Source organism: Xenopus tropicalis, chromosome 6, assembly GCF_000004195.4.
Source record: "Xenopus tropicalis strain Nigerian chromosome 6, UCB_Xtro_10.0, whole genome shotgun sequence".
Classification (NCBI taxonomy): Eukaryota; Metazoa; Chordata; class Amphibia; order Anura; family Pipidae; genus Xenopus; species Xenopus tropicalis.
Genome location: NC_030682.2, coordinates 114,696,080 through 114,768,168, shown reverse-complemented (window position 1 = coordinate 114,768,168; position 72,089 = coordinate 114,696,080). Strand labels below are relative to the sequence as shown.

The 72,089-nt window shown below is 38.1% G+C and overlaps 1 protein-coding gene across 2 annotated transcripts; it reads left to right on the top strand.

Moving 5' to 3' along the window:
* Positions 1-42,434: 42,434 nt before the first annotated feature.
* On the top strand, positions 42,435-66,965 carry oprk1 (opioid receptor kappa 1). Of its 2 annotated transcripts, none has more exon segments than NM_001318778.1 (4): positions 42,435-42,934; positions 57,196-57,528; positions 62,617-62,969; positions 66,327-66,965. In NM_001318778.1, coding segments are annotated over 3 exon segments (1,179 nt in total). In that variant the 5' UTR covers positions 42,435-42,934; positions 57,196-57,220; the 3' UTR covers positions 66,845-66,965.
* The last annotated feature ends 5,124 nt before the right edge of the window (positions 66,966-72,089 follow it).

Genomic DNA, 72,089 nt, shown 5'->3' with positions numbered 1-72,089 from the left:
TTTTAAATTAATATGGCTAAAAAAATCCATTGAAATATAGGGGAAATTTGGAATGGAATCTTTGTGCTCGATTCAATTTGACTAGAAAAACCCAAATCTAATCCAAAGTCTAATATTTTTTTTCTCATCAAATTTGATCCGACCCTCAGGCCTTTAAAACTGTTTAAATTGAATCACACCCATAAGTGTTCACATGATAAACCATAAAATAATTATTTCTCATAGATTTGAATCTGGCTCTTAAAGGAGAATGCAAGTCAAAATGTAAAAAGCATACTGCCCAATAGTCCTCCTATTGTTTAGTAAAAACCACACACTTTTGGCTCACCTAATCAAATATTTACTCAGTCACACTTACTGTCAGGGGTATACTGTGGTGAGTGAGGAAAGGTAAAGTGAGTCCTTCAGGCAAGGGCTGTTATAAGATGGAGGAGGCGTGGACAGGACGTAGTGGGCGTAGACAAGATGAGACAGCAAGGGATGGAGCGGGTGTAGATCAGATGGGAACAGCAAGGGACGGAGCGGGCGTAGATCAGACAGGAACAGCAAGGGACGGAGCGGGCGTAGATCAGACGGGAACAGCAAGGGACAGAGTGAAACAAGGCAAGATCAGGCAGAACAGAACGGAGCAGACAAAGTCAAGAACAAGAGTGAAGACTGAGGAGAGGAATGAGGAACAAGGAGTGAAACAAGAACAAGACAATGGGCAAGGAAGCAAGAGAACAAGGCTAAGAAGAACAAAGAGAAGAAGTAGGACAAAGGAGCCAGAACAGGAACACCAGCTAGGGGCAGGCCACAGTGCTAAATGATTATTGTTCAGGCACTGATTGTGAGGAGGGCTGGGTTTATATAGGGCAGAGTCAGCCCTGATTGGCTGACCCCACCTAGCCAATAAGGCTGCTGAGGTAATGTAATGAAGCCCAGGACACTGGTGAAAGGGATTACATAGCAAACCCCTCTCATCAGCTGCTCTCCTGGCTCAACAGTTAGGGAGAGCAGCCAAGAACCACCAGGTCCCGGGATCAGTCCCCAGCAGAGCCTTACACTTACTTCACATTTTCTAGAACAGGCAGCCATCTCTAAAAAGGTATTCTCCCTTCCTTTCCCTCCTTGCTTCATACTGCACATATGTTTCATTCCCTCCCCCCTCCCCTCTGCCAGATCCGCTTCTGATTGGCTGGTGGGCATGTGTAGCTCAGAACAGGAGACAGGATCAAGTTACACACATGCTCAGAGAATAGGAAGGCTGCCGCTGGCACCTACAGGAAGGGGAGAGAGATTTCAGTGATGTCACTGTAGTCTTCACACTGCTGTAGGCTGCCAGCACCATATCTCAGAGAAGCAAGCAGGGATCTGGGAATTTAGATATGCAGTAAGTACTTAAAAAGAATGCCTTTAGACTTACTTTTAATCTATATTAACCTTTCATTGTCCTTTAATTTTATTTTTTTTTCAAATAAAGATGAGCTAAATAATTCTGCATATTTGAAAACTACTTCTTTTTCAGAAATTTTGCAGAAGATCTGGATCTGAAATAACACCATTTGAAAGATAGCACTAGTAAGTATTACTTTTGGATTGCAAATAAACTCAAGGAATTCTGGGAATTAATCCCAAAGTGCTTCAAGAAAATCCACAAAAATTACTATTTCCAATATTAAAATACTGGTTTTGCAAACGCTCTTCATTCATTCATATCCTGGTAAGCGAATTATCTACCGCGCAAGAACTAAACATAGATAGCTTTAGCTTCCCTGTTTCCTCCTTTTAACTAAAAAAATAACAAAATACATTGATTTTTTGTGATAAAAACAATAAGCAAAAAGTACGTTCAATACAATACATTCCGAGTGATGAGCAAATCTGTCCCGTTTTGCTTTACTGTAAAATTTGCAAAATGACCAGAAAATTTGCAAATAGTGGAAAATGGTGCAAAACGTGTTTGTCACACGGCTTTTTTGTCACCCGTGTCTTTTTTTGTCACCCGTGGGTTTTTTTATGCGTCCGTGCCCAATTAGATACGACCGCGGCCATTTTGATGCACCAAATTTTTCCACAATGAATTTTCACAGAAGTTTTACAACACAATTCGCCAATGGCAAAATGTGGAAATTTGCTGCAAATCCATCCCTGGCGAAAAAATTTGCTCCTTGTACTCATACTGAACTATAGGCTATACTGCACCTCTAACATGTGAAAAGGTACACGTGTATCTGCTATTCACCACATCAATTGAAAAATTACAAAGTATGAGTTTTGTACAATATATAGTTATTAATTATTCTACAAATGCATATTGTTCACATTTGAAACAATATGAGGATTTATTAATTTATTGTAATGTACTGTATTTTATTATTAATGCTGTTTTTCAAGTAGTCTGCTTACAAATATATTTACTATTTGGCTTAATTTTTAAAATCCTTTCTAAAAATATCTGCAAGGTTGACTATCAGGTTGACTACTGTCTATCAAAGAAGGTCTGAAAAGGTCTGGTACTGAAGGTCTGGTATTTCTATATGGTGGCTGAAAGTGTAAAATTAAAGAGTAGCTATATTATATATTTAACTCAGTTTCCAAAGGAAAAAAAGAGAACAATATTTATCATATTGCCTCCTGCTCTTGGTTAAGAAGAAAGGGTAGTGGCAGTACTATAAGTAATAAAGTTAATTTTGACAGTTCTAAAATTAACATGAACATTGTCTCCAACCTCACTCTCTGACGTAGAGACACAATTGCACTTGTGTTGCTCTCACTGATGGCCATGATGATCATTAGGTCAAGCTTCACCACCTTGAAGTTATCAGAATCCAGAGGAATTTGATTCTCATTCCATGTCAGCTCTATGTAGACATGAACCTTCAAACAAGGTGCTTTAATGTTTGGGGTTAAACAATTAATTATTTCTATCCTTTTCAAAGTGAAATGATTTTGCTTGCTAACAATGCTATGAATTTGTTTTCAAAGATGAAAGCCTTTATTGAGTATTTTGCTAAAGTGTTTTTATAAGGTGTGAGGGGATCTGTTCAGAAAGTGCTTTTGATGGTTCCGGCTCTCATTACTTATTTATTATCCTGTCAAAACATTTACACAACAATTTACAAAGATTGTTTATCATTCAAATCAACTGATGCCACCTTACAAACTAACTAGGTAATGTAATAACAAATCTTGGCTTGCCCACAGCTACTAACCCATAGCAACCAGTCAGATGTTTGTTTTTAAACAGACAGTAAATGCTATCTGCCATTTGATTGCTATGGGTCACTAGGCAAGTGGCAAACCTAAGGGCTCTGGCACACGGGGAGATTAGTCGCCCGTGACAAAACTCCCTGTTCGCGGGCGACTAATCTCCCCGAAATGCCACCCCACCGGCAAAAATGTAAATCGGCGGACGGATGGCATACACGGTGGCGCGATTTCAGTGAAATCGCGGAAGTTGCCTTGAGAGGACGACTAATCTCCCCGTGTGCCAGAGCCCTAAAGGGATTCTGTCATGATTTTTATGATGTACTTTTTGTTTCAAAATTACACTGTTTACATAGCAAATGTTAAAATGTTATTCTTGAAACAACAAAGGATTTTTTAGCTGTAATACTGGTGTGTAAGCGCCATCTCAGTGCATTGTGCCTGATTCTGAGCTTACAAAAGGTGCCAGTGCTACACATTAGAACTGCTTTCAGATAACCTATTGTTTCTCCTACTCCCATGTAACTGGAGGAGTCCCAAGCGGACTTGGATTTCATACTATTGAGTGCTATTCTGATACCTACTGGGAGCTGCTATCTTGCTTCCTTCCCATTGTTCTGCTGATTGGCTGCTGGGGGGAAGGGGGGTTGATATCACTCCAACTTGCAGCTCAGCAATAAAGTATGACTGAAGTTTATCAGAGCACAGGTCACATGGCTGTGGCACCCTGGGAAATAAAGAATATGGCTAGCCCCATGTGACATTTAAAAATTACATTAACTTATGTGTTTTGAAAAAAAAAAAAACAGGTTTACCCATGACAGTATTCCTTGTTCCTTTAGTCTACCATTGCCCAGATGCAGTGCCTTTCAGTGCTTCAAGCTTCCCCTTAACACAACAGTATATTTTATTAGCAGAGCATCATTATTCTGTTATACTCTCTAGTAGTAATGATCTTTACAGTTGTCACATGAGCTCCTAATCTTGGCTTCTGCTAGAACTAACTGGGACAGTGCCCATGCTCAGTGGGCTGTGAGCAGCTGTAGAGAAGTTGAGCTTAGGGGTCATTGCAAATAATCAAGCAGAAAATGAGTCAGGTCTGTCATATAAACTGATGCTACAGGGCTGATAATTATATTCTGATGCAAATTCCCTGGTTTCAGATCTATCATATATTGTGAATCTGAATGAATTACTAATCAGCCTTATACTGTTACATTTATATTCTATATATACAGTATATTGTGAGTGGGTCCCTAAGCTCTGTAAGTGCCAGCAGCACAGAGCATGTGCCCTGAATCAGCAGAAAAGAAGATGGGGGGGGGGCTACTGGGGCATCTTTGGGGGCACAGTGGTGCCTTGGGCTGGTAAAGAAGCTCAAAACATAAAGTACAACCTTTTTAGCCTATTTTTTTAGTTAAGCTTTAGTTCTCCTATACAGCTACACATAACTTATGGTACTGAAATTGTTGCTAAATGAAAACAATCCAATAGTAACAAATAATAACCTCTGTAATTGTGTCTGCCAGTCTGAAATGCCCAGGGAAAGATCATTTTCATGGAATAAGTGCTCCTCTGATGATTACTAAATTCTAACATTTTAGATAAATATTTCCACATCTTCAGTATGCTTCAATTTTATTTTCACAGGTTGTTAATTTTAAAAGACTCCAAATCCCAGGGTAATATTGACCTTCTAACATCCTCAGATATTTACTTTTACTTCACTTTCTTAATGCCTACGCATGCCTAAAAGGTCAGAACTGACTAACAGACATCTAGCTGGGTATGTTTATAGATGAATGACAGTTTATCCTCCAAGGCAAAAGATAACCGAGGAATAACTTTAGCTTCTCTGCATTTAAATGCATACGTTCAATGAAAAATACAGTTGATGTTTAGCAGAACTTCCAAGAGACTTGTGCAGCCTTAACCCCTACAGTTTATCCTGCTCACTGAAGAAAGAAGTGTTTGTTTGAACCTGCTGAGATTGTCTCTGGACAATAAACATTGGGCAACCCTTATCTAACCATTGCTTCAGATTTTAATTAATTTCTTAACCTCTTGGTTCAAGAATAGTTAGATGTAGGAATAGTTAAGTTGTTTTAATTAGAGGTTAATAACTCTCTTTGGGGAATTAAAGGAGAGCTAAAGCTTAACTAAAGATATAGGGCAGAAATGTTGTACATTATGTTTTGTGCTTCTGTACCAGCCCAAGGCACCCACAGCCCTTTAGCAGGGAAGATCTGTGCCCCAAAGATGCCCCAGTAGCTCCCCATCTTCTTTTCTGCTGATTCCCTGCACATGCTCTGTGCTGCTGTCACTTACATGAGCTTAGGGACTAATGCACAATATACTGTATATACAGTATATAATATACTGTAAATGTCTGTATCATTAATAAATGATATAGATAGTTACTACATGGCAGCTCTGAAACTGGTCTGCCTTCACCAGTCCCTGCTGTTTAACCTACCATCATACTTTGGCATTGCTGCGAAAAGGGTTGAATGTTAACTGGGAGTTATATGCATGTGAATGGGAGGAATGTTTTCTCCAATACCTCCACTGCTGCTCCATTATTTAGTGTGCAAAATGTATTCACATTATCTGGCATACAAAGAATTGGTATTAGTTTTATAAATGCAGATTTGTTGTATTACTTTATCACTTCACTATCAGTTAATTTATATACTGTCTGGCTGTTTAACGCAGAATTCATTGCAGGTGACAATATGGCTATGTTTCTTAGTATTTACAGTATTTAACTCTCTTAGGCGATAAGTTTACAGCTCACCTTGTCTGCTGGAAGCATTTTAGCTAAATGTCACCTCCCAGTTATATCTACTCACAACAGAAGTCTGCTGCTTATGACAAGAGTTGAAGCTATTTGAATGAAGGGTACTATATTGCAAGATTAAACCCCTGGGAGCTATTAAGCTGGCCATACACGCACCAATAATATCATACAAAACCTTGTTTCGCACTTACATCAGACTATATATATATTTACAATAAATGTAAGGAATTTTCCCATGTGAAACTGAACTTGTGCGCAGGTTACCTGTTTCTTCTCAGCAGAGTGCTGAGATGAAGGGTACTGTATTGCAAGATTAAACCCGGGAGCTATTAAGCTGGCCATACACGCACCAATAATATCATACAAAACCTTGTTTCGCACTTACATCTCTCCAAGATGTTTAGCCAATCAGTTTTCAGAGACTATATGGTCTCTGAGAACTGATTGGCCAAACTTTTTGGAGAGATTTATACTTATTTAAGGTTTATTTATATTTATCTCAAGTGAACAGATGTAATGCATTTGATTGATACATTGACACAATAAATGTAAGGAATTTTCCCACGTGAAACTGAACTTGTGCGCAGGTTACCTGTTCTTTCTCAGCACAGAGCATAGCCAGTGTCTTGCCACTATTACGCAAAAATCAAAAGAAATTTGAAATGTAAAAGTTTAATATTGTTTCATTTAATCCTATGCATTGGTGATGATGATGATTTCTTGCCACATTACATTAATAGCACAGTATGGTATCTATTATCTGGAATGCCTGAGATCTGGGGTTTTCTGGATAAGAGGATGTACATTAAGCCTACAAAAAAGACTGAAACATTAAATAAACCAAATAATTTAGTGGTTGGTACCTTCTCTATACCAATACATTTCACCTCGCCCCTGCACCTTCCTCATTCGCCCCCCCCTCCTTTGCCACGCATGCGCAGTTGAACATGGGGGGGTGGGGTTGGCGTTGCGATTTGATGGATCATTGCACCCACCACCTAAGGACAAGCGGCGGGGGCAATGACTAAAGAGAGCGGACTAGGGGTAGGCAGGAGAGGCTGCCTGACGCCCCCCAATTGTTGCGCCCTAGGCAGCTGCCTCTTCTGCCTACCCCTAGTTCCGGCCCTGGATGAGGATACTATGGGGCCCATTTACTAAAGGTAGAAAAATAGGATTTTGTATTTAAAAAATGCAACTGTTCTGCAATTTATTTTGCGTCAAAACTGCAACAAATCCAAAAGTCAAAATCTATAAGCTATCATGGTCATGTAGAAATCAGTGGTAGGTGTCCTTTTTTAACTAACTAGTCTTCCTTTGCTTCATGGTTTTAGAGGTTTTTTTTATTTTAGAATCAAAATGAAAAAATCACCTTTTTTAATGCTTTTTTTAGTTTGGGTTTTTTTGTTTTAAAAAAGAGCTGTTTAAATAAATCACTTGGTTTTAGAGAACATTAGAGAACACTTAGGAAATACTTACCCAAGAATGCCAGTCATTGCTATTTATTTTGGACCCACAAAGAAAATCTGAACAACTGAATCAAATTTTTTGACCTTTCCACTACATCTACAAATTTAGCCATTCAAGCGAAAGCTGAACTCGAGGGGCCTTGGTAACACTAGCCAAGAAACAATCAGATCACTGATAATTATAATTAAAATATTACCTATTTTAACGTATACGATCCCTCGGTATCATTCACAAATTAAAGTGTAAGCATTTAAGATGGTAAATACAGTATATCTTGGTTAATGTTTTGAATGGCACCATTTTACCTACTGATTATTATCCCTAACTTTAAGATGGACAATCTGTAGCCTCCAGCTACATTGAACTACAGTTCAGTTTTGTCATCGTGGGAGTCAAAACCAGGTGCAGGGCTGCAGGATAACCATTTCTGAATAAGCCTCTGTGAGCCAAAAAGCTGAAAAAGTATAAAATTCTAAAAGAAGAACCAAAAGCAAAGAACCAAACATTAGAAGAACCAAAGAAAATCAAAGTATGGAACCACAGGGACCAAGGCTCCTATAATCAGTAAAAAATGGAAACAAAACACAAAAGCAGAGTTGGACACTTGTAAGGAACCACTTTGGCCAAAAGTAAAATTAAACAGGTCTTTATAGATGTTTTGTCAATACACTTTTGCATTTTGTTACTAACCCTCATGCATGTCTGATGAATTTTCAGATTGGATCATTTTTCATTTCAGGCTTTGTGGCCATTTGATAGACCCATGCAAACATGATTTTGATGCGGCTGATTTGCTGTTTGACCTCTCTTCCTTTATTTTCATAGTACAGGTATGGGATCCCTTATCCGGAAACCCCTTATCCAGAAAGTTCCAAATTACGAAAGGCCATCTCCCATAGACTCCATTATAAGCAAACAATTCAAATTTTTAAAAATGATTTCCTTTTTCTCCCAACTAAGATAATAATTACTGGAGGCAAAACAATACTATTGGGTTTATTCAATATTTAAATGATTTTTAGCAGACTTAAGTTGCAGAGATCCAAATTACGGAAAGATCCCTTATCTGGAAAACCCTAGGTCCCGAGCATTCTGGAAAAGAGGTCCCATACCTGTAATCACTTGCCTTGCTTGCAGTAATTCATACACTTGGCAGGACCTCAGTCTACAGCTAATTGCAGAAAATCAGTTCAGATGAGACTATAAATATCTTGATGCATTAGTAGTGTGATATTTAACATATTCCTGCATTTTTATGGAATAAAATCATTTTATAAACATCTCCTTGTAAGTGCTGCCAATGGAAGTTAGGAAACAGAACACGTCTATTCCCCTTGTCATACTTCTATACACATCTCTGGTTTCATTTAAGATAAGAAAACATGAATTAAAAAAAAAGGAGAACTGAAAAGTAAAATTGTCAAAATATAGTTTATTTTTTGGCACAGATTTATTAAAGATTGAATGGGGAATCTTGTGTGAGTGTTTACTGTGTTTTAAACCAGAGAGCTCCTATCTGGGCAAGAAAGCAGCTGAAAGAGTCCTGGTGAATTTGGGCTTATCTACCTTTCCTGATGCATGTTTATTACATACTAGCAACTTCATAATCCAAGTGGGGCAATGGCTAGTCTTCCCTATATAAATTCCTCCCTTTGCTCATTTTAGTAGTTCTCACCACTTCTGTGCAGACTTTGTACAGTGGTCTGATTTGTTGTCCTCGGTACATCTGCATGAACACAGGCAACAACTCTTCACCCTAAAAAAGCATTTGATGGTCTCAAAAAAAAAAAAAAAATTCCTTGCAGTGATCTGACCTAATGACAGTTAATTGCAGCAGGCGAAAAATTTCCTCGTTTGCCATGGCTCTAACTTTTTCTAATTCTGCCCTGCCTTGAACGATACCCTGTCTCAGTAGTCTAGCCATTCTTGTCTTGTTATTGTATTCTGCTCCAGTCCTGCTCCATTTGTCTGGTCCTACACCTGCTCAGGACTGCTCCAGTCTGTCCTGTTCCAGCCTGCCTATATGTTTACCTGCTATTCCTTGTTTCAGGCTATTCTTATTTCCCTTTTGGGACCCTGTTGTCTCTTGCCTGAAAAAACACCTTCATTACAGAATTCTCCCCATTAGTGTCGGACCCATCTTCCCATCCTAGCATTATTTCTTACCAAAGTAAAAACAGTTTACCTTGGCCATCCAGAGGTATATTAAGTATCCAAGTAAACATTTGCTGCTTAAAATCCTTAGGAATGTATCCCCTAATGATCAATTAACTGACACAGTAAATTTCCTACTAGATGGGGAAGCTCTGTCCTGGGCAGAAAGCAAATCCCTGCTAATCTGTGTTACAACAATCTTCCTGTTGGCTTTGCAATAAATTTTTTTCCCCAGTCAGTTACCCTGCCCCCTTGAGAAAAGCTTCTGTATTCTGTGCCCGACCATGTGCTTGCTCCCAAGACTGCTCATTATCTGTTTTCACTTCTCCTGACCCCAGAGATGACCTTTTTTACTATGTTATCACACATCAAGTCAATATATATACTGTATATGTAAATAAGTGCACAGCAAGAGTGGATTGCTTACAATAAACAAATGTGTATGGCCACCTTCCATAGTATGATGATGGATAGATCTGGTCTTGGGTCAGTAAGAAAACACGTATCACTGGCAGAGGGCACATAGCTCTGGGATTTGTGCTAATGCACTATATTGCAGTACTCATGTGATGCTGTCATTGGTAGTGAACTGCTTTTAAAAATCATTGGTCCATTTAGAGAATTAGAGGTAGTGTAGCTGCACTCCTGAACTCTGTGGTGTAACCAAAATTAGCCCAAGCTCAGTCACATAGTAACATAGTAAGTTGGGTTGAAAAAGACATACGTCCATCAAGTTCAACATTAATGCCTATATATAACCTGCCTAACTGCTAGATGATCCAGAGGAAGGCATAAAAACCCATCTGAAGCCTTTCTAATTTGCCGCAGAGGGGAAAAAATTCCTTCCTGACTCCAAGATGGCAATCGGACCAGTCCCTGGATCAACTTGTACTAAGAGCTATCTCCCATAACCCTGTATTCCCTCAGTTGTACTGAGAGCTATCTCCCATAACCCTGTATTCCCTCACTTGTACTGAGAGCTATCTCCCATACCCCTGTATTCCCTCACTTGTACTGAGAGCTATCTCCCATAACCCTGTATTCCCTCACTTGTACTGAGAGCTATCTCCCATAACCCTGTATTCCCTCACTTGTACTGAGAGCTATCTCCCATAACCCTGTATTCCCTCACTTGTACTGAGAGCTATCTCCCATAACCCTGTATTCCCTCACTTGTACTGAGAGCTATCTCCCATAACCCTGTATTCCCTCACTTGTACTGAGAGCTATCTCCCATAACCCTGTATTCCCTCACTTGTTGAGCTACTCCCCTTGAGAGCTATCTCCCATAACCCTGTATTCCCTCACTTGTACTGAGAGCTATCTCCCATAACCCTGTATTCCCTCACTTGTACTAAGATCTATCTCCCATAACCCTGTATTCCCTCACTTGTACTGAGAGCTATCTCCCATAACCCTGTATTCCCTTACTTGTACTGAGAGCTATCTCCCATAATCCTGTATTCCCTCACTTGTACTGAGAGCTATCCCCCCTACCCCTGTATTCCCTCACTTGTACTGAGAGCTACCTCCCATAACCCTGTATTCCCTCACTTGCTAAGAATCCATCCAGCCCCTTCTTAAAGCTATATAATGTATCAGCCAGTACAACTGGTTCAGGGAAAGAATTCCACAACTTCACAGCTCTCACAGTAAAAAATCTTTTCTGAATATTTAAAGAGAACCACCTTTCTTTTAATCGGAATGGGTACCCTTGTGTCCGTTGGAAGGACCTACTGGTAAATAAAACATTAGAAAGGTTATTATATGATCCCCTTATATATTTATACATAGTTATCATGTCACCTCTTATTTGCCTCTTCTCCAGTGTAAACAGACCCAACTTGGCCAGTCTTTCTTCATAACTGAGACTTTCCATACCCTTTACCAGCTTAGTTGCCCTTCTCTGGACCCTCTCCAACTCAATAATTTCCTGTTTGAGCACTGGAGACCAAAACTGAACAGCATATTCTTGATGGGGCATGATAAGTATTTTGTTTAATTACTCCTTAAAGCTAGTTTACTTTACCTTTTTATCTAAATCTAAAAAGATGAAGAAGAAATATTTAAAGGCCTTCTTAAAATGTCATTGTTAGTTACCCTTAACATCTAACAAAGTTTAGCAATGACTTTGCATTTAATTTAATTAATCCATAATAAGTCTTAGATGAAAGTTCATCAAGAGTACAATAGGTTAACAAATAAAAAAAAAGTGCCTTCTTAAAACACTGGTGAATCAATTAACATTAATTAACATGATGGATAGTCTGAAATTAGCAAACGCTTTATTCTTAATCAGAGTTTGTCATGCAGTCACCCAGCAGCAAAATTAATTATGTGGAAAGAATTAATGAAATGCATTTGTGTGTCAAAGATCAAGAAATAAATAGTAATTCTTAGAACCAGCCTTTCAGTTTTTATTATACAGTATTCAATAGCAAAGGCTGGTCAGGAGCCACATAAAAAATATCTGCTTCACTTAACTACTTCCAGCTGTCCAGAGAGTGATGCTCCGTGGCCCCTTATTAATTCATTTTCAGTTTTACCTTCCTTGCGAATATTTTGTGATGGGTATCTTGCCTGAAGCTGTTGTTTTATTGATTATTCTGCAGTTATCATCAATATCTGTTTACTGGGAAGGATTATGTCACATAAGAAATCCTTACTGCTGGCTGGAAATAGGTTGATTGTTTTCTGTGGGGGCATATCAGACTGATTTTGCCATAGAAACAATACAAAATTATTTTTAGTCATCTCTAAGTACCAGATGTATGGCCACACTTTACAGTGCTTTACAGTAGACAAGCATTTCCAGGAATACATACAAGTGTTGGCTAACATATAGAGTTATTAAGGATCTGCACAACAACTCTCGCAACAAGTCTACCATTAGTTTTCCTTATAAGTCCAGCCCGGTGGGACCCTATCAATGACGAAGGACCCCTACAGGGGTTTAAACTATACTTCCCTGATGGCTGGCCTGGTACTCTCAATCTAGAATGGAAAGCAATAAAAACACACTAGATAGTGTAGACTGAGTGCAGTAAGTAGCACAAAGATTGGGCAAATGAATTATGGATGAATTATGGATATGGCTGATGCCATATGGTGCTGATTCAAGGTCTTTGGAAAATCACAGGCTGAGAATCAGCCCCTTCACTGGCATTTGCCTCCTTCTTTGCCTGCACCTGGAACAATTGTGTTAGCCCACAATGGGGTTAGATTCAATTTGATAAGAAAAGTTTATTTCCTAATTCATTTCCAGATTTTCCTATAGAGACAGATGCAAATCAATGTGAAAACATATCTCACTGTTTATCACATGAAAACTTTATTGAAGTCTATGGGAAAAAAAACTGGAACTGAATAAAGTTGGCCATAATTCAGGTCCTTCAGACTGATTCAGCAGCTTATCTGCCCATGTAAGGGCCTCCCCAACCGAGATGGGCATATCAAGATCTTACCCGTGTATAGTCACCTTAGGGAGAAAAGTTTTTTCTCCTCAAACTGAATCTTGCATATAAGTTTTCATGTGATAAACTGTAAAATAGTGTTTTCTCATGGAACATAATCTGGCCCAATTTGTTCTAATTGTAGATATTAGTATCACAATAGCCTTGGATATTCTGCTTGTTCAAGAACTCATCCAGGCCCCTCTTAAAGGCATTAACAGAATCTGCCATTACCCCATCACTAGGAAGGGCATTCCCCAACCTCACCATGAAAAACCACCTACGCTGCTTCAAATGAAAGTTCCATTCCTCTAATCTAAAGGGGAGGCCTCTGGTGTACTGAACGCTTTTATGGGAAAACACAACACCCCCTATCTGCCTATAATCCCCTCTAATGTACTTGTACAGAGTAATCATGTCCCCTCGCAAGCGCCTCTTTTCCAGAGAAAACAACCCCAACCTCGACAGTCTAACCTCATAGTTTAACTCTTCCATCCCCTTAACCAGTTTAGTTGCACGTCTCTGCACTCTCTCCAGCTCATTAATATCCTTCTTAAGGACTGGAGCCCAAAACTGCACCGCATACTCAAGGTGAGGCCTTACCAGGGACCTATAAAGGGGCAAAATTATGTTCTCATCCCTTAAATAAATGACCTTTTTAATACAAGCACTTTATTTGCTTTAGTAGCCACAGAATGACACTGCCTGGAATTAGACAACTTGTTATTTATTTATTTATTAAAATGGACCTGACACCCAGACATAAAAAGCTGTATAATAAAAGTCCTTTTCAAATTAAACATGAAACCAAAATTCATTTTTATATTAACATATTCAAACTCATTATAAATGCATTTAAAAATTACAGCTGTCAATCATATCCTGCTTTCCCCGCCTCTATGCTCTATGGCATAGAGGCAGGGCAGACAATTACTTAAACTTTCCATTCAGCACTCACATTCCCCCTACCTTCTCACCATCTAATTGTGCAGCCAGTGCATGGGCACGGGTGTCAGGTACCCCATTCTGGCACATAAACAAGATTTTGGGGTGATACAAAGCTTGCCTTACTAACAGTGTCCACAAAATGGCAGCTGCCTGCTGGCTGTGATTGTATATTTCCAAGACTGAAGGAAACAAGATTTATATAATTTATATAGTTTGTGAAGTTAATTTTGCTTAACAGACATGATAGAAAATAAATTGGAATTATTTCTTAGGGTGACAGGTCCCCTTTAAGTGGAAAACAGTACAAAAGAGAAAAGATGACATTTATACAAATTTATTGTAATAATGAAGCAGAAGATTCAGAATAGTTTTGCACTTAAGCGCTGCCATCACAGAAATATACATTTTATATTTTACAGTATTCATTTTAGTTTCCAGCAATGTACTTAATACAAACTTGTAGTTAACTTGTAATTAATAGGAAATAGGAACACTTTAATGAGTTTTACAATGAGTGAAAGCAGATTCTCAGACAACAATGGATATTTATAGGCAATTGAAAGCACGTTAAACCTTATCTTCTTTTGTAGGCCCGAGAGCTCCTTGAAATGTGATAATACCATGTCCAACATTCAATCCAGGCAATCACACATCTGTAAAACCTTATCTATCAGTGGCACCTGATTGCTGGCAGAAGAAAGCTAAGGCTGGCAGTAAGTCATGAAGTCTGGGTTGTTCTTACAGTAATCAATCTTTCGAAAATTCAAAGATTTCATAAATGTTCAGACTTAATTGAGATTTAATTGTTTAAGCCATGAACTAAATGAGCAGACTGAAGTTAGTAAGATGGTGGCAATATACACCGCGCGAATGCCTATATGGCTCATTTACATTTTGCTTTGTTGTATCAGAGCAATGAATTTCAGTTGGGTTGGATCAGATGCCGATCCATTAAACTGATTGCACAAGTGTGCCGACCATTCAGTGCTGCTATGCAACTTGTAAGGGGGTGGAAAATGATGATTATATGTTTTATGTTGTTATTGCATGTTTTTCTTTAAATGACTAGTAGGTGGCTGTGGAAAACTATTTGAAATAGGGTGTTTTTTTGTTTATTTAATCAATAGATAGCTATATAATTGGGAAAATAGATTAAAAATTGAACTCCAGCCCCTAGGGGCACTTTATGTAAAAGGGTATGAAAGGGGAAAAACACCCAGATTCAGGGTCTTTATGAGAGGAAACAGCCATGGACCAGGTTGGTGGAAGACAACAAGACCTGATAGAAGGAAGTAAAAACTGGTGGAGAATATGTAAGAGAAAAGAGGAGCAGGCACTAGGTGTCTGAGATAGTTTAGTTAGCATAAGATGCCTATTGCCCCAACGAGGAGGGAACAGTTTTACCGGTGGATCATCTACAAGATAGTGACCCAAACAGTTAGGAGTAGGCTAGTGAGAGGGGTTGATTGGCTTTGGGCCAGAGGTCTGCCAGTAAGAAAATGCCTGGTCAGAATAGCAAAGGGACATCGCAGGGAGTGCCAGATTGCTGAGACAGGTGGAGAACAGGGATTACCAGGACTGGAGACAAGTATGACAAGCCAGCCTAGCCATCCTTGAGTGGAGTCCTCTGGAAAGTATTTACCTGTGAAGGCAGGCATGTATGGTATGTTGTACAGCTTGAATATGTGTATTTATGGGAACATCTGATTACTGGATGTATAAATAAAGTTACTGTGTTGCATGAAAGACTGGAGTCTGTGTGCCATGTTAGCCATACGTGCCATTACTTTCGGAAAATCACTGTACTGAAAATGACCATTTCCCTGCAAACTGGAGGCTGAATCACTCTGGGGCCAACACAGACTTGAATAAATCCCACTGCAAAGTCCATATTGTGTTGCCAAAAGCTCATTAACTGTAATTATTCTGTAATTACCCCCCATGTAGGTGTTAATTTTCGCACAGACAAATGCGATATTTAGCGCGTCTAAGTGTTTGTGAATCATGCGTTAGTGTTATTTTGGCGCGAAAATTAACGCATGCGATATGCAACTTAACCCATGCGGTAATACTGTAGCGGATCTCGCGTTAATTTTCGCATTTATTTAAACGCAAAAAAGCGTGCAATACAACTTATCGACCTTTAGTGAATCAGCCCTCATGATACTGATATAGAAATCAGATATATTTTGCACTGCATGGAGCCAGCCATGTGAAACAGGATGAAGTGCTAAAAGTAGGACATGCTAAATCTAGCCTAGGTCCATTACAGAAGGGGATTATCTATTCACTGGTAATCTAATTACCTACCTTGCAAGGTACAAACATGGAATAGATTTGAAGTCCGTGTTTGCCCTGTTTAATTTAAAAAATAAAAAATTTTTATGATTAAAACACAGGGTAAAAAGTACCTTCAGCACAAGCCCTGTTCATTGCAATCTTGTTGAGCAAAGAGGTTCACTTTCCCTTTAGGTTTTCTGAATATACAATATATAAAAATGATACAGATGAAATGTTCATCTCTACTTGATGTTCTTAATGTGCTATTAAATATTTGTACATATTGTAATTCAACTATATAGTGCAGCTATACTATGGACACACTAACTTGCGTTACTGAGAAAGCGCTACCCACCTTACCATACTCATAGCCCTTAAGCTCTTAACTTGAGCCCTGGTTGCTTGATGTGATTCATTTTTCCAATAATCATCTCTAAGATGCACTTTGGCTTTTGGGGCTATACAAGACAGCAGATTAGGATAGAATGCTGTGGTACGTCTGACAAATGTTGGACGTTGGACAAATGTGTTGGACATACTGTATTAAAGACTTCATTCTGCTATTTCATCTCCAAGTCACATCAGTAATAGGTCCAGACATTAGGAAGTGACAGAAATGGATGATTTGTATGGTACAGCATTTATAATACACAAATACACACACTATAATTACAACTCTCTCAGTCTGAAAGAACAAAAAAAACATCTAATTAACCTGACTGTTAGCAATAACCTGTAACCCAATGGCCAAGCATTTGTTCCAGTGACAGCATAACAGAATGGTTATTGTTTTGCCTCAGTGACATATGTTTCCATTATAACAAGAGGTGGGAGGAATATTGTAACCTCTCACAATGTCCTGTAAATGAAATATTTTTTTTTTTATTAAATTGGGGGTTTAGCCAGTGAATGTGACCTAAAATTATTAGTTATATAAATCAGAAGCTTTTTTACAAAGCGATTTAATGCTGCACTTTTAACTGCAAGTGTGGAGGGTGAGCAGAATGTCAAAACGACAGCGCAAACTATAGACACAAATGGGTTCAAGAGTGACAAAGAGATTGTAATTGTTCCTTTTAAAGTAATTTTTAGTTTGTTCAAACTTCATAGTTTTTACACTTTGACATATAAATGTGATTTTGTCCAGTAATTTCTACGATAACCAAAGCAGGAGAGATTATTCAAATAATTCAAATAAAAATAATGTTCATGAAGTGCAGGGATTGCTGAACCTACCTATGGGTACAGTAGCCCAACACTAACCCCAGTATACACCTACTGTATGCCTAGAGCTCTCTATTGGCAAACCCATCTCCTGCCAAAACAGCTTTGCCCATGCTCAACAGCTCTGCGGTGCTTACTGGCTACAGAATGTGGAATCTATTACTAGAAGAACAGAATGTGAGAGTAAATCTGTATTATTTGTCTGCTGTACATAAAGTTTAAACCATAAGAAATACAGGTATGGGATCAGTTATGCGGAAACCTGTGATCCAAAAAGCTCTGAATTACGGGAAGGCCATCTACCATAGACTTCATTTTAATCATATAATTTATCATTTCCTTTTTCTCTGTAACAATAACTTGCACTTGATCATAAAATATAATTAATCCTTATTGGAGGCAAAACAATCCAATCACGTTTAAATGATTTTTAGCTATGGAGACCCAAATTACAGAAAGATCCCTTATCCAGAAACCCCCAGGTCCTGAGCATTCTGGATAACAGCACCAATACCTGTACATAATTTTTTGAACATTTGCTTTTGTAGAATTTACCTGGATTACAGGTAATATCATATGAGAGATACCTCTCGCTGCAGGTTTAGCCTTCATCTCTTTGGAAAACAACATCTGTAAAATCCCAGCTAGTGACAGGCGGATCTGTCTGGTTTCACTTTACCAAAAATTAGCAAAACGGGAAAATTCTCAAAATGTAGTGAAGTCAATAAGCGTTTTTTTTACAGTGACTTTTTACAAACTTTTCTTTACAATACATTGGAGCCTATGGGTATTTTTTTGGCAAACCCAGGCAAAAAATGTCACCCATCACTACTAGTAGTTACATTCTATGTTTTCGGGTTACATTATGTTCTGTGGAGACTCAAAAATGCCAGTGTGGTCAGCATCAAAAGGCTTAAAGGGGGCCTGTCACCCAGACATAAAAAGCTCTATATATAAAAGTCCTTTTCACATTAAACTTGAAATCCAAATCCTTTTTTTCATCAGAACATAAGTGTTATAAAGTTATTTAAAAATCCCAGCTGTCAATCATATATTGCCTGCCCCACCTCTATGCCTGAGGCAATTCCTTTCACTTTCCATTTAGCATTTCCTAGATGTGACTGCACTCCTCGCTTCCCCCTCCCTCCGCACCATCTAATTGTGTATCCAGTGCATGGGCACGGGTGTCAGGTACCCAGTTCTGGCACATACACAAGATTTTGGGGTGATACAAAGCCTTAATAATAGTCTCCACAAAATTGTACCTGCCTGCTTGTTGTGATTGTGAATTCCAAGAGTTAAGAAAACACATTTTATATAATTCATATAATGTAATTAAAGTTTATTTTGCTTTACAAACACAATAGAAAAGAAATTGGAATTATTTCTGATAGTGACAGGTCCCCTTTAAACAAGATCTACACATGCATGCAAACGATAAGCTAAGCGGCACAGAGTTAGGTAATTCCTTCACTGAATTTCAACACGCTCTGCCAGTTACTGTCTGTTAAAGACAGTTAAATATTTCCATATGTATAAAGAACCACAGACTGAAGTGACAATACATCACATAAGTGCTCTTTTTGGTGCCAATTATATAATAAGAAGTGTATTACTGAATAGGAAATTAGCTGGCTGGACTGGTTTTGCTTAGTAAAGCCACATAAATTGGGTTTGTTCTCTCTGGAGAAGAGGAGCTGACAAGCTTATTTGATAAATCTTGCACAAATCTGCAGAGGTCAATGCAGAGATATCTCTGGGGATCTCTTTACTCTCAGGAATGTACAACAAACCAGACTACCAGGGTGGAGAGGAGGAAGAATTTTTTACATTTAGCAATTAAGGTCTTTACTTTCTTCATTTAGAGAGCAATAAAAGCAGAAACTTGTGGAATCCACAGTCAGAGAAGGTTGTTTATACAGATGAAGAGTTTCATTGTAAAACACACCTGTACATATATGCACACAGTTACACCTGCACACACACATATAGGGGCCTTTGTAAAATGATTTATACCAGAAAACCACTCTGAATCAAAAGTGTAGTGTATGAAGGGCAGTCGCTTACAGGAGAAGGAAAGGTTAAATCCCCGGAGGGGGTGCCAAATGAACTTCAGCAAAAAGCTGGCTTTTTCACTCTACTGTGCATGTGTTTGCCTGGAGGCCACTGACAAAGAAGAGCAAGAAGATCCCTCAGTGGTGCTTGCTGAAATGTACCCCAGGGCAGTGCAGTTTTCTGCTAACAAAAACACCTGCCTGGGGTATCAGGTGAGTGATTATAATCACTGGGGGGTGCCTAACATTTGGCACCCCCAGTGATTAAACCTTTCCTTCTTTTGAAGAAGAAAGTAGTTTCACATTTATAAAATCAGTCAGAACTCTAGTGAAGTGTAGGAAGGAACTTTTGACTAAACTCATATGTAAAAAGATAGGGACTAATGTGGGTAAAATAAACCATAAAGCCATAGCAAAAACTATTTCCTTTATTTGTATTTCTTGCTCTATAGACTTTCCACTCTTCCTATAGTAGTGCATAGTATATAGTGCTTAATGAGGTTAGCTGTTTCTATCTGCATATAAATACTACAATAAAGCTCTGTCTCACATCTGTATCCCAAATCAATAATCTGTAGGAGCAAATGTGATTTATTACAATTTTTGATTATTTAGTGTTTGGAGAACATGGTTATTTCACTGGTTAAGTATGGCTGAAAAGACCATGTCTATATTATAATTTACTTTGGATGGTCATTAGACATGAACTAATTATTTGTCGTGTATCAGGCCCAGCGTTGTGATGAGACAAGTTGCAGCAGAACGTGAACATCATCAGGTAGGATTAATCAGGCTTATAGGATATCTTTCATAGATTCAGCTACAGAAAAGCAGAGTTGCCTTCAGCATAGTTAAACATGGCGGGTTGGTAATAAACAGACTTTTCAGATACATGTGTATATGAATCCTTGCTCAATATGCACCAGCGTTACATAGAAAGACATACAATGCTATCATTCACTTATCATTAATATGTTCATCGTTATTATCAGCTATTAAACCAGATTCAAGTTGATGAGAAAAGCTTATAGGAAAAAAGTAGAACTTAATTAGGAGAAAAGCTTTTCCTCCTTCAGTTGAATCTCACCCATAAGTTTTCACATGATAAATCATTAAATTACTTTTCTTATTGATCTGAATCAGGCCCATTGCAGATTCAAATTAATAAGAAAAAATGTATCTCCTGATTCAATTCCAAATATCCACATAGACTTCTATTACATTTCCCCTAGAAAAATCATGAAACAATTTAAATAAAGTGCAAGGATGCATTGATATGAAATGTATTATAAGAATGTTTAACTATATACCATATTGGGCCAGATTCAATTTAAAGAGAAAAGTTTATCTGCTAATTCAATTCCAGTTTTATTGAAGTTTCATCACCTTTATCGCAAAAGGATTTGTAATCGGATGGCTGGAATAAAGGGATATACATTTGTTTAATAGATGAACTTGTATAACTACAAGCCATTCAATGAGCATTTCAACTTTTAGTTGCCCCACCCTCATTTATATCCTATCTGCATTATTTATGAAAAATGATCTCATTGGTTGACCTTTTTTATAATATGTCACCTTATGAATCACCAATAACTGTACAAATAGTTTGAATTATGGAGACTCAGACAACCAGGGAATTTGAACAACATAATGTTTATGCTTACCAAGGCGTTTACTCATGGCAGTTGTATGAATGCATCATCATCATCTTGGAATATTCCACTCACACTATATGATCTCTAACCATAGCTTTGTAGTTAATTTGCTTTCCAAGTGGATGGGTGAACGTAAACCATGAAGTAGATGCATCATAATAAAGAAATACCAAAAACTTTGCAATAGGAAAGATGCACCCTCTCCAGTAGGCTCCGTTTGGCATACACCGCACATCCAGAGGCATTAATGGTAAATATATTAGCACAGTCCACAGAGGATCACCATTCAATACTTTAAATATAGGGTCTGTAATACAGTATGTTGAACTGAATGAGTCTACTCCATGAATATTTGTTTGTTTGTAAAGGACAAGTTGGAAGTTGAAATGTCACTTTCCAGCAGAATAGATAGCTGATTACAGTTTGGCTCTTTATAGTATGCACAGTATGATCCTTTAGACTAGTCTATCGATTGACATTGACAATTGTCTACAAAAACATAGATGCAAGTTAGTTGTGAATAATGAAAAGTTTTTGTAAAATCCATGCAATATGTTGTTTTTAAAATCCCTATATAAATTACAATAAGAGAGCCATAAGCTTGATTGAACCACATGCTTTTCTCTACAGAACAACCGCTGGGGGACCAGAGATTTGGAATTAAAAACAGTGCATCTCGTGAGGCACCAAAAGTTCTACTGTTCCGTCTCAAGCAAAAGCTTCAGGCTGGAAGCTTTTACCTGCTCTCCCTATCTGTACAAAAGTAAAATAAGCCCATTTTATGTTCTGTTTTCCCTGCAGTTAAAGTTCCACAAAGAATTCTATCATATCATATTCTATCATAAAAATGATTGTTGGGTTGGCTAATGTCTTAGAACTATATAGTGAGTTGTAAAAGCCTTTCTGGAACTGGGCTCTGAAAACATTTCTTAGCTGGAAGTTTATTTTAAGTAAAGAGCCCATGATTGCATTAGCTGGTAAGGTAATAGAGGCAATATCCACAGGAGATAGGCAGAATGAATTGCTTTTGATATTAGAACCTTTATTATTCATCTGAAAATACATTTCTTAGCTCATGCTGGTAACTTAAATTTGTCTGTGTGTATGTGTGTCTTTATGTGTGTATATATTTGCAATATTACAAATGAAATGTATATTCACACATTCTGAATATTTCAAAACTCCATTACGACTATGTACTCTCCTTTTCATAAAACTCCCATTATTGCCTGCCCAAGGGAGCTGAGAAACATTCTGCATCAGATAGCAGACACTTGATTTCAAAATATATGTAAATGAGGTGTTTCTGGTTGTGAGATAAATCTTTACAAGCGCATTAAAAGTTCTTGATTGTTTGGGTATGAGATTACATTCAGTATACAGACTTATTAGCTTAGCAGGTTTGCACAGTTAGGGTGAATACACACTGAGATACTAGTAGCAGTTACTTTTTTAAGGGCTCTGGCACACGGGGAGATTAGTTGCCCGCGACAAATCTCCCTGTTTGTGGGCGACTAATCTCCCCGAGTTGCCATCAGTTGCCATCCCACCGGCGAAAATGTAAGTCGCCGGTGGGATGGCACACGTGGCGGCGCGATTTCGGCAAATCGCCTGCGCAGCGTGTGCCATCCCACCGGCGACTTACATTTTCGCCGGTGGGATGGCAATTCGGGGACATTAGTCGCCCACGAATAGGGAGATTTGTCGCGGGCAACTAATCTCCCCGTGTGCCAGAGCCCTAAGGCTACTAAACTCCAGAAAATACGCTGCCATAGACAATAGTGAGAACTGCCTCTGCTAAAACACACATAGAGACAGTTATCAGTAAATAATAATTTTTAGTAGCCACGATAAGTAGCTGCTACTAGTAGCTCCATATGTAATCACCCTTATGAACAGCTCTGGCTTGTGGCTCTGTCATTGTAATCATTTTTGCTACTGTGCATTCTTCAAGAAGAAAGTTGAAAGGTCGGATCTACACATTCTACAGTGAAAATATGTTTTTGGGTCATAAAAACCACATTCTCTGGTCATTATTAATTATGGAAGGGGTACCTGCATATTCAGTTAAGCCTGGTCATGTGCAGAGACCACTTGTTTTCCACCAGAATCTGAATGTACACCAATTGTATATTAATAGGGGCAGTATTCAGTGATATTTGCTAGTAAGAATGCACTTATCACTGGCAAATATACAGGTATGGGATCTGTTATCTGGAAACCTGTTACCCAGAAAGTTCCAAATTACGGGATGGCCATCTCCCATAGACTGCATTTTTTTTGTAACTTGAATTTTTTATTGAAAAGATATTTCAACATGAAAGAAAAGAGGAACGGTAAAGAAAAGGGGAGAGAGAAGGAAAGAAGATAGAAGATCATTCATGTTACTTTTAAGTTTCAATTTCAATGTCAGTTTTAGTGTTAATGTTGGTATCCATGGAGACTGAGAGGTTTGAGGCTAACATTTCCCATATTTGAAGAAAATTCGGGGTCTTGTTTTGCAGCCAGGCAATACTTGATTCAAATAGCTGGTTACTTTCCACTCTGCATTTGATTTCAGCTAAAGTTGGTGGGGTGGAAGAGTTCCACTTTGCGCAGGGTCGGACTGGGGGGTGCAGTCCGACCCTGGTGAGACGTGTGGCCATGAGAATATGATTGATCAAAGTTTGGGTAGATCTGTGAGTCCGTAAGAGTGGTTTGCCTAAGAGAAAGGTACTTAAGTCCATTGGTGTTGTGGTATGAAATGTTTTGTTGAGCAGATCTGACACCTCTGACCAGAGTGGGGTTATGATTGGGCATGTCCAGAAGATATGGGGCAGTGTGCCTATCTCTCCACAGTTTCGCCAGCATAGAGGAGGATGATTTGGAAATAATGTGTGCAGCTTGGCGGGACTGGGATACCAGGACATTAGTATTTTGTAAATATGTTCCTTTTGTCTTGAGCAAGTTACCATCCATCTCACATTTTCCCAGATTGCAGTCCAATCCTGGTCTGAGAGGGGTTGCCAATAGGCTGCATTTTAATCACATTTAAAAAAAATGATTTCCTTTTTCTCTTGATCCCAATCAAGATACAATGCATCATTTTTGGAGACAAAACAATCCTGTTGGGTTTATTTAGTGTTTTAATAATCATTTAGCAGATTTAAGGTATTGAGATCCACAGTACAGAAAGATTCCTTGTTTGTAAAAAACCTGAGCATTCTGGATAACAGGTCCCATTCCTATAAAAACATTAAAGAACTAAAAATAAACAAATGCAACAGAGCATTAAAGTCTTAATGGATTAATGGAGAATTGGTAACTACAGATCAGTTATTGTCTCCTAATGAAATTTATGTTCCCAGCATTTCATCATACAGGCAGAGTCCTCGCTTCTACTTTCTGGATATTTTCTTCCTATTGAGATTAATTTGTTCTTTAAGTTCATGTTCAGGAAGAGACTAGATAAGAAAACCATTAAGCGGAAGGTATCATTTTTCAAGAAGAAGATTAGAACCTATTTCAGAAGTGATTTATACAACACAGTCTGTTAGCTGGAAGGATATGTCCACATAATATAAACATTAAAAAATGGCCTCAAAAAGAATACATATCAAAGACTGTGGTGTTAACATAATTGTATGTTGAAACAACTGTGTCACCTTTCCCTTTTGTTTACCCGTATATAATAATTATTTTGCATTACAAAAAAGAGTATATATATATAAATATAAATATATATATTCTAGGAGAAAATTCTATTTTCTATTGACACAGGGACAAGATCTTCTATATGTGATACATCTGATTTTTTGGAGAATTTGTCAAGTTGGGTAAGGTTGAGGGTGAGGTGTTATTGGCAACATTTGATGTTGCCAGCCTTTATACCTCAACTCCCCACTCTGATGAATTGTGCTGTGGGCTTTATAGACAACAATAAGTTTTTTGTGTGGAAATATTGAGCTTTATTTTACATAAAAATGACTTCAAATTTACAGACAAATATTTTTTGCAGCTGTGAGGGACTGCCATGGGCTTCAGTGTCAACCTGGCTTATGCAAACTTGTTTATGAGTTGGTTTGAAGATGAGCATATCTATTGTGATGTACTCTTCACCAGGCACTGTTCTGCCTGGTGGAGGTACATTGATGATGTGTTTCTCCTATGGCGGGGTGGCTTGGAGTCCTTGTTTGCCTTCCGCAATGGTGCCCATAGAGATAAAAAATTCACTATGACAGATGATCTCCATAAGATTTATTTTTCAGATGTTGAAACTGTTCGCACTGGGATTGTCTTTAGTACAAGGATTTTTACTCAAGTTCAAGTCAACTGACCATCACCAAGTTCTGGCGTTTGATAGTTTCCACCTCCCAGCTGTCAAGAAATTAGTGATAAGTGATTTTTTTTTAGCCAGGCTTGGATTCACTGCAAATTCCGCATTTCGCCATTCGCTGAATGAGGAAAAAGTTTTGTGGAGACAAATAAATCATGTCAAAAAAGTCTCACCCGTTTTATAAGTCATTCAGTAGCTGCATTTTGCAAATGTTTCGCCGTTTCACACATTTTTTAGTGAAGCGAAATGGGGCAGATCATCACTACAAAAAATCTTTTCGCATTAGTTCACCAGAGTTTGTCAGATGGCAAATGATCCTGCCTTCTTGGAACATGATTTAAACAAAATGGAAACAAAACTAAATGAAAGGTTATCCTTCTGATAAATTACACAATAGTATCTGTAAGGTTAAGAGACAAAGGGAGAGTGGCAGATACAATGAAAGGAGAAATGATGAAAAACAGGGGACTTTTGTAGGCCAGTATCATGCCGAAGGGAAATCTTTCAAAAATTGCTGTGTAATCATTGGCATCTGTTCAAGGAAGCTTATCCATCTATTTCAGTTTTTTGACAACCACCTATGATGTCTTACAGAAAAGGTTGCACCCTAAGTAACTAGTTGGTTCGGGCAGAGGTCTGTCCTCCACAAAGAAAATCCTAGGACCACCTAGAGAGGGTAACTTGGCACAAAGTTGTGCTCAATGTGGTTTTGTTTTAACTGGGGCCACATTCTATAGCCCATGGACTAACAGGGAGTTCAAAATTAAGGGTTTTTATTCCTGTGATAGATATTGTTGTATGTATGCTAGTGTGTCCCTGTAATTTGATCTATGTTGCAGTCCAAAAAGTTAGGGAAAGGTTCTCCCAACATAGATCAACTGTGAATACCCATCATGCAACACTTCTGGTCGTTAGATGGGTGCAGTATGCTACCAAAACATCGCTGGAATGTTCCTGATCAGATGATTATTTAATCCACATGGTGATGCTGGAATGACTTTGCTTTATTTGGCCAACTTGAATATACTGCAATATAGGAACAAACTATCCCTGTTTTGTTGAAGGGGGGGCATTTTTTGGTATATAGGTGAGTGCAGAAGATCTCTTGTTTTTGTCTGTATTCATTTTGTGGTCACACTCTCATTGCCCCCCTGTTTAAGAGTGTGTTCATGTTTGTGTACACTAATATGGCCAAGATAAGGTATAGAGGGGAGTTTGGCGGTGGGAGAGTGCAGCTCTGACATTGGAGGCTGAGGAATATGAAGCTGGAATTACTATGCAGAAAAAGAGTAGTTTAAGAAAACAGGCCCCCTGTTTGGGAAGAGAGCGAGACACACACATTAAAATATGAGAAAAAATTAATTGGAAGGAGAAGAGTAAACTAATTTAGCCAAGCAGAGGAGTAAAGCACAGATTACAGAAGACAATATTATCCGGTGCAGTGGGAAATTAAAGAACGAGACTTAGAGAAGCATACTGTATGGCAAGGAGAATGGAAATACATTCATAAGAAAGGATAGGAACTTAATTTAATTCATGGCAATACTTTAATCTAAGTAACTTTCTAAATGTTTAATATACACCAGCAAAGAAATGACAGGCAGAACAATGATTGCTATTCTGGTTTTTCTTAGTCCCTACTAGGGACTTGCTGCATTTTGCTTCAAGCAAAAGTTTGTGTGCAAAATTTCACCAAAATGCATTGAAGTCATTAGTCTTTTTGCTCTACAATAGGATATACATTGCTCTATATTGTCAGAGAAGCGCTTTTCCACTATGCCACAACTTTTCTTCATATAAAAAAGGTTCTAATGTTGCCAATTTCTTCTCCATCAGGATTGGTCCATCTAGGTATCCTTTGTCACAGTTGCTTAGACCAAAAATTCCCCAAAAATTCCTTCTCTTGCTTTTGGGACCTGAAAGCTGAAGTGTTTTGGAAGGAATGGGCAGGCCAGACACTCCATTCCACTGTCCAGCTCACATACTGTAGCAGATTTTCAACAGAAATCGTAGCCTGTTGAGCAAAGCAGCTTAGAGCAATCTGTATTTCTCCATGTGACTTTTTCTGTATGGTTATTCCTCATATGCTTTATATTACATTTAGGGGGAGATTATCAAAATGTCACCACATAAAAACTCACTCACTTTCCATTCATTCATATGGGATTTTTTTAGCATATTTAGCAAATGGTGACCTATAACTTTCATCCATTGATAAATAAGCTTCTAAAATTCCATGGGAATGAAAAGAACGTGGATGAGTTTTTCTGTGGCGAGCTTTAATCTCACATTTTGATAAATTTGCGCCTTGATGTACATCCATTGAACTAAAAAGCAAGTGCCTGGAGAAAATCCAGTATTACTGTATAAAAAAAAACATTTCAAAATGGACGCACTCTATTCTGTATTCTGTTATGTGCCCAGGCAATTTATTTTCAATTCTGTTTGTTGCTAATTTATATCGATAGACTTGTCTCACATACGTTAACTGGATTACGAAGAGTGCACGCCATTGTGAAGAAGAAAAAAGGCAACAAAAGAAAAAAACAATTTTCAAGCGAATCAATGCAAATACAAATATAGACCCGCAATTAAAAGTGAGAATCCACGAAGAAGAAAATCAATTCTGTATTTTTGGTAATGCACCACATGCATTAAAAAAAGACAAACTGGAAAGGATGAAGTCAAATGTTAATTATAAAAAGAAACAGTAGATAGTAAAAAATTGTCGTTTCTGTTATATCCCACTGACTGCAGAATTTTTTTTATTTATAGGTGAAAATTGAAACAGCTGTTTGTTATATTCTGCAGTAAAGAGTTTATACGGGATGTAGGGTACAGCAACAAGGAAAGCTCTTATTTCAAAATTTTATATTGGGTATAAAACCAGAAGAATTTCACGGTCAAAATATATCAAGCAGATTTAGAACCAAGCTTAAAACGAGCCCAGTAAGACTTATTTCATGCAATTTTTCTGCATCTCCTTTTCTGCTACTGAATTCTATTAATCCATTCTCTCATTAGGTCATTAATCTCTTTTGGGCAGTTCCCATAGGCGACAAAAAGTGAAACATTTTCATGACCCTGCTACTGATACATTGAGGCACAGTAAAACTGTATATCTATTTTCACACTGTTGTGTTTTTTTGTATTCTCTCATCTAATTATATAAGATTGTGTTACACCAGGGTTTCCACAATGTTTTTTAGCCTGTGAGGTACATTCAAATGTAAATAAAAGTTAGAGAACAACACAAGCATGCTAAAGAGTTCTTGGGGTGCCAAATATGGGCTGTGATTGACTATTTGTGGAATGGCAGCCTACATAAGAATCTGTTTGGCATTACACCTGGATTTTATGCAACCATAACTTGCCTCCAAGCCAGGAATTCAAAAATAAGCACCTGCTTTTAAGCCATTGGGTGCAACATCCAAGGGAATGGTGAGCAACATGTTGCACCTGAGCCACTGGTTAGGTATCCCTGTGTTATTCCATAAAAGCAATTGGCATTATTCAAATGATAGTTTTTTTAAAGAGTAGTTACACTCACAGGTCTGCCCAGCACCCTTCAATTAATCATCCAGGCTATTGTGCTGCAGAGCTGGCAGATAGTATAAGTGGCCTTATTACATGTAGTCCATACAATCAGCTTGTTTACAGCTATTTTCTAAGCTATTCCTGAGAACCAAGCACAGTGTAATTTTTTGTAGTGATGTTTCAAGTGAATAAGCCATGGTGTCCATGAGGCTTATATAGGTGGCCATAATTGATATGATGTTTTCTAGAGAAGGTTAAGAACCAGACTTGAACTAACGTCAGTTAGTCTTGCTGATGTGTTCCAGTATATTTCTGTAGTTTTTCCCCAGCAACAATCAAATATTATTGGTGAATATTATTGGTGAAAAGGTACCTAGAATCTGGAATTAAATTAGGAGCTTTTCTCAGCAATATGAATCCGACCCAATACCTGCAGATATACTAGCCATGTAAAAGAAATTTTATTAAGGTGTCCATACATTTAATTCAATTTGATGAGAAGAGAGGGTTTCACATAATAAGCCATATTTGAATCATGCCGTTTGTATCTGCTTTTCATTGAAGTGCTCTGTGTAACACAGCAATTAAGAATAAAGCTGATCAGGCAATCTAGACAGTTTTGAACAAAACTCTGTTGAAGTCTATGGAAAAATCTAAAACTCAATTAAGAGATGTTTTCTCTTCCAATTAAATCTGACGCATTGGATGGTTCAATATTAGAAGAAAGACTAATTTGTTTTCAGATTTCCCATAGATTTCTATTGAGTTTTTATAAGATATACCATGACTATCTGGCCCATATGTCCTATTCAAGGACTAAACTTTTCCCCTAATTTAATTCTAGGTATTCCCATAGACTTCAATGGAGAGTCCATGAGTCCCACAGTCTGTCAGACTTTCTCTCAATCTCTCTGCCTTCAAAAGATCTCTAAAAACCCATTTACTTATAGAAGGTTACCGTCACTTAGTTTAACAAAACCTCGGTGTGCTGCTAAAAGCAATACCCTGTGCCACATCTCTCACATTGCTTAACTCTGATCTTTCCAATTCCTACACCTTGTGTCTCAACACTTTCTTCTTGTAGATTGTAAGCTCTTTTGGGCAGGGCTCTCTTCACCTCTTGAATCGGTTATTGATTGCTTTATATGTTACTCTGTATGTCCAATGTATGTAACCCACCTATTGTACAGCGCTGCGGAATATGTTGGTGCTTTATAAATAAATGTTAATAATAAAAATTATAATAAACAGTGAGATAATTTTTTTATGTTGAATGGGATCTGTCCCAGTATGTAAAGAACACATCAGCCCAAGTTCAATTCATTTAGATAGACTTGAATTTTTGAGACCAGGATCAATTTCAGGAGAAATACTTGTCTTATAGTTTATTTTGTGAAAAGACAATAGAAGTCTATGAGACAGGAATTCATTTGAAGTGGCAGTTCACCTTCAAGTTAACTTTTTTATGTTACAGAATGGTCATTTCCTTGCAATTTTTCATTTAGTTATCATTTTTTATAGTTTTTAAATTACTTGCCTTTTTCTTCTGACTCCCTCTCTGAGATTACAATTTTATTGTTATTTTTTATTACTTATCTTTCCATTCAGGAGCTATCCAATTCATATTCCAGCCTCTCATTCACCTCCTAACACTGCCTAGCTGCTAGAGTATTAAAGACCCTAGAAATCGGAAAACCACTCAGATTCCAAGTTATAGACCAGCTGAACAAAGTGCTAAATAATTTTTAAAATGAAGACCAATTGCAAGTTATCTTAATTGGCACTGTCTGCATTGTACTAAAATGTAAGCCTTTTAAGTGACCTAAAGCTGGCCCATTAGTAAGGATGGCCATGCATGGTATATTCAATAACACTAGAACACATTATTGAGCATAGTCATGCATGGTATAGTAATCAACACCGGCACTTTCATTTTAATGGTCCTTTTCATTTTAAAAAAAACAAAGGCACCATTAGACCAATGTCTACATGTTACATTAACCAATCATGTACCCAAATATGCATTACAATGCATTACAATTCAGCTGGCAGAAATCTGAATCGGTAAGAAATTATTATATGTTGTGCTGTCCTGAAACTAAATAGAATGCAAATCCTGCAAATTACTGACAAATCAATATATGTCATTGGCATGTTGTATTACTGCCGAAAACTGTCGACGCTACAAAAGTGGAGAACTTAAAGCAATACAAAAGTGTTCATTTGTATCCCCCCAAAAAATGCTAGCAATTTTAACTCTTTGTAAAATTAGATCATTCTATGAAAATAAGCATATATTTCTTAATCAAGTGTTACCCCTATTTGGCTGTGAAAACAGGCAGCACCAGCTAGATTGGCTTTAGAGCATGGGGTACATAGGACTCTACACACCAGATCCTGCCACTGGGCAGAGACCCATGGATCTAGCTCATATTACCTCGTTGTGCCTTATTGGTTCAAATCAGCATGAAAACGCTGTTTTTTAGATCACATAAAAACTTAGTAGCGAGATTTACTTTGAGGAGACAAAAACTTTTCTTCTAATTCAGTTCATGTAGAGCAGGGATCCCCAACCTTTTATACCTTTGAGCCACATTCAAATGGAAAAAGTGTTGGGGAGCAATACAAACATGAAATAAGTTCCCAGGGGTGCAAATAAGAGCTACAATTGGCTTCTTGGTAGCCCCTATGTGGACTGGCAGCCTATAGAAAGCTCTGTTTGGCTTAACACTAGGTTTTATGTAACCAAAACTTGTCTTCAAGCCAGAAATTCAAAAATAAGCACCTGCTTTGAGGCCACTGGAGCAAAACCCAAGGGGTTGGGGAGCAACATGTTGCTCACGAACCACTGGTTGGGGATCACTGCTGTAGAGGCAGACTCAACCTATAGGCAAATGATAAATGGTAGAGCTGTCCAAATGGAGGCCTGCGGGCCAGATTTGGCCCTCTAAAGGATTTTTATGGCCCCAAGCCTGCCAAAGGCTCCACAGACTTCACTGTATGACATTATCATTTTTATTTAATCCAACCCTCCATCATGCTGTATGAAAAAGATCCAGCACACTCCAGCAATCATAGTGTCCCATATAACAGCTATACTGCAGTCCTTGGTAATACTGTCTCCCCATATTATACAAATCCAGTCTAAAAGGCATTAATAAAAAGAATGTAGGCCTGTATTCAGTATGAAAGGTTTCTTTTCCTTAAGTGGCTTTCAGGACCTATTGTCCATAAGCCTCTGATATAAACTTTGCTTTTTATGTGAATGCTTTCACTTTGTCATTATGACACCATGTAAGTTCTAGAGAACATTAAACGCTGAAACCCTGAATACTAAAAGCAGCAAGTCAGGCTGGCATGTACTGGGCAGGAGAAATAGCCACAAGGATTCAAACGGCTTTCCTTAGTTTTTCTGCATTTTTATACAAAACTTTTTTCTAGCACCTGCTCCTGGCTAAAATTCATTTTGACATTTTATCAGCAAGATAAAAAGGTGTGCTTTTTGCTGCTAGATCTGGCAGTGTATCATAATAGCCTGTTTCATATGATAAATAGAAGACCTTGCACTTATCTTTGGCTGTCCAACTAATAACTTATTACAATAAACATTAACATAGTTATATCTTATTCCATTCCCATAGTCCCATTCCAGCCACTCTATTGCAATTATGCTCTGTCTTTTTCTAAAGCATTATTAAATGTCAGATTAGTGGCAAATGTGCCATAAGCATCTGAGACAATTGCAGCCAATGTAACATAGTAAGTTAGGTTGAAAAAAGGCACATGCCCATCAAGTTCAACCTTAAAATTGATGCAATAGTGCAAGAAAACAAACTGGGCCGAGTTACACTGAATTTTTTCTGCTTGACATAATTACAGGAATTCAGAATAAGAGTGACCATTGATCCAGGCCACTGGGAACCCTGGAGCTAAAGTCTGGTTTGGAGGTGGCAGTAGATCCAGGGCTCACATGTGTCAATGGCCCCAGCAGCACTTGATTTAGAAAAGGAGACAAAGGAAAGCAGTGGGTACTAAGTGCCTCTATATGGAAGTGCAATGAGTGCAAATTTGCTGGCATGTTAAGAAAATGAAGCCTTTAATGTTTTATCTAGTATAAATAAATTTGAAGCAACTGGACTTGTTTAATGTTTTAATTCACTAAATTGAGGGCATCAGTGGAATGGTCCCAAGCAAATATCAAGGCCACTGAAAGTCTTAAGGTTAAAGGCCAGGTAAGGAACCACTGTAGGGTAACTTGCTTCTCACAACTAAAGTTTAAAATGCCTAATTTCATTCCGTTTCAACAAAAACAAAATGACATCCAGTGCTTGGTACAGAGAGCAATGTAAGTGGGTGCAGACCAGGCCTGTCCTTACCTCTCGCCCTAAGTGTCTGAATGTTGCACAGGTTTGGAGGTGGGTGGTGGAATGCCTGTGTTCCTCCCTGCCCTGCCCCTCTCCAATACAGCTCTCACTGCTGAGAAACAGCAGAATCTTTCCAAAAAAGCAGAACAGAGTGTGCAAAGTGTAAAACAAGTTTGATTGCAGCCTTTTTTGTCACTGTATACTCTGTGTTCTGTTTTGTAAATGACAGCTTTTGTTTGCTGCAGCAAAAATACCCCAATTTATTTAGGAGCACAATGCATTTTTTTGTGTTGGCTAAATTTCACCTGGCGGAAAAATGTCACTGTTCACTAATGCATAGTTAATTCATCAAAACTTTTGCCCTTTAGTAACTCTATCCCTATATACCTCTATGTGCCAACTTTGTACACTGGGTGATTCAGGTTCTACAGGCTGGCACAGGTTCTCTTTCCCTTTGGTAGGTACTGGAGCCATTTTTATGTACAGAATCTGTGAAGATGCAATGTGCTATCTTTAACTCCACTTGTTTATTCCATCTTGTGTGGATTGCATTCTATATTAGCAATATATTAGCATGCACATTCCCTCAATTCATGTAAAATTACATTTTTGAAAGTAAAAAACTTAGTTACAACCAACTGGTCTTATTTACTAACACAGAGCACATTTGTCCCAGTGCAATGCTAATTAGCTACTAATCAGCAATTAGCTGTCATCCACCCGGAGCAAGCAAAACAAAAAAAGAAAATTAGATTTCTGAATGAATGGATTTCTCTCTGTTCCTACACTGGAACAACTAGTATTATTGTGACTCCCCCCCATGTCCCCAAACAATGTGTGCATCTGCAGCAGAACCCAGGCATCGGCCCCAATGTGTATATGGGGCATTTTATAGTTAGTATCCAATAAAGGGTTCATTTACTGCTTGGAAGGCAGTGTGCAAAGTGCTCGCAATCTGTCATTTTTGTGCACTTTGCACCCTAGCCTCCTGCCTAAATGAATTGCCGCAGGTCTCTGCTCCCTGTTTCAGAGATCCATATCAGCTGCTATTAGTCAGCATTTGGCCATTAAATGTTTCATTCCATTTTCCTTATGAATGTTTAATCGTTGAGAAGGCTATTCCATGTTAGTTTTCCACTCTCTTCTGTATAGAAGTGTTTTCTTACTTTCCTCCAGCAGATTTGATGCTGTGGCCCCTGATCCTTGCTATCTTCCTTTTCCGGCAAAGGCTTGAATACTGTTAATTCCCCTTGGTATATCTGAATATTTATCACATTACCACTGTACCATCTCTTTTCTAAGATGTAAATGTTAAAGCCTTAAGGGACATTTAAACTCCCCATAAAAAATGTAATCAGTGAACAGCCTCTTTTAAATATTTAAATACCTGCCACTCTGGTTGCTAAAAGGTTAATAGTAAAGCTGCAGCATCCCCTAAATTACTTACTATTCCTTCACTCAGCCCCCTCTCTTAGGAATTGATTTTGGCTCTTGGCTAACTGAGCATGCTCAGTTCTTTCTAACTCAGGTTAAACACACCCTCCAGTCTAGCAGCCAATGAAGAGATGGCTCTGCTACTTTCCGTAGAAGCTCTGCTCTTGCATGTTTAAGCCTCAGAGAGAAACTCACTGCTGGGTAACAGCTGCTATTGGCTTTAAAAAAATGAGATGGTGCTGGTGAACAGAGGGGATATACTGTATGCAGTACAAATGATGCAGTTTAGGTGGGAGAGATGTGCCCAACCTTTATACATAGTAGAAAAATGTAGGGTTTACATGTCCTTTATTATGATTTGCTTTGTAATAAATTTAGGCCATAAATATTCTCAGTTACCCTTCTCCAGACAATGTGTATCTTTTTTTGTACACAGGGCCAAAAAAATTAAAACAATATTAAAGGTGAGGATTAACCAGTAACCTGTAAAGTGGGAATATTTATCTCCCTTCTAATGTTACTGTATAGTTAAGTATTTATTTGCTTTTTTCCTTACACATTACTGCATCGCTTACTTTTCATTCATTTCTAGATCCCTTTCATCTGTTACCTAAATTACCATTCAGTCGGTATTCTTCTTTAGGATTTTGTTCCCTTCTTTTGCAGCTATTGTGTTTTATCGAAGATTCTATCCTTGAGTTTTCATAAACTTGCATTTGGTTTACACCTTTATTTCATCTGTGACAAATCTCTTAATATTTGTTCTCCCTTTGGCCTTTGGCCTTTTTCCATTAACCATAACAATATAGGCCCTTAATGCAGCAGTGTATTAATGTAGGGTGGGTGGGGAGAGATACATAGGTGTGTCCCTAAACACCCCCATACCCACCTCCTAACTTGCTTCTCCTGTCCTTATTGCTGCCTTTCACCCATCAGTGCTGGATTTTTATGCTGGCATGTGGTCTAAAGTGCAGCCACCTTAGTGCTTATTAAGGGCCACAATTAACATATACAGCAGTGATCCCCATCCAGTGGCCACTTATACCATCTGAAGTCGGGGACAGGGCCCCGTGAATGAGGAGAAGACAGCACCCTCTAGGAGTGGTGAGTTCAGACAGAATTATATAGAAAGAGCAGCCATTTGCTCCATCCAGGACAATAGCAAAGGAGTAGTCTTCCTAACAGGCATTACTGGCCTTAGGTTAGGGACACAGAAGTGCTAGGGAATTAGGTTAGCAAATATGCCTTGCCCTAACCTCCACAAGAGCATGGGACTATGCCGGTGAGCTTTCCTACCTATTACTCTGTTGATGTCCTACCTGCCCAACCTCTTGATGAGAAGGGATATCCAAGGGAGCATCATACTTCTGCTATTGATCTATCTTGACATCAATTGTATAACTGCATACTGTGTACCATCTATTGAGTGAGTATTGAAACACCCTGAATACCATTGTCTTGGACAATAAAGCATTATCTAGTTCATCTACAAGAATCCTCTGGCGTCCATTTATATCTATTGCACCACACTACTCTAGCTAGTTGTAGTTCAACAACACCCTCAGTTCCATTATCTATCTCCCACTTAGCGGAGGCCCACTCCTAAGTATTAAGGTCGCATGTAACACATGCTCTACACTACGTTACTAGCCTGGGTTTGCCATATATAAGCCAAACAAGTGTTACAGTATTAATATGTTTTACTGAAAAATTATAGAAAAGTAATGAAGTGGATGAAGTAGACATGAAGAAATGCACAGAATCCCTCGTAACATTGAACATAAACATTGTTTTTCATGTCTGGATAACCAAAGCAAACCTGCAGGAATGTGTCAGTAGAAAGGGCCACAATCTCTTTTTTGTAGAATAGTGCCCCAAGCTAGCCCCAGGCTGCAGAAACTGCTTTAGGTGCCTGGCTGTGAAGGGAAGATTGTGTCATTCAGTAGGAACGTGTTACTATTCCTGTACGTGTTTGTACTTTTCCTGTACACTGCTGAGCATTTCCATAGATTTACTGGAACCTGAGAAGGTTGTGTCTTTTCTACAGTCTTTTTATCCTGCCTTCACATAGAAAGAGTTTATGAATTACAAAGCAACTGTAATAAATAAATAAATAAATGAGCCATAAAGACTTTTTAACTTTTATATAAATATAAAGAAAATGGAGAGAAGTCGGCCATACAAACCTATAAATGCTGCCCAAATGCATTATGTCTATTTTCAGCATGAGATAGGCGAAAGTTTTTAAGCTTTCTAAATCACCAACATATTAAATATATCAAAGAATCACTTCTACAAAAATGGATTCCTAGAAGTCCTTCATTATTGAATGCAATAATTATCTTCAATAATTATCAAAGGTCCTTATACATATGATATATTAAGATAAGATATTAGATATCAATACATGTTGCATCTGGTACAAACAGAAAAATATGTTAATAATATTATATACTAATTGTAACTATCATAAGTTCATTTGTATGAGTGATACATAAGAAATACTCTGCATATAAAATGCATTTATTAAAATAAATTCTACCTTCAGGACAGCAAATCTACAGCATTATGCTAAGACTTGAGCAGACAATTGGGGTTATTAAAGGAATTCTCCTGTACATGCTTAATAGTGTTTAGTACAAAAGAATACATATACAGGAATGGGATCTATTATCTGGAAAGTTTGGGGTTTTCTGGGTAAGGGATCTTTCCGTAATCTGGATCAACATAATTTTTAATGAATAGAATTAATGGATTAAAATGGACTCTGTGGGAGAGGACCTTCCTGTAGTTTGGAGCTCACTGGATAATGGGTTTCCAGATAGGAGATTCCACACCTGTACTTTATTCAGCTTTATAGTATCTGACTATGTCCTGCATAGTGGACCATGCCCTGATTATACAAGTTTTACTCGTACGAATGGCAGGAGGGTTTGTCTACAAAAAGTGTTACCTTTATAGCAGAAGAGCCTTGAAAAAGAAATATTTTTAAGAATAAATACAAAGGTAAAATAAATTTAGTGTTGCTGTAAATGCTCCTTTGGCTGAATGGCACATAGGGGCATAACCTCTGTATCCTCTGCCAACATTTTCTGTGCCCAAACCCAAACTCCTGCCCTTTATGCATTGTATATATTTATTCTGTGTACTGTATACTTTTTAACAGTGTTAAGGGAACTATATATTCAGTGTAGTAGTTTGACAGACACAGATAAAGTAATAGAAATAACCAGAGTAATAACATTCCTGAGTAATTAAACTGCAATTTCTTTATTTTTGTAAGGGAAAATGATTTCATTTACCAAGGGGAGTAGGTGTCATAAATCTTACTGAATACTCTGAATAAGCAAACCTGCATCAAGAAATAGGAGCATTGGTCAGAAGCCACAGCTCAGCGACAGGGATAAATGGTCACTTAATAGAGTCTGGCTTAAAACCACAGAACAACAACTTCCAATATCAGCAGAGTAATGAATCTACACCTCCTCTCACTTAATCTCAGCTAAAGATTCTGTCGCTTTCTCGGCTGCCAGGTGAGTGAATTTTTGGTACAAATTCAAATAAGTTTTTTATAACAATTCTTGAAAAATCTGGGGACCACTGAAGAGTATGAATCATAATTGAACCTACAAACCCCAATTCATGGGTCAATATATATTGTAATTATCATCTAATTGATTACTTAATGAATACTACCACGAAGGGATACTTCTGGAACCCAAGTGAATGAGAAAGTTCTGCCCTGGCCACTTTGACCAACACTATGCTTGGTGAAGGATGGACTGTCCTGTTTATGTTTAGTCATTTCAAAATAAAAAAGTAATAAAGAACAGCAACCCCCATGATGCACCCCTTTAAATGCTACCTTTTGTATCTGGGGCTTTGTACATGACTCCTAGGGAAAGATAATGGGGAATGAGTATCAGCTAAGCCATAGCTTAGACCCTTTCATATATCGTATAACTCCTATATGGGGCAGTGAATGGAGGCTGAAGGGCATGACTTTCCTCCTGGGATGTCCAACTGACTACATGTTTGCGAACCAGTTCGCAGGTATGCAAAGCAACAGTAATGAAAAGCTAAATGTTTGTGCCATGAAAGAATACAGATAAGTAATCGCTTTGTTTTCTAATTGCTTTCTATGAAAATGGGGCAGAAGCCTAGACCTTGGAGTTGCAGTGGATGTCATTTACATCAATACAGTACTGCACAGAAGATTACTAATTTTTACAGCGAGGAATATCAACCTTGAACATACAGTACAATCTGTACTTGGATAGAAAAGCTGACTGAAAGATAGATTACAAAGAGTGATGGTAAAGGGAACATTTTCTAGTTTGCCCAGTGTTGTTAGTTGAGTACCACAGAGATCGTGCTTAGTTCTTTGTTTTTTTCTTTTCATTCATGAATGACCTTGAGGATGGCATTGAAAGTATCTCTCTATTTGCCGATGATACTAAATCACTGTTCTGTTAAAAATACGAAATGATTGGTATTGTTCCTGCATGGTAAAAAATTCCAGCCATTGATAAATTGGCAGAGTGCTTCCATTTTGCAGAGTTATTGAATAAACTGGGTGACTGGACAACAAAGTAACTAATGAGGTCCAACCTTGATGAGCCAGGATGCGTTTGGGTGAAAACAAAGTTAATAAAAGTTAAACATTAAATATTGGACGCCTATTTTTGCAGGTTATTTTGGGTAACAGACTTTAAAGCTCTAGGTAGTGTCAGTCAGGTTGTGCTATTACTAATTAAGTGCTTTCTTCTATACAAAGGAGTATTGACACAAAGGAAGGAAACATCATTTGCCCTTTATTGATTCCTGGTACAAATTCTTCTGGACTAAACAGTGCAGTTTGGGGCACCAGTTTATAGGAAGGTTATTAACGAGCTGGAGACACTTGTAAAAGCAATGAAATAATTAAAATATGAGAATAGACTATTAAAGGAGAACTAAAGCTTTATTAAAGACATAGGCTAGAAATGTTGTATATTATGTTTTGGGTTTCTGTACCAGCCCAAGGCACCCACAGCCCTTTTGCAGGGAAGATCTGTGCCCCCAAAGATGTCCCAGTAGCCCCCATCTTCTTTTCTGCTGATTCCCTGCACATGCTCTGTGCTGCTGTCACTCACCTGTGCCAGCAACAGTGTATATAGTGTATATATAGAATATAAATGTAACAGTAAAAGGCCGATTAGTATTTCATCCAGACTCACGTTACTTGACAGATCTGAAAACCAGGGCAATTGCATAAGAATGAAATAATTAACCCTGTAGAATCAGCTTATATGTCAGAGAAATTTCATTTTCTGCTTGATAATTTGCAATGACCCCTAAGCTCAGCTTCTCAGCAGCTGCTCACAGCCCACTGAGCATGGGCACTGTCCCGGTTGGTTCTAACAGAATCCAAGATTAGGAGCTCATGTGACAACTGTAAAGACTGTATCATTGCTACTAGAGATGCTGAAACTATTTCCATATTTTAGTATATAAAATATGGCATTTCTAGTCATATTCCTTTTTAGGGTTTAGTTTTCCTTTAAGGTTGGGTTTGTTTTTAGAGAAACAATTGCAAGGGGGGAATAACTCTTCTCGAGTACATGAGAGGAAATTATATATCGCAGAAATATTATTATGTAGACAAAAGGCCACGATTTTAGAAAAGAAAAAGGAATTTTCATCTGAAGCAATGCAAATGGTTCTTCAGATTAAGGTTGGTGAAGCTGTGAAATATTCTGCCTGGCGATGCTATGATTTGTTTTCAATTCATTTTTATTTCTTTTCATTTCTTTTTCTTTTTAATTAATTTTTTTGAGATGCAGCTCTCACTGCTTGATTACTGTCTGCTTGTTGGGGTCCAGGTGCATTTGCCCAAGACCATCAGCTTAAAGAGGTGATACATGCACCAATATAATTGTAGAAATGTAGTGATGGACCAGGTGTAGTCATTTGGACAGGTTAGAAAATTTTGGTTGGATGAAGATAAAATCTGCGCATGTATTGTGTATCTGACGAAATCCTTGGGTGACCTATAATGTATTTCCAGGAAGTCACTTTCGTACGATTGTCGTCTGGCAGTTGTTAATAGTTAGAACATCCTCTGATTTGTTATATTTAGGATTTTAATCCTGCAATTTCAATCTGGATGTTAGTTTTAGATTGTTGCAATAAAACGTAAACAAATGTTCGTCAGAATAAAACTAAAATCTGGATGTGTATGGACAACTTTACTGAGCAGGTGCTGTAAAGGAAAAGTAAAGTCAACTACAAGAGCATAAGAGGTGCACATAGCCTTGTGCGTTTCGTGCTACATTGATTACGCAATGTGTAACTAGACATGCATAGGGTTATATATACAGTAACTGGTATGCTCCTGCAATAACATTAACTTCCCCTTGGAAATGCCTGATCGTGGGTTCTGTTATTGCCAGCTTGCTTTTATTTGGAGTATTTATCTACTCTTTTTAAGCATTCATGTTGTAGTAGTTATGTGAGTGCATAAACAGAATATCTGTTATCAGAGACGGCAACATCCTCAATGTGATTTCCCAGAAATTTCTGGCTATAACCCATTACAACCTGACCAACCTGACATTATGCCCCTGGTTCTGCCCAAACATGGAACCTTTTATGTGGAATGCTTGGGATCTGGGCTTTTTTTGGAAAATGGATCTTTTTGTGCTTTGGATCTCCATACCTTAATTAATTACTTAAAAACCATTTAAACCTATAAGGATTAATTATGTCTTTGAACTAAGTACAAGGTACTGTTTTATTATTACAGAGAAAATCTAAATTCTTTTTAAAATGTTGAATTATTTGATTAACATGGGAGATTTCTGTAAATAAGCGCTTTCTGGTTGATGTTTTTTTTGCATAATGGATCCCATATTTGCATCATTCTTTAAAATTGAATTGTATCTAGTATGGGGTTGGCTTTGTTTAACATTTTCATTGGTCAGTATGTGGCATCAGAGGACGGTTTTGTTATATTGCGCACTGTATTATATAAAAAACATACAATAGAAATAAATATGCTGTCATTAAAAGAAATGGTACAAAAACAAATTGAGTCATCCTGATATTTTGATAATGAGGGTTAAATCTGAATGATACTCACAGAGTTCACTGCATTGTGTACTAAAATAGTAAAGAGTTCACTATGCTGCTATAGCAACAGGTAGATATACACTCTGTCCGAGAGGCTGCTGCTTTGTGTTATCTTCTTTAGAGTCGTGGTTTGATGTTATATACCTGATATGGATGATTTTTACTGTGTGCCGTACTGTACTTTCCCTAACTATGTGCTAAAACAATAGTCATTAGGATTTATGTTGAGTCCCAACTGCAATCAGAAAAGCCTTAGTTTCATGTTTTCTTCCTTTTTTCTGTTTCATTGATTTGTGAAAAGCCTTTTACCCTTTGATTGCCTAAGGGAGTAATTTCATGCTAAGGGATTACGCTGTGCGGTCATTGTGAATTCCTTTCTGAATATTTAGGCTAAGCAAACTTCAAAGCTCCCTGCTCCTGAGCCCCAATGACAGAATAGCATGATCCCTGCACTTCCCTCCCTGCCTTTACTTGTAAAATCTGCTCCAACTCATATAGATACCAACAGATTGCTCCTAGACTTTGCATTCTGCATCCCACTTGGCATGTTCCACCACTTGGTGGGCAGATGTCATGATGAGAGTTTATGATCCATCAGGGAGAGCTGTAGCTGTGCCACGGTGCTGCTGCTGTGCAAGGAAGGGAGATGGAGTGAGAGTAGGGGAGGGGCTATGGACCAGAGGCACAGGGAACAAGGCACACGTAGGTTATCCCTGGGAATGAATACGGAGAAGCTTTGGAAGAGAGAGAGTCAGAAATGCAAAAAAGCATAGATACCTAGAAAGATTTCATTTCCATAAGGTGATACTTATGAGAGTTGAAAATACAGAAGCCTGCTGAGTTCACCCAGAGCTGAAGAGGTATCCTGAGCACTAAAACTAGCAGATACATAGAGGAACGCCGCTTCATCTGCATCCTTCACTTCTTCAAAGCTGCCTGGAGCAGGTAAATTCCTTTTAACTACTACATTACGCACCGCAGTCAGCCCTTCATGTAGAAATAACTGGAGACTCTATTAAATCCTGGAAAGGAACTCACCTAGAATAAGGATGTTAATAGCAGAGGAAAGTTCTAGCTGCACAAGGGACCCTACTTGCATTGAACTCTGCAGCTCTCTGGGTTTTGTTCTGCCTGCAATTCCTTTAATGATATCTGTGTGCATGTGTACGGGTGGACTTTATTTCAGATCAATAATCATTTCAATATGAGCATGATAAATGCTTGGCTATGGTAATAACTGCAACCTGCAAATCTTTATTTCATTAAGGTGAATATGGATAAATGGGCAGCAAAAAAGGGGTTTCAATTTGAAATTCAGAGTAAATTTGCAAAGAAATATTATTCTGTGTGACTTGGGATTTTCCTTGGGTCCTAAGTGCAATGGTATCTTGTGGTTATTTGGGTAGTTATTGTGCTTAGACCTTCTGGCACAAGCATTTTAGACTATGTTATCTGAGCACAATATTTACTAATGGAATGTGGGCTCAGATCCAGGCTATGAGAAGGATCATTTCTCAGTACTGTGTATATACATTAAACTGTAAAAACAACCTTTCCATCTGCCAAAACAGGGGAAATGGAAACAGTGGGGCAAACTCACACAGAGATATACCCTCAAGGAACAATATTGGGTTTGGGTGTAAAAGCAATGAACTAAAATTCCTCTTGAGTTAAGCTCTCACCTTTGTTTTATATTCCGAATTTGCATTGACTGTTTATTAGCAATTGTAAAAGTAAATTGCTTTGCACCAGCATACAGTTACATCTATGGCCCTCTAGATGTTGGTGAACTACAAATTCCAGTATCCCCTTAAAGCCTATAGGTTTTGATGGGATGCTGGGAGTTTGCTGACAGTCTTCATCTGGTTATAAAAACAACATCAAGAGGGTTCAATCTATGCTGTGTCCAATCTAATATCATGCTGTCATTTAAAAGATCTTAAGTGCCCAAACACCATATAAATAGGAATATGGCTTTTAGTATTTTAAAGGACATTTAAGAGATCAACAAGTCCCAAATGTTAAATGTTGGCAGTAACATTACGATGGCCACAGTATGAGAACAGAAAAACCTCAGATGGTTGGAGCAGGGTTTCAGACCTTTGTGCTGAATGTATTAGTGTCGTTAATATATTCTTTTTTCCATGACACATGGCTAGATTATGGCACAAGTGGAATGTAATTATCCCGAGGGAAATGCATTAATGGCTATAAGGCAGAGTATTGAAGAACAATTTGTTTTATACAAAGACAGCCAGCTATAAGGTCTCTGCAAAAGAGAAACTGCCAGCCTTATGGAATTACAAGAAATGAAAGGATTATGTTAAATATAATAATTATTCTATATATATCTATATATATCTATATATTTTTTTTTAAATAGTATCTTTTGTTAAAAAATAAGTTTTGAAGGAAAATGTAATTCTAGGCAACTCCAAAATACAGTATCTGCTGGCTGTTTCCATTCCTGGCTCTGACTCCCTGGACAATGTTGCAAGCTGGCTGATTAATAGACCTGCAAGACTGCAGGAGAACCGACTCCTGCTGCACTGTTTCCAGAGTTTCCAGAGTTCCCACGTAATGAAACCTGTGTTCTGAACTTTGTTCAACTGTTGTTAAGTAATTTTTATGTTTATGGGAAAGATTTTCATATTCTTACCCATGCTGTTGCAAATTTCTTTTGGAATTTATTTGTAAGGTACATTTTTTTCTAATCCCTATTCTGACCATATTTATCTGTTGACATAAGGGCTCATTTACATCCACAAGTGCAATGGGCAAGTTGCACTTTTCCCTGCATTGAGTTGAGCCTAAGGGCAGGGTTACACGGGCAGATTATTCGTGCCGCAATAAATATCCGTTGCCGCGGGCGACTAATATCTCCGCAATTCCATCCCACCGACTAGAATGTAAATCGCTGGTGGGATGGCATACATGTCACTGCGATGGCCCACAGTCGCCCGAAGTTTCCTATGAAGACAACTTTGGGCGACCACGGGACATTGCAGGGACGCGTATGTCATCCCACCGGCGATTTATATTCTAGCCGGTGGGATGGCATTGCGGGTAGATTTGTTGCGGCGTGACTAATCTCCCCGTGTACCCCTGCCCTGAAACTACTTTTATTAAAGGTATTTGTGTTAAAATGCACTTCTTGAGCTGTTCTTTCATTCCTTCCTTCCATTGTGAATAAGGTGCTGCTGCGCCTATTGACATGGGGGGAAACCTGGATCTGCTGCCTGCTGTTAAACAGATAATAGCACCGGGGTTCCCTCAGTGCCCTGAATCAATAGGCACAACATAACTGCACCAAAAAAAAATAGGGCACCCATGTCGCTTGCACGTCAAACCCCAGAAGTGAAGCCAACCAGATATTCGCTTGAATGTGACAGAGTAACTGCACAGATGTGTTTATTTTGGTGAATCAGACACAATGACAGAAATGTGGGAAAAACAGTGCATTGTGGGATAAACACAGCAAAATTGCTCTTTGCACCACAGCATCTAGGTAACTGAATGCACCATATAATCTTTTAATAAATAGCAACATTTAGAAAGTCTGGTACAGTATGTGGGAAGATATATACAGCAAACTATTTTGTCCAGTAAAGTTTTTCTGGAAAATTTGCAGTTTTGCCAATGGCATTTTGTTTTCATGAACTTGCGATTGAATTTCGTCATGTGGTCTTTTGCCAGAAAAAAATAAAAAACACCTATTTTGTCAAGATCAATACATTGGATGTCTCTCTGGCATGTCTAGCACATGTAACATCCCTGTGGCAAAATCGACACGTCAACCATTCCTGCGTCAAGATCAAAGCAACTGGCATGCCTGCGTCAAGATTAAAGCAACTGGCATGCCTGCGTCAAGATCAAAGCAACTGGCATGCCTGCGTCAAGATCAAAGCAACTGGCATGCCTGCGTCAAGATCAAAGCAACTGGCATGCCTGCGTCAAGATCAAAGCAACTGGCCTACCTGCGTCAAGATCAAAGCAACTGGCCTACCTGCGTCAAGATCAAAGCAACTGGCCTACCTGCGTCAAGATCAAAGCAACTGGCCTACCTGCGTCAAGATCAAAGCAACTGGCATGCCTGCGTCAAGATCAAAGCAACTGGCATGCGTGCGTCAAGATCAAAGCAACTGGCCTACCTGCGTCAAGATCAAAGCAACTGGCCTACCTGCGTCAAGATCAAAGCAACTGGCCTACCTGCGTCAAGATCAAAGCAACTGGCATGCCTGCGTCAAGATCAAAGCAACTGGTTTACCTGCGTCAAGAGCAAAGCAACTGGCATACCTGCGTCAAGATCAACACTACCAATGATGGCAGAGGGTTACAGCACATCTGAGATGAAGTTTTTCTGGCTACTGGTGTCTTGATAATATCCTTTTATATGCACATTTTAGTTTCTTACTGTGGCACAATAACTGGAAAAACCATAGAGCAGTGCTGTCCAACTTCTGTTGTACCGAGGGCCGGAATTTTTCCAACCTACGTGGTGGAGGGCCGATAATGGAAGCCAGTTTTGACCACTCCCCTTTTTGCAACCGCACCCACTTGAAACCACACCCATGTTATCACATGACCATACCCATATTAATGGTTGTAGTACAGCAAAAACCTGCCATACTCTGCCTGCCATACCCTGCCTGTGTGTGCCATACTCTGCCTTCCCTACCCTGCCTGTGTGTGCCATACTCTGCCTTCCCTACCTGCCTGGGCCATCTGCCTCCCTACCTGCCTGTGTGTGCCATTCTCTGCCTTCCCTACTCTGCCTGTGTGCCATACTTGCCTGGTTTGTGCCATACTTGGCCTGTGTGTGCCATACTCTGCCTGCCCTACCCTGCCTGTGTGTGCCATACTCTGCCTTCCCTACCCTGCCTGTGTGTGCCATACTTTCACTGTGTTTGCCATTCTTGTCTGGTTTGTGCCATATTCTGCCTGTGTGTGCCATACTCTGCCTTCCCTACTCTGCCTGTGTGTGCCATACTCTGCTTGCCCTATGATGCCTGTGTGTATGGCACACACAGGCAGCCTACAGTGACACAATGCTGGCACTGCTCCTACAGTCTGCACAATAACTATATATTAAAAAACTTTTTAATTGCAGTACCACCTCAGTATATGTTCTTTTTGTAGTATGCAGGGATTATTTGTGGGTTTCTACTGCTCCTGAGGTGTGAACAGGGGAAGAATGGGGGTGATTACAGCCTGAGCCTGAGGTGTGAACACTGCAGGGGGTGAACAATGCAGAGATTAAAAGGTGTGAACAGTACAGGGGATTACATATTTAAACAATACAGCCTGATTACAGCCTGAATCTGAAGTGAGAACCATGCAGGGGGGGCAGTTAATCACAGTACTGATACCATTTAAAGCTTACACAAGAGTAAGCCATCAAAGCAGCCAGACAGGTGGGGGGCCACACAGAGGGGGGGTCGCGGGCCGCCAGTTGGACAGCACTGCCATAGAGGAAAGGTATTTATATCATATTGTAAGGAAAACAAGGGGTTTGTTCACTCAGGCTGGAAAGGTGATTAGTCAACACTGTGAAAAGGGGTTTGGGCTTGGAGGTTGGAGACCAGGAAGTGAGGATAAGCTGTGGTAGATTAGAGTGCAGAGATTGACTGGAATGACTTGAGACACTTCCACAGAAAAGACTTAATAGATATTTAGACTGCCAGAGGACCATTCTGTTTTAGTTTCAGAAGAATGAGCTTTTATTTGTTACTTTGCATACAGTATGTTGTGTGAATTTGAAAGTGCCCTGTCTTGTAGGAAACCCTGCTGTGAATAAAACACAGGTGCAAGCAGCTGTTGAAGTTGCACTAAGGGGCAGATTTATCAACGTTTGGATCAAGCTTTTCAAGAACTCGAATGTTCCAGATTTATTAAGTGCAAAAACGAGAAAAACTTGAATATTAAAATTCAGCACCTAAAAGCTGGTGAATTTAATAGGAGTTGTCTATTGGCAAAATGTAAATGATTTTCGTGTTTCTCTTGAATGTTGGTAGACTCTTTGAAAATGATGATTAGAATGTGATTTCGCTGAATTGGAGTTTTTTAAATACAGTATATTAGAGCACAAGTCAAGTTTGGTGAGTTTTTTCTAATTAAAAAGAAAACCTGAAAATTTGAAAATTTTAATTTTGATAAATATTCTTCTAAGTGTCACTGTCTTTGAAAATTGTTTGGCTATTTTTCCCTGCTGAAAAAATACCTTAGGGCCGGGACAGGGCAGGGAGGGACACAAGCATGAAAAAAACAAGAACTATGTTTGTATTTGGTGGCCCCTATGTGAAGCGCCAGCCTACATGAGGCTCTGTTTGGCAGTACATCAGGCTTTTATGCAACTAAAACTTGCTGCCAAGAATTCAAAAATAACCACCTGCACTGAGGTCACTGGGAGCAACATCTAAAGGGGTTGGTGAGCAACATGGCGATCACTGCCTTAGGCAAATCTGAACACATTTATTCGTTCTTTCAGCAAACATGGTAACTCCCATCCTACAGAAGCATCTCTTAACCAAAGTCCATAAAATTGTTGAATGGAAAAAAAAAACATTCTAATGTGAGAACATAGTATTCTGGTATCTGCTTGTATATCTAGTGATTTGTCCCTGCTACTGTTATACCAGGATTTTATTCAAGTCATTTTTGAACAATCAGAAATGTTAAATTAGCAATAATTCTAAATTGTTTTCTATTGTGTTTGTCAAGCAAAATAAACTTTACTGACACTATATAAATTATTCAAATCATATTTTCTTCAGCATTGGAATTTACAATTGCAGCAAGCAGGCAGGGGCCATTTTGTTGTGTTTTGTTATCAAAGCAGGCATAGCATCCTGCTAAAATCTTGCTTCTGTGCCAGTATGGGGGGACCCAATGCCCATATCCATGCACTGGTTACACAATTACATGGTGAGGAGAGAGGGGGGAAAGTGAGGAGGGCAGCAACATCTAAAAAGTTCTGAATTGAAAGTGAAAGTAACTCTCTGCCCCACCTCTATGCCTAAGGCATAGAGGCGGGGCAGGCAATATATGATTGACAGCTGGGATTTTTAAATGCCTTTATAATGGGTATGGATGTGGTAATAAAAAAATGATTTTGGGTTTCATGTTTAATTTGAAAAGGGCTTTTATTATACAGCTTTTCATGTCTGGGTGACAGGTCCACTTTAACTAAACCTGAAAAACAACTAGCTGGGAGACTATCGGCAGCAGCCTGGAAAACAATATTACATCATTGGTAACCCCAGATACTCCATCTATAACATTAGTAAAATAAAAACTATATCATATCTTTACTACATACTACATCTCAACTACATATCTTTTATATGGACTGGCTGGAGCAAACAACCAGGGAGGAACAAAACACCACAAAATTCTTCAACACATGGCTTGCATACATATCCTCCCTTCCACAATCAATCAGATACCTTGCAGTCTACGCGTTCAGGCAAACCACATGGTACGATATGGAAACACTCTGGGAACATCCACTACTAACTGAAGCTTCCCAGTACTTTCAAAACCAACAAAATCAAAAAACCGAACAACAAAACTACGGACCCCCCAGGAGCCAACAAATAAATAGAATGTTGGCTAACTACCTGCAGTGAAAGCTATTTCTCATAAGGCCCAAAGAAAACAGGTATGCGCTAAAAGTTTTAGTCTTGTTACGAATGTTAATTTAAAATGTTTAATATTTAAATATTTTGTCATTCACGAGACATGAATGTAAAACAAAACACCATAACGAATGTCTTAACACATATGTCTGACAATATAAAAATTAAAACAAAGTTTAAAAAAAAATAAAAAATTAGCACTGAAGGTGGGTTATTGGTGGGTGATATCAGCTGGTATACAATGGATTCTTATTCAAAAGAAAGTTAAGCAACAAATAAATCTGAAATCATTTGAACATTTTATTACATCAGTATTTATATCTTAAATATATCTTGTATGAATGTTTAATTACATATGGTTGCCTCCATGGCAGGCACTTACTGTATAGGTGGGGTTCCGGCACACGGATTTACTACACTGTATAAATGCCTAGCAACTAAACTGTTAGGCCTCATTGCTTGACTTCTGCAGAACAATTGCCTTCAAATTTCCGTAACTTTTGCAGGGTAGATGAAAAAATGGGTTAGTGGTAACCAGGGTAGATTAAAAGGTTAAGGCTATGGCAATGTTAAATGGGGACTGCTCAGAAATGAGATAGACAGGGATCAAAATCATTAATAGCTTAGAATGAAAATCTTATGTACATCAAATATTTTTTACATATACTGGAAAAACAAATGTAACATAGTATAGAAAGCCTTATTTGGAAACCCATTATCTAGAAAGCCCTGAAGTGTGGGAAGGACATTTCCCATAGATGCCAAATTCTAATTTTTAAAAATGGTTCCCTTTTTAGCTGTAATAATAATAAAGAATAATTTGTATTTGTTGGTAGCTACGCTGAATGAATCCATATTGGGGGAAAAATAATTCAGTTAGGTTTATTTAATATAAAAATTACTTTTAGTAGAATTAAGGTATTGTGATTCAAATAACTGAAAATCCCAAGTGCCAGCATTCCAGATAATAGATCCCATACCCTTCTTTGTGTTACTGTTGGTTTGAACTATCCAGTCTCAATGACTAGGGATGTGCAAACTTTTTTGCCCAGAACAGTTTTGCTGCAAAATTTGGATAATTTTTTCATTAATCCTTGCTAGAATATTCCCACAGGTCCTGTTTTGCTGAAAAAAGCCACTGGATAATTCATAAATATTGACATTTAAGGTAAAGGTTTGCACACAATACTAGGATAGTGTATAAATCATGAAGCTCAGTACTGAATCAATATATTTTTTTACTTATCACATTGTATTATTGTATTCCCATATGAAGGCAATGTGTGAATCAACTCGACCGTACTTTGTTTTACCTTAATTTTCACGTATTCCCTTTTTTTCCTTTGGATTGGAATTCATGCTTGAGGGCATTGCAATGTACCTTTTATCTTGGCTTATTATGGGATGTACAATGTAGCTTGATATACCTGTACTGAAAGCTAATAAGAAGCATTAACAAGCATTAACCCCTAGTTCCATACAGTCTCTATTTTCGCAGTGCATGTTAAAACTTTGCAGAGCTGTGTAGCTTCTCTTACCTGCTGATATGTTATTGTCCTCTTCTCTTCTGTTATTATCTCTATCACTGTTCCAAGATTCATGAAGCTCTGACAGCATTCCTAATTGGCTCCATCCAACTGTACAGTTCCATTTCTGACATTTTCTAGACAAATTAATATCTTTTGTTTTAACACAGTTCACCTTCAATCCCACCTTTGCTGCATATCACTCTAGTCTCATAAATCCTTCTTTTAGTTTTCAAGACAGTATATTAGTGTCATCAGTATATATAATGTATAGTGTTATCTTGGTTGGTGGAATCTATCTCTCCTGAGTTTTTTTCCAAAGGGACCATACTTATGAGCTTAGCTGGTACCCATATCTCTTTCATGGCCTGATACAGCCTTTCTCTCTTAATGATGATTATTTTTAAGATTATTTAAAGAATAAAATGTAGTTTTTGTACATTTATATTATACTCATAACACCTTTGTAAGTTCTGGCTTTATTAGTTCTGACTTGTTTTCATCTTCTGGCCTCATTTTCCACCATCCCCCTACACTCTTATACCTAAACTTTCTTGGTTACAACATATATTACTGTCCTTGTTATGTATATATATATATTACTTGCTACCTTTCTACACTCCCATCTGTCCAAGTCTGGTTTATTTTTCATTAAAACAACCGTCCATTTTATTTTATTTCATTCCTTTTAAGCTTTAAGTCATCATATCTGCAAATCTTTACAGCTCTCGGGAAGGTCCATTTATCAACATTCTGATTTAGTTGCTTTAGGGCTCTGGCACACGGGGAGATTAGTCGCCCGCGACAAAACTCCCTGTTCGTGGGCGACTAATCTCCCGAGTTGCCATGACCCGCCTTCCAACCGGCGAGTCTTTTTCGGCGATTTCGGGAAATCGCGCCGCCGCGTGTGCCATCCCGCCGGCGACTTACATGTTCGCCGGTGGGATGGCGGGTCATGGCAACTCGGGGAGATTAGTCGCCCGTGACAAGGGAGATTTGTCGCGGGCGACTAATCTCCCCGTGTGCCAGAGCCCTTAGAGCTTTTTGAAACCACAAATAAACTCATTCCCACTGAAACCACGAATCTGTAATCATTTATTAAAAGATCCGAATATAAAAGCACAAACTAATTAAAATGCGGAATGAAAATGAAATGAATGTGCTAAACCTCACATTTTTTGTTTTTGTATGATTCTGTGTGCTTACAAATGGAAAAAAATTGCCTAAAACATCTCCCACTGAGTTCTACATGACCTTGACATCTTTTAGATAGCATATTTTTACATTTACATTGTTTGTGGTTATGACGCATAATAAATGGGAAAACATTAGCATTTAGCACTAAAAGTGAATTGCAAAAAAAAGAACGTTAGTAAATGGGCCGCTTGGAGTCTATTCAATGTTTATACTTCTATATAAAGAAATAGTCCAATTGTCCAGCTGCATCTACACTAGTGTATCTAAAGCATGATCATAAAGTACATGATCTATATTATTCTCAAACAAATCTTTTCTTTAAAGCTACCATGTATATACTTTTAATGATTATTTTACCTTCCATTGAATAATCATTACTCTATAATCATTTAAAAATTCAAGAAGTCTGACTGTGGTTTCCCAAATAGAACCTCCCTTTTAACCTTGCCATCCAAATCCTCAGTGGCCACTTTGCCTCACGCCTGGTTTGAGAGAGTGTAGAAGAATGGTGGAAAAATGAGGCCAGAAGATGAATTCTCTAAAGGAAAATCAGTCAGATATTGTGGCTTCCATTGCAGTTTAATTCCTGTTCCAAAACAGATCCTTTATACTTCGGCTTTCTGTGTTGATGCATACGAACATAAAAAGGAGAGATTAAAGAAAGCAACAAGAGATCCTCTGTACTCACCCATTATTAATATATATAGGACATTAAGACATTCTGTGCATTAAGCTACCAAGCAATGCCCTCCCCTTTAAGCAATACAGGGATTGTTTGTCCATATATTACAATACACTTCAAGCTGGCCAACTACTAGTTATGAGCGAATCTGTCCCGTTTCGCTCCCCCTACAAATTTGCAAAAAGTAAGCTAACTTTGCGAACCGGTGAAAAATTCGCGAAATGTGTTTGTCACGTGATTTTTTGTCACCTGAGTCATTTTTTGTCCCTCGCTCCTATTTTGACACCACCATGACTTTTTTTTGACACTCAACAAATTTTCCAGCGGCAAATTTTATCAGAAATTTCGCGAAACAATTCGCCAATGGCAAATTGCGGAAATTTTCTGAGAATCTATGCCTGGCAAAAAAATTTGCTCATCCCTACCAACAACATCAAAGTCATCCTGGTCTGACCAGTCCTGCACTCACTTTGATCTGATTCATTAACAATTCTGCTGCTTCAATATATTGTCCATTTAACAAAGGGAGTTTTACCTGCAACTTACCGGTACTTGCTTTCAAGGTTAAAACACCCAAATGGATATTAAAGAAACGAGCAATCATCCTAAGAATGCAGATCCTATTAGTAACAGGCCTGGATTCAGCTGATTTATATCTGTTTTCAGTAAGGAAATCAGTGCCTTCTAATTTCCTAGCTGTACAAGAGACTATGTTTTTCTGAAGTTAGAATTTCAGTTATTATTATTATTATTATTATTTATTTATAAAGCGCCAACATATTCCGCAGCGCTGTACAATAAGTGGGTTTCATACATTGGACATACAGAGTAACATATAAAGCAATCAATAACCGATACAAGAGGTGAAGAGAGCCCTGCCCAAAAGAGCTTACAATCTACGAGTTCTTCTCCATTTAGCTCTTGTATTGCTCCTTCATCACTTTCTTCTTTTTCAGTATATTTTCTTTAAGTTCTGTAGAGCACCAGTCTTTCATCAACCTTTCCCTTGCCTTGACTGGTGTCTGCATAAGCAACCGGCTTTCTTTAATCTTTGGTTCTGTAACATACAGTCTGTACAAATGGGGTTGTTAGCCCCAATACTAATGTATAATGTGCCTTATTGTACATGGGAAGCAAAAACAAAAAAGCAGTCCTATTCCCTCTCACAATTAGAAAATGTTAATGAATGCATGGTACTATAAGCAATTGTACATACAGTATAAGTATTATTACTTCATTGGCTATATAGCTGTGCCCAAACTGCATCTACATTAAAAGCATAGATACAGGTAAAGATGTAATACACACATTCTCTCAATGGTGAAAGTTCCTTATTTAAGCCCATGTAAGGCATGGACTTTCTTTAAAAGAAAAAAAAAAACAGACCTGTTACTATAAGAAAAAAGGACAACAAGAAAAATGGCTTTTTGCAGTTTGTATTGTTTTGGGGAAAGGCCAATGAACTTCTAATAACAGCATTCAAACAGGGTTTCTAGTTTCTACTTGAGTTCTCACATGTGTTTTCTGCCAGTCAATGGGTCTGGCTTCCATGAAACATTTATCAATGACCTTAAATCATCAAAGCCCACAGCTTGCAATGGCAAAAGAAGAATTTTTAGTCAAAACCAAGGGGCCCATTCATTAAAGTACGACAGGTCCAATTACAAAAAATTCATATTTTTTCTAAAGATTAGAACTTTTGCGTATTTTCTACAATATTTTCATTAACTTACCCAACTTTTTCGTGCTTTGAGAGAATTTGTGCGACAAAATTGTATTGTCGCAATGAGTACTAAAGTTTCGTTATTCATTCAAGCTTCGGTATTGTGACTTTTCTTGGGCCAGGTTGGAACTGCAGAGTGCCATTTAGCCCTATGGGAGACTTTCCTTGGGCCAGGTTGGAGCTGCAGAGTGCCATTTAGCCCTATGGAAGACTTTCCTTGGGCCAGGTTGGAGCTGCAGAGTGCCATTGAGCCCTATGGGAGGCTTTCCTTGGGCCGGGTTGGAGCTGCAGAGTGCCATTGAGTCCTATGGGAGGCTTTCCTTGGGCCGGGTTGGAGCTGCAGAGTGCCATTGAGCCCTATGGGAGACTTTCCTTGGGCCAGGTTGGAGCTGCAGAGTGCCATTGAGCCCTATGGGAGGCTTTCCTTGGGCCGGGTTGGAGCTGCAGAGTGCCATTGAGCCCTATGGGAGGCTTTCCTTGGGCCAGGTTGGAGCTGCAGAGTGCCATTGAGCCCTATGGGAGACTTTCCTTGGGCCAGGTTGGAGCTGCAGAGTGCCATTGAGCCCTATGGGAGACTTTCCTTGGGCCAGGTTGGAGCTGCAGAGTGCCATTGAGCCCTATGGGAGACTTTCCTTGGGCCAGGTTGGAGCTGCAGAGTGCCATTGAGCCCTATGGGAGACTTTCCTTGGGCCGGGTTGGAGCTGCAGAGTGCCATTGAGCCCTATGGGAGACTTTCCTTGGGCCGGGTTGGAGCGGCAGAGTGCCATTGAGCCCTATGGGAGACTTTCCTTGGGCCAGGTTGGAGCTGCAGAGTGCCATTGAGCCCTATGGGAGACTTTCCTTGGGCCAGGTTGGAGCTGCAGAGTGCCATTGAGCCCTATGGGAGACTTTCCTTGGGCCGGGTTGGAGCTGCAGAGTGCCATTGAGCCCTATGGGAGACTTTCCTTGGGCCGGGTTGGAGCGGCAGAGTGCCATTGAGCCCTATGGGAGACTTTCCTTGGGCCAGGTTGGAGCTGCAGAGTGCCATTGAGCCCTATGGGAGACTTTCCTTGGGCCGGGTTGGAGCTGCAGAGTGCCATTGAGACCTATGGGAGACTTTCCTTGGGCCAGGTTGGAGCTGCAGAGTGCCATTGAGCCCTATGGGAGACTTTCCTTGGGCCGGGTTGGAGCTGCAGAGTGCCATTGAGCCCTATGGGAGACTTTCCTTGGGCCGGGTTGGAGCTGCAGAGTGCCATTGAGCCCTATGGGAGACTTTCCTTGGCCCGGGTTGGAGCTGCAGAGTGCCATTGAGCCCTATGGGAGGCTTCCAAAATCTTGCATAGAAGGATCAAAGTCAGAAAGTTTTTGCGCCGTTTACTATCGTTTGGATACTAAATTAACGCACATCAGAAATTAATGGATTTAATCCGAATTTTTACAAATCGTATTTTCAATACAATTTTAAATCTCCCCCTAAAAGTTTGAAATGTAAAAGAAAAAAAAACCCAGTTGAACTTATTTTCATTGACATGGTGGTTGTTGTAAGAGATGCAGATAATGACATTTGCAGTAAAGCAAAAGAAGATGAAAGGAAGTGAGTGTATATAAATGTCCAATTTCTTGAATATTTAGTGTCTGATCATAAAAGTAAAGCTTTTACTAGGGTGTAATATTTCCACACTCTCTTATGCAGCTGGAAGGGATAATAGTAAATGTGTTTCTTTTTTTAAAAAAAGGTACTTCAAGCTGGACATTGCAGTTTTTAGAACTGATCCTGAAACTGGGCCACACACGGGGCTGAATGTGATGGCTTTACTGCATGAATCATTCTGAAGCCAGAATCCATCTGTGCCCCAGAGACTGAATTCCACTTGATACCATGGGAATTTTTCTTTTAGTAAAACATAGGATTTAAACTTTACAAATGTGTTTAATTTTATGAAATATCCAACATTTCTAAAGTAAAGGTAATGGTAGCATTACATGTATATTTTGTTTTTCTGATACCCAAACTTCATTCTGATTATTATTTCTGAACTGCATTTGTTTAAATACTTGCCATGTGTTTTAATCTCACAATGAAAAAGAAGAAGGAATGGTAAAGAAGAGAACATTATATAAATATGCCCTATATCACAGGCATACTTACCAGATCTGGTCATTGCTAACAAGACTTTAATGCTCTAGGTAGGTATGCTCTCCCCTCCCTAATCATTGGCAGAGCCCCTATAACTGAGCATCCCCGAAACCTGCTCCAGTGTTCTTTTTACCAATCTTCTTTGTCCTCCTTCTGTAAGCCAGCATCAGTTACTTGGTATATATAACCAACAAATATCTTTTTGTTATTGGTTGTTTGCTTTTGATATTTGACTTGGGAAGACCATGGAAGTTTTATTTGATTAAAACTGAAATTATTTTTCTATTCTTTTAATTTCCCATCCTTGTGTTTCTTTTTTGTGTAGTATTTTCTAGATCTTATTCTCATAAATGGTGATGGAATCTCCAGTACAAATTTTTCGTGAGGAAGAAGCAATTATCCCAGAACGAGCTCCAGTGGGCTCGACATGCTCTTCCAGCTGTGCTCCTGCATGTCCTTCCAGTTGCTTTCCCAACACAAGCTGGCTGCTAGGCTGGGATGATCATGATAATGTCAGTGCGTATCCTGATCTACCACTAAATGAAGGCAATCACACCAGTATCTCACCAACAATTTCAGTAATAATAACTGCAGTCTACTCCATGGTTTTTGTGGTTGGCTTAGTGGGAAATGCCCTAGTGATGTTTGTAATAATCAGGTAAGTTTTATTAAAAAATAAGCTTTTTTTTAATAATTGTTAGCATGTTTTATTATTTGTAGTCAATAGATTTTTCTGATTAAAGGGGCAGTATACACACCTTTTCAACATGAGTTCAATGAATAGGGCATGTGCTGAACAATTTTTTGTCTATTGTTTTATTAAGAAATATCCATTGTTTGTGTTATTTCTCGCACTTAACAAGAATATGAAGACAGTTTCACTTTAGTACTTCCTATCAGGAGCTGATAAAACTAATTACCAGTCTACCAAAAAGCCCTTGATAATGAACTGTTTTAAGGCTGGAGCTTAGAGAAGGGAGGGGTTTGTTTTATAGGGTGCTCTGAACAAACAGCCCTGTTTATAGAGAAAGTGAGGGGAAGAGTTCAGTGAAAATAGCCCAACTTTCACATTAGTGCTTTATAATGTCATAAAATAGGATAAAATAGTTTTCTTTCAATTAAAACAATAGGCAGAATGCAGTTTATGTATTGTGTTTATAGCAAAGATGTTTGTGTGTATACTGTCCCTTTAAAGGTTTTTATCTAAAATTGTCTCTGGTTGCAGTTAGGGAATAAGCACCTTGCACCTTTTCTAATGTGCCAAAATTGAATAAAAACCTATTTTTCTTTGCAAAACTGAGCATATTTAAAACACTTATCATGTGTAAGCATAATCACTGATACCTTTTTGAATCTCTTTTATTAGCCAAATGGCAGTCATTCCTTGATTGCCCTGGAACCACCCATGCTATTTTTGAATGATGGTGTTTGCAATGTCAATAATCCTTCATATATTCCATCATTTGATGTTTTGGTATCTAAGATTCCCCTTTAGTATCTTCCAGAAGCCTTAGCATTAGTATTGTACAGGTAACTGCCAAAATGAAAGGGACTATAGAGTTTGAATTTTGCAGTGACTGATTGTCATGTATGTACTATCCCCAAAAGGCATTTTCACTGCAATTACAGTGCTCTGGTGCGCTGCGAAACAACATTAGTCTTGCTCCCTGGAGCATCTGTTTTTTCTCAGAATTAGTGCTGACTTTGGGTCATTTAACCCAGTACTAATAGCTGGGATAAGACTGCATAGCTGAGTGCAACCATGTCATCAGTCAGCCATGTAGAAATGTTATTACACAGGAAACAATTGGCATTTGTTTCTAATTTATAATAAACTTTTTTTTTATATGCTTCCATTCATTTTAGTCACACATTATACCATTTTTCCCATTATACAATATTTCTTTCATGCCAAATAAGCTTTATTCATATGGCTTGAAGTTACAAATGCAGATGAGATGATCAATATATCCCATAATTATTCAATAATAGCGAGATCACTGAAGCTAAAAAATCGTATGTCAAAATAGTCACTTTACAAAGCATTAACAGAATCTATCATCGTAACATCATTGCCCTCAAAGTGAAGAACCATTTTCACTTCTTCAAGGTAAAAGTTCAGTTCCTCAGGTCTAATGGGGGGGGGGGCTCCTGTTCTATGTGAAAAAGATTCGCCGCTATCTGTCTACAATCCCCTCTATTGTACTTGTACAGAGTAATCATGTCCCCTCGCCAGCGACAGTCTAACCTCATAGTTTAAATCTTCCATCCCCTTTACCAGTTTAGTTGCAGTCTCTGCACTCTCTCCAGCTCATTAATATCCTTCTTAAGGACTGGGCAAAATTATGTTTTCATCCCTTGAGTCAATCTCTTTTTTATTCAAGATAATAATTTATTCATTTTAGCAGCCACTGTTTGACACTGTCACCTAATATAAGTTGGATATATTTCCATAGTTGCCAAAGGTCCAAAAGATTTTAGTGTATATATTGTAGGCTTTTAAAAATGAAAAATAGTTTAACAATCTTACATCCAGAAACCAATATCCATACTCTTCTCTCATTCTATAAGTCTTGAATAAACAAAGATCCACATTACTTGTATAACTCTCCTGATAAAGAAATTCTGAATGCTGTTCCATCTGACACTGCAGAAATAGAATGAATGTGGTTTGCTCTATTAATGTAGACATACTGATACAGTAGCAAAGACCTCCCTGGAAATTTCCGTTATTGCCATCTATGTAGTGCCAAATGAACAAATGATTAGCTAATCATGTCAGATGATAAAAATGCTGTTCACGCTACTATTTTTCTGTTTTTGCCTGTATCTCACATTGTGTTAGTGACATTGTTACTCTGTTCATGTATCTCTTTCCCTGTCAGTTACAATAAATTACTCTTTTACATGTCAGATGAGCCTACCTTGGACTAAAGAGCAGTACCTGCTAGAAATATTAATCATTTTTGCTTTTATCAGTAATTGGCTTGGAAATGGTGTCTTCATCTTGCAAGGAAAAATAAAGCAGTAATGAAAAAATTAATAATGATGAGTTTAATCATTTTAGAAAATGTTAACAGCACCAAATGATTTATTTTCTAAGAAGTAGTAGAAACCATCAAATTGGTTGTTCTTTATTTTTATTTTTGTTTTTTAAAAAAAATACCACAGCTTTGTGGGGGGTATTTTTTCACAATTTATATTTTTTTGCACAAAATCCTTTTTTCGACAGAAAAAAACTTGATTTATTATGCATCAAAACTGCAACAAATCTGAAAGTAAAAATGAAAAAAAATATCTAAAAGCTGTTGAGGTTATATAAAAGTCAAATCTATCTGACGCAAATCATCTTCTAGCATGCAGGGCTTAAATTATGTATGTACTGTATAGATTGTGTGTATATTTTTATTTCAGTAGTGCTACTTATGTACGCAGTAATGTATAGCAGAACAATAAATTAATAGGACAAACGCGTCATTACAGTAATTAATACAAATAAATACACAGTACAGATACATAAAAGATCCTAAGTGTCAAAGAAACAAGAGGAAGTGCTGCAGAGCTTACAATCTAAGTGGGAGGGTAACAGACACAATAGGAGCATATTAAGTAACAGAATAATAGAATTTTTTGGAGACTGCAGATTTAAATTTTTTTCTTTTAATGTTCACCTATTTATTAAACTACAATATAAATTTAGTTTAAACAAAAATTCTATGCAATTTTGACTTGTCATAATTATAAAGTACTTTGACCAAAATTATTGTTGAAATTTGTTTGCCAGCTCAGGCCAGAACAAAATCTGATTATTTCCAATGGAAGATTGAAGAATACATTTTAGACAAAATGAGAGAAGAAATCCACAATATTGTACTGTTCTCCCTAATATTTTACCCTGTCTTAGTGAACTATATCATGTAATCCTTTTGCAACAAACTGTTCCAGGTACATGGTCTACCAACAGGTCATAGTTGCACATCACTACGAAGCATGGCCAGTAATGAAAGGACTAAAGATGACTGCGAGCAACAGATGCAATTCCCAGATGTTTTTCTATACATTGTAGCAAGAACATAAAACTAGATCTCACATACTGTGTGCTTCCTAGTGACCCATTATTATTAAGACAAATTTAGTATTCTTTTTTCACTATTAGGCATCATTTTAAACTTGTTGGAAGTACTTGACTAGATTGCAGCAAGAACTAAAATATCCAATTAACTGAAACTGATACAGTGTATATAAATATGATGCAACCATGTGGTTGACAATTGTTCATTTCTCAACCCAACTTCCTTACAGTACATAACACTGCTACACCACCATGGACTGTGCGGTCAGTGGCACACTGAGCTTTTCTTTATGCTCTGTGCAAATGATTTGTATGTTTGGGGTTTACTCATCCCCATAAATGAATTATTTCCTAGTTCCTGTTATACTGGCAAACATAAGAGCACTGTAATTAGTTAAGAGAAGGGATTCAATTAATCTTGTGCTTCTGGCAGTGGCACTGCTAATCATATCTACATTTGATTAATAATTATTTCACATGGCCACAATGCAATGTCCATGGTTAAGTTTCTGTCTCTTCTTCCATTTGTACTATTGCTTCTAATACTATCTGCCAGTCTTATTCATGGAATCCCCTATCATGGCATACTGTGTCATTGCACTTACTCCAAAGATGCCCTTGCTTAATTGTATGAAGGTCAGAGTTTGAGTACATAAAATGAATTCACAATGTCTCCCACTGTAACAGAGCATTATCATAGGTTTCATAAATATATTTCCCTTCTCTACTCTCCCCTTTTATTTCTAATCCCCAACATTTATGTGCCACCCTCCATCTGGCAGATCCCCGCCCCCTTACCTTTCTCCCCTACTCTGTTGGAGTGCTCCAGTGCTTAGTCTGCAACTCTGCTTTTCTCACTCTGCCATATATCTATGGAAACTAAGTTTTTGGGTTCCAGTACTTTATCTATGCAGATAAAACCCAGTCCTAAAGTGCTGATCTCCTTATAGTCACAGAACTACTGAATTTGGGTATACACATTCAGATGAAATTGGCAAATGTGGTCTTCTTTTTTGTTTCTTTAACCAAAGTAATTGTAAACCGCTAGTGTGTTTAAATGAATGAATTCCACTTGGTATCCGCACAAGGAAATGCTGTTGTCCACACACTAAAGGAGTTGTTCACCTTTTGAGTTAACTTTTAGTATGATGTAGAGAGTAATATTCTGAGACAGTTTGCAATTGATCTTCATTTTTTATTATTTGTAGATTTTGAATGATTTCAGTGTTTGTTCAGCAACTGGAATATGAATAGGAGAGGCCTCACAGAGCAATGGCTTTCTGGCTGCTGGGGCCAGTGACCCCCATTTGAAAGCTACAAGGAGTTAGAAGAATAATTAGTAAAAAAATAATTTTAAAACGTTAAAAAAAAATAAATAATGAAGACTAATTGAAAAGTTGCTTTGAATTGACCATTCTATAACATACTAACATACTTTTTTTAAGGTAAAACCTTTTGGCTGATTAGATAGATTAGATAGAATTCTAATGTAATATTATAATTTAATAAAAGCATCGTTTGGGGTGTTTACTTAGATTCTATGTTTATATTCGAATGTGTTATTCTAGCAATATAAAGGCCTTTTCTACCAGAAAAGAATTATTGTAAAGGTTTTTCATTTAAATGGAGCAACATACTTTCTTCTTATTATTATATTTTTTTGTATTCCAACAGATATACAAAAATGAAGACTGCCACCAACATTTATATATTTAACCTGGCGCTAGCCGATGCCCTAGTTACCACTACAATGCCCTTTCAAAGCACTTCATTTTTAATGAATTCTTGGCCATTTGGAGATGTCCTCTGTAAAATTGTGGTTTCTATCGACTACTATAATATGTTTACCAGCATATTCACTTTAACCATGATGAGCGTTGATAGATATATTGCTGTTTGCCATCCTGTAAAGGCCCTGGATTTCCGTACACCTCTTAAAGCAAAATGCATCAATATATGTATATGGATGTTATCATCCTCTGTTGGAATATCTGCTATTGTACTTGGAGGGACTAAAATTAGTGATGGTAAGTACACAGATAATAAACTGCAAATTACAGTGATTTTGCTTGCAACGTGTAGCATTTGGGCATCAGATCAGGGTGGAACTGCCACTGCCATAAAGACATCTTAATGTTTTCTCTTTGGGCACCCAGATGAAGTTCAGGATTTAAACAAATTAATTTAGAATCCATTATGTACTTTGTTTTAATTTTATTGTATAGAGAAATATTGCTGTATTAAAGAAAACACTCCCAACAGCATGGGGGCCCAATTTGTGTCCTGATCAGCAGGTTAAGTATCCCTGCTTTAAAACTTCACAATTGATAATCATTATAGTTTATTCAGAGCACTTTATAATGAATTGAAGACAAACAGTAAGGCAGAAACAAATCAAGCACAATAATGCTTTATAAACTGAGATATGAGGTCAGAGGCCCTGTCTGTGAGTATCTATCCCAAAATGCAGTTGGGACAACTCAGCACTCTTATTCAACACTTTAAAAAATAATTAGATGATGCTCAATAGTGCTTAATTGGCCAGTAGATCCACCTAGTCAGTGAAGCACTGGTATTTCCACATTACAAAGGTACACATTTAGCTAGAGGATGCCCTCAAAACTAGAGATGTAGCGAACTGTTCGCCGGTGAACTAATTCGCGCGAACATCGAGTGTTCGCAAATTTGCGAACTTTTGGCGATGTTCGCCATTTTGGGTTCGCCGCGTTTTTTTTGCGCCGCTTTTTTTGCCTCGTTTTTTTCCGCCGTGTTTTTTCGCTTTGGTTTTTCGCCTTTGCGTATACATAGGAATAGCTTGCGGTTTTTTTTTGGCGTTATTTTTTTGCGGTTTTTTTTTGCGGTTTTTTTTGGGCGTTTTTTATCCAAAGTATTTTTCAGAGAAATTGTTGCCCTTGATCCCCCTCCTGCATGCCACTGTCCAGGTCGTGGCACCCTTTAAACAACTTTAAAATCAGTTTTCTGGCCAGAAATGGCTTTTCTAGGTTTTAAAGTTCGCCTTCCCATTGAAGTCTATGGGGTTCGCAAAGTTCGCGAATATTCGCGAGTTTTGGCGAAAGTCCGCGAACGGGTTCGCGAACATTTTTGGCGATGTTCGCTACATCCCTACTCAAAACCATGAGGAAATGAGAGTACTTTGGAGACATGAGGTCCCTTTCCATTTGGAAGGCTACTATTAATAATAAAAAATAACAAAAGTTGTATAAAGGTCATACCTTTATTGGCTAACTAAGATAATCATAGCAAGCTTTCAGAACATTCTAGTTCCCTTTTCAAGCTGATTACAATGAAGCCCTGGGTCTCTCTGATATATATACAACATTCAGCTCATAGATCAAATAACCAGAAAAAAGGAATATCTATGTGTGTGGAAGGTGTTAACAAAGTGATATAAAAGGAGGCCTGCAAGGGACAAACAGATAAGGTACAGAATAATGCGGATTGAAGTGGGTTGATATAAATTAGGGTAAATTACTGAAGTGTGAAGCAAAAGGAATTCCATGTGATTAACTGGTACAGTGTCTCTATAGAAGTTTGTATTTCTGGCTTGGTGCAGGCAGTTCTTAAGGCAGTCTCGGGAAATCGCGGCGCCGCATATGCCATCCCACCGGCGATTTACATTCAAGCCGGTGGGATGGCATATCGGGGATATTAGTCGCCCGCAACAAGGGAGATTTGTCGTGGGCGACTAATCTCCCCGTCTGCCACGGCCCTTAATGTTCTGAAAGCTTTATATGATTATCTTAGTTTGCCGATAAAGGTATCACCTTTATACAGGTATGGGACCCATTATCCAGAATGCTCGGGACCAAGGGTATTCCGGATAAGGGGTCTTTCTGTAATTTGGATCTCAGTACCTTAAGTCTACTAAAAAATCAATAAAACATTAATTAAACCCAATAGGATTGTTTTGCCTCCAATAAGGATTAATTATATCTTAGTTGGGATCAATTAAAAGGTTCTGTTTTATTTCTACATAAAAAGGAAATCAGTTTTAAAATTTTGAATTATTTGATTAAAACGGAGTCTATGGGAGACGGGCATTCCGTAATTCGGAGCTTTCTGGATAACGGGTTTCCGGATAAGGGGTCCGATACCTGTACCACTTTTGTTATTTTTTATTTCGAAAGGGTTACCCTGTAATGTTTTGACAGACTAGCACAGTACATCACCTTTTCCTGAAGGCTACTATAATACACAGTTACTAGAGTTTAAAACATAAACTGAGGAGAAGAGTTTCTCAACCTGCCTCATGGCAGCAGCGCCCCTGGTTAAGGCCCCTTTACAGTACCAGCAAGCCCTGGGCAAAATATTATTGGTGGGCCCCCACTGCCACAAGAAATTTGTAATAGAATAACCCTTAATCATGTGAAGTTCAATATAATAATGCAGGCAGCAAAGAAATGGTCTTGATAAATAGAGGGCAATAAAGGCATTCAGGGCAGCCAGAGTAACGCAGGAGGCAGTACTTGGGCAGTCATTTAAGCAGTTGTTTTGGCAAAGGGAGGAGGTGAACTAAATTTTATTAAACTCCCAATTCATTGACAGGTTATGTTTTATCAGCCAGAGCAAACCCAAAATAAGGAAACAATATCAAAAATAACATTATCTTCATGTTTTCCATAAAAGAATGTTTTTAAAGGCAGAGTCTCAGATGTGAAAAATATGACAACATAGTGAAATTAAAAGAGCCATACTGTAGAGCTCTTCCAGTTGATTAAAATAAGGTGTCTGTTATCTTCGCAGGATGCTTCTGCCAAATGTTATTGCAGCTGAAAGTTGCGCTAGTGTGCCTTCTATCCTGGTCCCGTGTAGAGCATACCTTGTCAATGGAGCAGATTCAAAAAAGGACATATTCAAACATTAGGATCATATAGAACTCAGCTAGTTGGGAAACCAAAGGTTTCAACACACACACAATTAGTAAGGTAGCAGATATTTTAGAATGCCCTGTTATTTTCACTCTGTGAGGTAAGCAAGGCAACAATTGTGAATATGGATAGGTCATATTAATTAAAAATGTATAAAATAAAGCTAAATACAATAGTATACAGTACAAGCTATAGAGAAACAAGCACAGCATAACTACTAAATAACCAAGAGGGTCTGATATAGGGGATATAGGGGCAATTTTAAAGAGTAAAGGCTAACCCATCCTAATCACTTTGGTGCTAACAACATGCGGAGGTCCTTTAGAAATGGCGTGTTAAGCCAGATTAACAGGGTGAATAGCTTTCTTTATATCTCATAATATACTTATAAGTCAATAAGTGCACAACACAAAATATCAGTAAATATGTAATAACAAATAATTGTAATAATGCTGTGTCCATTTTCAGCTCATGTGCTTATATTTTCTCTTTAAGGTTCAACCGAATGTGCCCTACAGTTTCCGACTCACTACTGGTACTGGGACACTGTGATGAAAATGTGTGTATTCATCTTTGCATTCATAATCCCAGTATTTATCATAACAATATGTTATACTTTGATGATCCTTCGGCTAAAAAGTGTCCGTCTTCTTTCTGGGTCACGGGAAAAGGACAGAAATCTCCGTCGTATCACAAGACTGGTGCTTGTCGTTGTGGCTGTATTTATTGTGTGCTGGACCCCAATCCACATCTTTGTATTGGTAGAAGCACTAGTGGATGTACCCCAAAGCATTGCTGTTGTTTCTATTTATTATTTTTGCATTGCATTGGGGTACACAAACAGCAGCCTAAACCCTATTCTCTATGCCTTTCTGGATGAAAATTTTAAAAGATGCTTCAAAGACTTTTGCTTTCCTTCAAAACACAGACTGGATCGTCAACCCAACAGCAGAGTTGGGAACACGGTGCAAGACCCAGCCTGCAACAGGCATGGTTCTCAAAAGCCAGTATGACTAGCGGTGGAGATGACTTCATTGACTCCACATGGAAGAGAACCAAATGAACTGGCATTAACTCAGATAACTTCTGCTGTATAAAGGCCATGTGCTTATATATATATAAACATATTGTACAACTTCTGTCTATAGCCATGTGTATATATATATATATATACACTCACATATTGTACAGTATTTTTACATTTTAATATTTTGAATGTAATAGAACAGCCAGAAAGGTTATAATATGGTGGGCAGAAAGGAAAGCTCTTCTCTGTAAAATAAATACACTAAAATCCTTAGACAGAGAGAAATTATCTTTTCAGTCTTGAGTTATAGTGGGAATTGAAGTGCAGGTCATTCCTTACAAACATTTTTGGCTACTAATGCCTTCAGAACTAGGTACCAAAAGGTATATGGAGGTGTTTTTTTAAGACAAGCCCCATGTAAAATGCATATATAGCAAACATCTCCCTGTCAGTACATACATTTTGATTTATATGAAAATAAGATACTATTGATCTGACATTGATATGTTTAAAATGATAAATACTGTAATATTTGTATATAAAAATGACATTTAAAGAGAACTGTAGATAATGATTTTACATATAATAATAATAATATAATTGCAATTTATATGTATTTCTGAAAAACAATGCTGTTCTGTAATTCTGGTGTTTCAGCTTCATGATGTTGCAATTTACTGCTTCTTCTTATGTGGCTTATTTACTATAGTAGAATAAAGTCTTTACTTACTGCAGCTTTTCTAAGTTAAGTCTAGCCCTTATTGCTATTTATTTCAATATGTAGAGGGTCCTGATATATACAGTATATATAGTCACTTCAATTAGAAATATGCTAAATATGCTAAAAGGCATGTGTTTCAGTGGGTACAATTCAAAGTCCCAAAAAATAAAGAAAACACACCCAATTTTCATTTATCTGCTTGATAGTGGCTGGAGTAATGGAGTTGATAAAAAAATAAGGCAATTTCACCTGTATTGCCTTCTGACACTAGTGTGCTTGTGATGACCTACACCCTGTTAGGTAATTCTTCACTTCTGTTGGGCAGCAATCTAAAAAAGATGGGGACTTCAGCTGGGGCAAATGGTAAACAATCACTGTAAAATCTCTGTGGAACATGTCAGGCTACTGTGTATAAATAAATTAGAATAAAATTCAACATAACAATATAATCAAGTATCTTAGAATGAGAAATGAGGAAAACCACTTATATATGATTCAATACTACTAAAGCAAATAAAGTGCTGTCTTGCATAAAAAAAAGGACCTTGACTCAAGGGATGAAAACATAATTTTGCCTCTTTATAGGTCCCTGGTAAGGCCTCACCTTGAGTATGCAGTGCAGTTTTGGGCTCCAGTCCTTAAGAAGGATATTAATGAGCTGGAGAGAGTGCTGAGACTGCAACTAAACTGGTTAAGGGGATGGAAGATTTAAACTATAAAGTTGTTTTCCCTAGAAAAAATGGCGCTTGCGAGGGGACATGATTACTCTGTACAAGTACATTAGAGAACATTATATACAGATATTGGAGGACCTTTTTTCCTATTAGAGAACATTATATACAGATATTGGAGGACTCTTTTTTTTCCCATAGAAAAAGAACAACACACTAGAGGCCACCCCTTTAGATGGTTAGAGAGGCAGGAATTGATGCTTTGTTGGCAAAAATGGACATAAAGTTGTTAATTTGGCTGCAGGCAGTCCATCCTGATTGTGTTCATTGCCCTTTAGGTATTTGATCTTGATCTCACATTATTATTTGGAATAAGTGGTAAAGGAGTTGTTGGGCCAGGGTTCTATCATTCACTACCTGGATGACTTTCTTGTGCCAATGGGTTCTATGTCTGCACAGGCCTGTTGGAAATTAATTGGAGAGTTTTCAGCAGCCTTTAAGCAGCTTCTTTAAGAAGATGGAAGGTTCCACAACACATCTGAATTTTCTGGCCATAAAAGTTGACTCAGTGAATCAGCACTGTAGCTTGCCTTTTGTAAAGGTGGCTGATGTGTTTTTTTTTTTTTTTGAAGAGCGTCATTTCTTTTGATGTGCACAACTTTTTTTGTAGCCCAGCTAATTTTTGTGGTCATTTCGTGAAAAAATCCACCAATGGCGAAACGCAGAAATCAGCAGCGTATCCAGCATGGTGAAAAATTTCACTCATCATTAGTTGTGGGGAGATCATCGACAGAATAAAGTTGTATTGTTCATCTGGGATAACTGGCAGCTTTTAGCCTTTATTCTATCCTGGTTTATACAATACGCTTTTCTAGTAGCAGCTGCTTAGACCTGGGCACATAAACTCACATTTGTCAGGGTGCTCTGTTCAATAAACCTAGGCACAAAAACAAACACGATCTTGGTGAAAAAAAAGTCTCATTTTCTTTATAAACTCAGAGACTGGCAAAGCAACAATGATGGAAAGCATAATAACAAAGAGCACACCCCACCCAGGCAGAAAAAAATACTACAGAAATTCAATTTTTATTTGTTGTTGGATTATTAATTTGGAAATTGCACAATGCTCATATATTTGATTTATATTTCCACCCACAACTGCAATATTTATCTTCAAGATATAAAATATGTTTTTGTTTAATTCTTTATAGTAATTATAAGAATTGACACATTATATAAGCAGGTCCATCAACTCGATCTTCTGCAAATGTCACTGCTCTAAACTGGCAATTATTATGCTTGATTTCTGCATGCCCATTCATGCCATATTAATGCACATTATCAACTTTCATTGGCTATTTATGGTATATTGTTTGCTTATTTCAAGGGAAAGGAACATGATTTACTACAGTATCAAGTTAAGGCTATTATGCTGAACCTATGGTTTTAAACTTCGTTTTAATGCTATGCACCCTGGTCGCAATTTTTTCCTACATTCCATTAGAAGAAAAAGTTACCCTCCATCTTATTTTATATTTGAATATGGCTCACAGGTCACAGGCTCACATACACCCCTGCAGAAGGGTGTATGTACCATTCCAATAGAAAAAATGTAATAAGCATACAAACAGTTGGATACATGTCATGAATGATTGGTACAGCATAGTACTGCTTTTATTTTTTAACGGGAAGGTAACTGGCCAGTGCCTAAAAGTTAGTGACCGTGGTACGAGGATATTGTGTTGCAAACTGGGAACCCCCATTCCCCCAACTAGTCTTTCCAGGGCTCAGAGACAAAAGAATAATCTATGTTTTTAGGAATAATCAATTGCCTGAAAGGGAACCAAGTAAGCAACAGACAAAATGAAACAGGTTCTAGATCAGGTTTTAGTTCCCACCACATAGTTTCTGCATGAGTGTCTGTTTCCTGATGTTTATTTAATCAAGTACGAAACAGATTATCTGCATTCTTATATGAAGTGATCATACACCAAGATCATCTGAAGAGTAATGCTTTGTACATACAGTAACTGGTGCCATACTTAGCAGGAATTTGAAGAGGAAAATTGTCCTTCCTTCCTTCCTTCCTATGATTTCCATTGTATCTTGTTGAAACTCACCCGCCAGTTGTTAAAGAATATGTAGGGTACTTGCTAAACAGATCCCAATTCTCATCAGCTTCTACTTGGCCATGATTAGTGATGGGCAAAATAATTTGCCAGACATGGATTTGCGGCGAATTTTCTCATTTTGCCAGAATTCCTGTTGTTTTTGCAAACAAATAAGCGGAGGTTCTACTCACTCAAAGTGTTCTTTTACAAATATGTGCCATCCTATACACTCATCTCCAAGTATCTAATGCCTTCTTAGCTTTTTCTCCTTTTGTATAAGAACTGTTCAGGTACAAAAACCCAAATGCCTTTGGAGAAAGTATCAGTGGGGCTCCTTTATAAACACTGGGCAAATTTGCACCTAGGCAGTAACCCATAGCAACCAATCAGTGACAGCTGATTGGTTGCCTTGATTAATTGCTGTACAAATTTGCTCAGTGTTTATAATATTTATTTTTTCTCACTAATGTTTCCTGTTGCTTTTCTTCTAATATGGCTTTCTGCATTGCTTTTCCTCAATGCCACACATTTTCTCTCTTCTTTTGACACATATACAGATCACTGTTCAGCCATTGAATTGATCATTGTCATCATATGTAGAACTTTCTATATAAGCACAAATTAGTCCACACAACAAAAGCTTTGCACATTCATAGATATGGATTTGCATGATACAAATAATTCTAAAGACATCTGTGGGAGGAAGACTCAAGGACATTATTTTGTATATTAAGGTTTCCTTAAAAAATGCGTTTTTCAAAACAGTTACCATAACAGCAGGTAGAAAGAGAAAAACAACATGACTGAGTTACAAGCTGCAATGAATATTGGTAGAAAAGGAGTGTAAACTCTACCAGAAGCAAGCGGGGAGGGTAAACATTACAGCAAGTGGGGCCTTGGAACTGCTAACCATTTAGAAGTGTTGACCCTGCCAATGGCCTTTTGGAATTCAGGTCAAGTGAATTGTGACATGGTGGCTCAGTAGTGCATGGAGTTATGAGTTTAATTCTAACATGGGCACTATGTACAAGGGATGTATATATTCTCACCATCTCTGTGTTGGTTTCTCCAGCACAACAAATAAATACAGGCTGATTATTCAAATACTAATGAAGTTGACTTTAGTTATGTGATAGGTGCCTTAGATTGTAAGCTCAGACGGGAATGATGAACAATCAGAATTACATAGTGCCAATATTACAATTTAGGAAAATAATCAAGAGAGTGTAGGACTGGCCAAAACAGAACCACTCAAAAAACAGTAAAACCTCAATTTTAAGATCCATGATTTTAAGTTTTACTGCATTTTACATTGTGTTTTTGTGGTCCCACCAATTTTCAATACATTTCAATGGGTGCTTTCCCCTAATTTTACATAATGTTTTCCTGGCTTTTACATTAAAAGTTTGTCCACAAATAGCTGTTATCTGTGAATGTTATTATTAGTGAAATTAAGAGGTTTAAAATGCAACCAGATTAGCCAGACAGAACTTTGTCAATTGCTTTAGGCTGTGCATGGGAGAGAGTTCTTTCACATGCCCCCCCCATAGTGTAACATTAATGCTGCACTGCTTGACCCTTATCATTAACACAGATTTTGGATTTCAAAGTAATACTGACTCCTGTGCCTATATCCTTTAAATACTTGAAGAATAAGTTGCTTTAACACAGTTCCTTGATTTTACATTTTCCTGGATTTTACAACAGAGGTTCTACTGTACTTTAAAT